General features: G+C 36.5%; 4 protein-coding genes across 4 annotated transcripts; all 4 read right to left on the bottom strand.

The window, feature by feature from the left end:
- Positions 1-3,428: 3,428 nt before the first annotated feature.
- Positions 3,429-6,142, bottom strand: LOC142166859 (light-harvesting complex-like protein OHP2, chloroplastic). Its single transcript, XM_075226421.1, has 2 exons — positions 5,578-6,142; positions 3,429-3,647 (listed from the first exon to the last, which is right to left on the bottom strand). The coding sequence occupies exons 1-2, from the start codon at positions 5,973-5,975 to the stop codon at positions 3,533-3,535; spliced, it is 513 nt and encodes a 170-aa protein (XP_075082522.1). The 5' UTR covers positions 5,976-6,142; the 3' UTR covers positions 3,429-3,532.
- A 3,097-nt stretch (positions 6,143-9,239) lies between these two features.
- Positions 9,240-14,661, bottom strand: LOC107765743 (xanthoxin dehydrogenase). Its single transcript, XM_016584430.2, has 2 exons — positions 14,451-14,661; positions 9,240-10,160 (listed from the first exon to the last, which is right to left on the bottom strand). Exons 1-2 carry the CDS (start codon positions 14,492-14,494, stop codon positions 9,362-9,364), a joined length of 843 nt encoding a protein of 280 aa, XP_016439916.1. The 5' UTR covers positions 14,495-14,661; the 3' UTR covers positions 9,240-9,361.
- A 1,971-nt stretch (positions 14,662-16,632) lies between these two features.
- Positions 16,633-18,990, bottom strand: LOC107765752 ((+)-borneol dehydrogenase 2-like). Its single transcript, XM_016584441.2, has 2 exons — positions 18,865-18,990; positions 16,633-17,545 (listed from the first exon to the last, which is right to left on the bottom strand). The coding sequence occupies exons 1-2, from the start codon at positions 18,906-18,908 to the stop codon at positions 16,747-16,749; spliced, it is 843 nt and encodes a 280-aa protein (XP_016439927.1). The 5' UTR covers positions 18,909-18,990; the 3' UTR covers positions 16,633-16,746.
- Positions 18,991-21,369: 2,379 nt separating this feature from the next.
- LOC107765763 (uncharacterized) lies at positions 21,370-25,651 on the bottom strand. Its single transcript, XM_016584452.2, has 3 exons — positions 25,435-25,651; positions 23,708-24,352; positions 21,370-21,739 (listed from the first exon to the last, which is right to left on the bottom strand). Exons 2-3 carry the CDS (start codon positions 24,265-24,267, stop codon positions 21,670-21,672), a joined length of 630 nt encoding a protein of 209 aa, XP_016439938.1. The 5' UTR covers positions 24,268-24,352; positions 25,435-25,651; the 3' UTR covers positions 21,370-21,669.
- Positions 25,652-53,124: the final 27,473 nt, after the last annotated feature.

Below are 53,124 nucleotides of genomic sequence, written 5' to 3'. Positions count from 1 at the left end.
GTCACAGAGTGACTTTTATTTGAAAGAATTATACTCGAAGGATATTTATTTGAAGGAATTATATTCGAGAGATTTTTATTTGAAAAACTTATATGTGAAAGATTTATATTTGAAGGATTTGATTAATTGGTTGTACTTGTGTTCCTTATTCGTTAGAGCAATATTTATGGAGTTCTTGTTGCCTTGTTGTTCATATCCTTAATTGATCTTTGTTGTTGTCACTGCTACTTATTTTCTATTATCCCTGTATATTTCTATATTGTACAGGTTAAATGACTAGTGAGTGTCTTGACTGTACCTCGTCACTACTCCACCAGCGTTAGTCTTGATACTTACTAGGTACCTATTGTGGTGTACTCATACTACACTTATGCATATTTTTTTGCAGAGCCAGGTATTGGAGATATCGGATTCGGACAGAGATTAGAGTGTGATCACAAGGATTCAAGGTAGGGCTTCTTGGTCGTCGCCATCCCTTGGAGTCTTTCCATTTTTATTGTACTGTCCACTCTTATTCAAACAGTATTGTATATTTGATCATTGGGATCACTGCATGTTCTCAATTAGAGTTCGTGACTTAGTATTACCAATCTTTGGAGGTTTTTATATTTGTTTCCGCTTTTGTTTCGATACTTGTAATAAATTATATGTTTTAAAAAAAAGGCTCGAAATGTAATTGTAATCGACTTACCTAGTCTTAGAGACTAAGTGCCATCACGACGCCTGTGGGGGGATTTTGAGTTTTGACAAGTTGGTATCACAGCTCTAGGTTCATAGGTTCTACGAGTCATGAACGAGTCTAGTAAAGTCTTGCAGATCGGCAGGGAGACGTCTATACTTATCTTCGAGAGGATACATAACTATTAGAAAATTTTAACTTCTTTAATTCCTGTTGTGCGGAATTTTTTGATTTTGGAGTTTGAGCCTTTGTATCTCTATTCTCTCACGGATTGTGAGGAGACGTGCTACCAGGTTAGCAGAACAGACACCCGCGTATTCTGCTAGGGCCGCAAGAGGCAGGGGCCAAAGTGGCCGAGGAAGGGCACATGCCGCAGCTAGAGCACCTGTCAGAGCAGCAGTTGAGGTACCTCCAGTAGCTCCGGTTGGGGGACAAGTACCAGAGACACCTATTGTTACTCCCCGACTTTAGGAGACTTTAGCACAGTTCCTGAACATGTTTGGTACATTGACTCAAGCAGGATTGATCTCCATTTAGCCAAATATTTCACAGATTTGGGGGAAGAGTTTAGACTCCTACCGCCCGTACTCCAGAGTAGCAGATTCACATTGGTCAGGTTCCGGGTATAGTACCGGTACAGCTATCGAGGATGCCCAAGGATTTCTAGAAGGAAAAAAAAATGTCACTGTATTTTCCGCACCATGGGTATTATGGAAGTGAGCGAAGTTTTCTTTACTACAATTCAGTTGTCATGAGCAGCGTATCAATGGTGGCAAGTTTATGAAGAGGTTAGATCAGCGAATGCAATACCACCAACTTGGGCTCAATTTTCGGAGATGTTTTTGAAAGAGTTTGTTCCCCAGACTCTCCAGGATGCGTGGCGCATAGAGTTTGAACGGTTGTGTTAGGGCACCATGACGGTGTCAGAATATGCTATCAGGTTCAGTGAGTTAGCCCGTCATGCGCTTATCTTGGTTCCTACAGTTAGAGAGCGAGTCTGTAGATTCATTGAAGGGCTCGATTATGATTTTAAAATATGTATGGCTCAAGAGTTGCAAACTAACATTCCATTTCAGCAAGTAGTAGAGATTGCCAGAATGTTAGAATGTGTTCGAAGTGAGGAAAATGAGTCTAAGGAGGCCAAAATGACTCGAAACTCTAGAGGATTCAGTGAATTCTACTCTGCAGCTATGAGTCATCATGGCAGAAGCTTGAGCTGTCGGTCAGCCCAGTCCACAATTCAAAGTACTCGTAGTGCTCCAGTTAATACTTTTAGTGCACCACCGATACGGGGTTCTTACAGTGGTTATTCCAGTTATCCGGCACAGACTCAGTATGAGCAGTCGCGCCCGCAGAAGGGTTGTTATGAGTGTGGTGATACTAGGCATATCATGAGAAATTGCCTCATACTTGGGAGGGGTGGATTTCATCAGAACACTCAGGCTACAGGTTTTATTCCAGTTAATACTCCACGTGCACATCTAGTTAGGGGTGGAGGACAGGCGGGTAGAGGGCGCCCAAGAGGGGGAGGCCCGACCCGTTGATATAATTGCTATGACTTGGCTGAAGCCAATACACCAAATGGTGTCGTTACAAGTATGATTTAATTCATTATAAAAGGATCACTATTCTTATTTTGATTCAATTCTGATTATCGAGGTGAGACCTCCTACCCCGATGTTGATTCCTTAGATGACCCTGATGAGGCCAGGAGGGTGTTGCAAAATGCCCTTGCCCTGTCACGACCCAAAATCCACTAGTCATGATGGCACCTAACCCAACACGCTAGGCAAGCCAACTAACAGTCAACACATTCCGAATGAGATTAATAAGAAATCAGTGAAGAATTACCTGAACTTTTATATAATAACTCAAGGACGAGTAGTACAAATTATGAGCTTCTAAGACTTAGAATTTACAAATGCTGATATTTCAAGTGGTAACAAATTTATCAAGTATCTTAGTTTGACAGGATATACTGTTGTGAATGATCTTATGATCTGAGATTGACTTATCAAGAAGTAGGTCATTCTTCTTGGTCCTTTTTAATATTTATTATCCTTGAAAAGAAATTATTAGTCCAATATTTTTATTTTCTTCTTCCCAGCTTCCTCTGTATCATACCAGCAACCTTGGTAGTTGCTGCATTTCATTTTGTTCATGGATACGTTTGCATTTGTGTCTAGGATTTGTTTGTCCCTTTGTATGTCCAGTTGTTTTTTCATTCTCCTGATTATTTATTAGCTTTGATATTTTCATTTTTACACATAACAGTTACATAACTATAACAGTAGTACATAATTAGAGCAGTAAAATTGCTGGTTAAATTTCATGCATGGTACTTGGTGATCATGGAATTTCTATTTTCCCTGCTCATTTGGATACATAGTTTCCACTTTCCAGTCTTTTTCTGTTTACTCATGTTCTTCAGACTTGATTACCGAAGAAGGAGGACTTGATTCTAAAGTTCAATTTTTTTAGAGATGCTAATTAATTGTGCTTCAAGACAGGGCATGAACCCGTGCATTCCATAGGCCATGCTTCTTGTGATTTTGCTGCTTTTATACCTTTGTTGGGCCCATGAATATGCTGCTTTGTTTACTGAGCAGAGTATGATTGGAAGTAAAAGATGAGGAGCCTAATATACGTAACTTCAAGTAGTATGGAAAAACAACAAATTTTCATGTTTTTCCATAAGTAAGAGTGTCTAAGTCATACTATACTGCAATCAAGGGGCTCAAACAAATAAAATTGAAAATTCAAGTGAGGAAATTATAAAAGAAGCAATTGGAAATTTTTTACATGAAATTACATAGGAGAGTATCTTATGGCATTTTCTGATATGGAGGAACCTCATTCCAAGTCTACTATCCCAAAATTTGAGAGAAGGATCTTAACTTGATCGACAAAGTCAGAACCGGTTGCATATTCTGTTAACATCCCAACAGCAAAACCAAACATCGCCCATCTGTTCAACCAAGATATATCAGTACAAGTTACCTCTTATTATGTCAACTGAAAAAGAATCCAAGGTCATATCAAAGTAAAAAATTAGTTAGTCAAATTATCAAATCCGATACTAATGTTCAAAGCTATATACGATTATCAGTTCATAATGCTCAGCCTACGCCTTTTACTCTTTTTACCACCTCTAAGCAATTGATAATAAACGACGGCAAAAGGAAGTGCTACCACAAAACTGTTTTAGAAAGTCAGCTACATACTCTCAAACCGTCATTAGTATTATTTGGATGACAATCTTTATTCCTCGTCATTAGATAAGGAGGGGAGAGAATACTGATGCTAGATGTAACATAAACCAACATTTGCTGTCCAACTTCCAAGTGAGACGAAGTCTTTTATATCCTATTTATTTTTTGCTCTCCTGGTGTCTCTTTAAGTATCTAAGTCTAATGTTAAGGACACGAGAGTTATTGTCAATCGATCATCATATACCTCAAAAGTCCTTCCGGTGTTCTGGTATTAGAGCCGCGATTTCCTAATGGGAACTACATTTGAGTTTGTCACAGGAAGACAAAAGTCTTTAAGTTATATTTCTAACTCCAACCAGCTTGGCTGCATGCGTGGTTGTACATTTTATTGAGCAAACACACCTGTTTCGTCACTTCAGAATGTCCATTGTCTAAATTGGTTAAGAAATATAAACCACATTTAAGAAAATCAAATCCCGAAGACCGGGGAATACACGTCTTAAAAAGTACATCAACTACATGCATATAGTGATGATCTTATTGACCCAGCCAAAATGGGTTGTATAGATTATGTCAAGGTTTCACACTTGTCCATAAGCAACAATCCTATATGCAGCAGCAATCAGGCAACTAAAGTCACTCGTGGAAATGGCGGAAGTCCTAGAAGCTTCCTTTTGAAAGGAGCGTTCAAGAAGATTCAGTTGCATGTGTTTCAGCCAGGGGTACGCAAGTATCTTCTATGACCAAATGTCTTTCAACGGATTAAATGATAATCAAGTCTAAGGCTCTCAAGGACAAAACCTTAACTAGACTCCGTACGATTGAAATATAAATCTTTGGTTTGACAGATCTTCTTCATCTAATCCAACTTAAATCAAAACACCAAGTCCTGCTTGTTAATGCCAATTCTTGAACAACTTAGACCAATGCCAAAATCTGTCATATGTGCTTGATCCTACATATATTATCATGTAAACTTCTTAACATTACTAAAATATGAATAATCGATATACGTTATAAAAAGGTGATGTAGTTATTACTTAGAAGTGATTCCAATTGAATCTAGTTCCAGGCGGATTTTGTTTTGCTGCTCCTTCTAAATGGGAACTGGTAGGTTTCTTTGGTAGTTGTACCTCTTTAGTCCAAGTAGATAAGGTAATCGATTTTTTGCGAATCACTTAAGAGTCTATAATACCAAATTATCAGAAGAATAAAACTCTTCTCACTCCAGCTTGGTTTCAGACTTCAAATGAACCCATTTCACGATTTTGGGCAAAACCAACACTACACCTAGTATATTGTTCTACGAATTCCTAAGTGGACTCTTCAATACAGACATTCTAATTTCAAAGTTTTTCATCGAAAACAGCATGTTTGGGGGTTCAATATGGTCAAATAACATCCGTACTTGATCAAAGCACTACCAACACAAAATATGCTTAAATTTACAACAAAGTTCTTAACTTTATATTGTCACATACCAAAAGGATTATTCAGATTTTGATAAGGGTGACCACTCATATCAAAATTGAATCTCTTTTTTACTAGCTACACACAGTGCCACTCCTCTCAAACGGAATAATCCAAATAATTAAGAAATGAAGGAAAAGAAAAAACAACAATTCTGAATAAAATGGATTCCCCACTCAATTCAACTAATCCAAATTATCTTGAATTGTAAATTACCTGCCGTTGGAAATTTCGTTCTTGCCAATAAAACCAAAGAAGGGGCCTTGGTTAGCTTCCTCAAGCTTCTTCTGCTTGAAGTACTCTTGAAGCTCCTTAGCCTTTTGCCTCTGAAACTCCGTGGTAATTACATTCTTGCCATCCACGGCAGCCACTGCCACCTGCTTGGGAGGAGCACTAGGCGGCGGCGGCGGCGGCGAAGATGGTGATGGTGGGACAGGTTTAACAGGGGTAAGTGGTTGTGCCATAGGTCTTCTCAAAGGTCCTTCAGCTCCAGAGCTCCTTATTGTGAGTGATCTGAAATGACAAGAACAAGAAGAAGAAGAAGGAGATGGAGATGGGGAAGATGGGTTTTGAATTTTGATGCATGGGAAGGAAGACGATGATGCTACTGACATTTTCTTTGATAATCTGTGTTTTCTCTGTTGAAGAAGGGGAGGGAAAATTAGTGGAAGTGTATGGGTTTAACTGTTTATCAGAAATGGAGATTGTATGTGGATAGTGAAAGAAAGGTCTTTTGTGGATAGTATGTGGCCAAGTTTCTCAGTACAACTTTACAAGAGATGGTCTATTACGACTAGTACTTTTTTTGTATAGAAGTCACAAGCCATCACCAATGAAGTTTGTGTAATTTTTTTTGGACCATCTTAACTTTGATTGGCAATGTTATTAGAGTTTATACACTATTTGTATTGATGAAAAATAATAAATAGCGGATAAAATATTTGTAAGATGATTCGAACATATTGTCGTCAAAAATAAATATGCAAGAATTCAAAAGTCTTTTGTGTATGGTTTTAACTGTTTATCAGAAAGTTGAGATTGTATGTGGATAGTGAAAGGTCTTTTGTGGATAGCATGTGGCCAAGTTTCTCATTACAACTTTACAACAGATGGTCTATTACCACTAGTACTTTGTAAAAAGGTCACAAGCCATCACCAAAGAAGTTTGCGTGATTTTTTCTGGACGATCTGAACTTTGATTGGCAAAGCTATTAGAGTGACACCCGATAAAATAATTGAGATGATTCTAACACTATTATCATCAAAAGTAAATGCAAGTTACAAGTCAAAAGTTAAGTGTTATTAGTTCTTCTTAACAATTTGATATGATACTGGATAGTCCACGCAAAATAGAGAATATTGAGAATGACTCCAAATTATCTAGTGGACTGTTGACCCACTCCAAATCTAAGAACGTCCAAGGGATGCACGCTAAGGAATTGCATGATCTTCAACAAGTGACTAAAAGATGTTCGGAGAATCACTTTGAGGATTCATGGAAAGAATATGTTACAAACGGGATAAACCACAATGAAGTACTTGGGGCTGAGAATAAGTTACGCACGAGTTAGAATGTGAAACAGCCCAACAAGAGGTTATTGGACTACAATTGGGATCCAGGTTAGGTACACGTGTCAAGGAATTACTGGACAAGAGGTATTATAGTTACTATAACTATCAGCTCATGGAAATGTGGGGTAGGCGAATAGAAGTCTTTCTTTATTTTGGCTTAGCTCTTGTTGGAGCATTCTGGAATCTCCCCCCAATCTTTTTTTTCATTTTTCTCTTTTTAGTTGTTTATTTGGTTGTTGCTACTTTGAGAGTTTGATTTAGATTTATAATTCTAGTTTCTGATCAATACAATATGGATTCACTACATAATACCATATTTGGAGTCTTGAGAATTGAAGAATCAAGACACCAAATCAAAACAGTTTCACCTACTATTGGCTACGGTTCGAGAGGGGCCTGAAGTGCTGAAGGAAATAAGCTTCTGGAATTCGTCACGATCCAGCTGTGTGTTACGGTTGAGGCTACGGTTTGGCCTGGCGAATGTTTTTGAGAAATTAACTTTGAAACTTTTCTTATTTTACTCATTGGGTATTTATAACAGTCTGGGGTTATTTCATTAGCCACCTAGCATATTTTGACATAAGAAAACTCTTGAGAGAGATTTGGAACCTCTTGGTTCGAGTTCGACTTTGGATTACCTGTTTTCAAGACTTGGGTTCTTGAGGGTAATCTTCTTCTCCTTTCTTTATATCTAGGGTTTCTAATTTGTCGTTCTTGGGAGGCGATCGGATAGTTTTTTGATTGTTGCTTAAGACGTTCACTTAGCGTTCTAAATTTTCTTCTATATCTAATTATTGAGACTACTTTTGATTATCTTAATCAAACTTATCATTACTTTTTCTTTGATTATTATTATTTTCATATTCTGATGCTTTGTTTATCTCGGATCGTATCACAATTGCCCTAGTTTAAACTTCTCTCTTTAAATTCCTTTTGTAGTGGTGTTATCTATTAACCCTTGGATTTGGAAACTAGGGAAATGAAGAGAAAGTTCATGAGGGAAAGAGTGTGAGGGTTTTGTTCTCAATTTCTTATCTATTAAGACTTTCTTGAAGGAATGAAAAAAGACTCCTAAAAAGAATAAATTTCTTTCATATGCATTATCCTTTTTCTTAGAGGAGGAGTCTTTGACATCTATAAATTGAGAATCTTTGGTTCTTAGAACAACAATAGCATTCACGACGTAGTCATTAAAGAGTTGTGTTTATTGGAGATTTTTCTTTCAATAATTTTTATATTTTTATACTATTTTAGCTTTGTATTTTTAGATTCCGCATGCATTATATTATTTCGATCCCAACAAAAAGTATTGTCGTTCCTTCCAAATTCAAAAGAAAATCATAAAGAAATCACTAGTCAATTGGAATTACATTGTAATATTTTTTATGCTGATTTTAATTCCATTTATTTAAGGAGCTTGTGATTTAACTTATACAAGGTTTACTTACATTTCGTATTTAAGTTGTTAACTTATTTTTCAAGTTACTCCCTCCGTTCACTTTTACTTGTCCACTTTGGACTTTTCACGTCCCTTAAGAAATAATAATTGAAGTGAATAATTTACCATGATACTCATATTAATTGATGCATATTTTTAATGGATTTGAGAAAATGATTTGAAATGAGCAATTAATGTTGTGGGTATAATAAGAAAAAGAATTGTCTTCTCTTGATATGCTAAAAGCGATAAATAAAAGAGAAAATCTGTTTTTAGAATACTGAACAAATAAAAGTGAATCAATACTTATATAAATAACTAGCTGTTGGTGAACTTTTAAGCTATCGTATCTCTTGCACAGCTGGTGCCTCAATGTTTTTCTAACTAAAATTCTTGTTGTTGCCTACCTTATTAAATTTTAGTTAGAAAAAGAGCTCAAGAATTTAATAAGGGACCATAGCTTAATGATCTGGTGTTAATAAGGAAAGCTAAGAGATCAACTTAATGAGTTATTAGCTAATCACAGAGAGACATAAAGGCTAATCAAGAGAAAAAACAATCCAAATTCTCCTCGAAATGAAACTATATGTCTCTATTGACGAAATGCAATACCTCACGGGGAGAATGACTATTCTCAGTCACTTCAGAAAGAACTGCCATTTTTCAGAGGCCTTTAAGAATGTGAATGACTTCCAATTAACAAATGGATGAAACTGCTTGCATAAACTCACTGAAACCAACCCCATCTTTTCAACGAACAGAAGTTCTAATCATTTTCAGCTGCAAAATTCTTCCATTTTTTAAGCATATGTAAAGAGAAAATCTTCTTCTTCTTTTTTCTTTTAGCATAGTGCTATGAAAGACTAGATTCCAGCCAAATATTCCTTTTCTAGAAGAATAAATACAAAGCTTATTTGAATGGAAAATTCACAAACAGAATAGTAGTTTTTACAAAAATGACAAATCCCTAAAAGATTTATCAACATGTACCTATCTGAAGACCCTAAGGGAGTGATTAACACACGAAAAACCACCATCAACCATCAGATTATGCCCACTTATATACCTTGCTTCATCACTAGCTAAGAACAGCACAGCATTAGCAACATCCTGAGTCTTCAATTCCACACCCTGCAAGTTAGCATTCTTCTCAGCAAAAGCACGAAAACCTGCCAGTGCATCATTCGTCCTTTCATCCTCAGGCAAGTGAGCCAGAGCTAGTCCGGTTGCAACAGCGTAAGGAGAAACACAATTCACTCGTACACCATGTTTACCCATCTCAGCTGCTACATTTTGTGTAAGTCCCAAAACAGCATGCTTGGAAGCTATATAAGCATGAGGCCCAATGCCAGCAATGGCACTTCCGACACTGCACAAAGATACTATTGATCCTTTCTTTTGTGGAATCATTATGCGAGCCGCATGCTTAATTCCAAGAAAAGTACCATTCAAGTTCACGTCAAGCACACTCTCAAACACAGAAAGTTCATAATTACGGATATCTGGAATAGGGGGCCCAGACAACCCAGCATTATTAACCATTATATCAAGTGTCCCAAACTTTTGAACGGTAAGATCAACTGCATTACTAATATCAGCTTCTGCAGTAACATCACAGTGGACAAAACATGCATTCTGGTCATTACCAAGGGTACCACAAACATTTTGTCCAAGTTCATCTTGAATGTCTGCAATGCATACTTTTGCACCATGTTTATGAAATAGACGTACGATGCTCTCTCCTATGCCAATTGCCCCTCCAGTGACTAAAGCTACCTTTCCCAATAACCTGATATATCAGATGAAATTAAAATGTGCCTCTAGTGGTCAAGTTAATTTCCAAGAAGAAAATGAAAAAAGTTGAACTACAGTGACAGGGTGGTAGCTTCACACAAAGGGAGTTCTCTTATCATGAAAAAGGGGAAAAACAAAATAAGCATTTCCAAGTCAAGGGAGGATTCCAACCTCTAACCATCCCCAACAAGATATACAGGAGGAAGAGCAAGAGCTCTCATATTCCAGTCAGCATCTTAACCGTTGAGCAAGAAACAATTTATAACATAAAGACATTATGTTAATACAATTTCATTAGAGAAAACGAGCCATGCAAATAAATTGAACACAATGCATGAAGAAAGAACTTCAATAGAAAGCCAAAAAGGGGATAAATTCCCCTTATTAAATCAACTCTGTCGAGTATAACGACTTATTTTACTCTTTTATTCATTGTATCTATGTTAGACACTAAGAGAATCAGGAAAATAATGAGAGCATTATCCAATCTGGTGGAATAGGATAAGGTAACAACTCTAGCTGAGGGGAGAGTCCTGGACAAATGCACTTTTCTCATCTGCAATTAGTTCATCTTGGGGAAATGGCTGTGGAGGTGTGGCTGCAAAGAGAATTCTCTATGGAAGAGGGATATCCTCACAAGATATGTAAATCAGCAATAGGAACGATTCTACAAGTAGGTCATGACCTTGTACAGGACGACCTTTACGGAAAGGAATCATGAATCGACGGAATGAGTTCTCAAGAAATATTGGTCCTACGATTGCGGGGGATCGCAAACAGAGCAATAGAGATAGAAAAATTGTGGGGAAAGGGAAAAGGAAGATTCCGATTGTCTCTAGTTTTAATTGCTACAATTTTATTATTATTATTATTATCTTCAACGCTCAGCAACCCAGAGAATGAGACTCACCCAACAGTGATAGAAGAAAATGCAGAAGCAAAGAATACCAATTCCCCAAAGAACCTAATGGAAACCCCAAAAGGACAAAACAATGAGAGCCAAAAGTTGTGCTTGAGCTAATAGTACAACTTGGCAAGTAGTTTGATCAGTAAACTACAATCATATGATATAAAAGAATGTTAATACAGTTTCATTAGAGAAAACGAGCCCTGCAAATAAATTGAACACAATGCATGAAGAAAGAACTTCAATAGAAAGCCAAAAAGGGGATAAATTCCCCTTATTAAATCAACTCTGTCGAGTATAACGACTTATTTTACTCTTTTATTCATTGTATCTATGTTAGACACTAAGAGAATCAGGAAAATAATGAGAGCATTATCCAATCTGGTGGAATAGGATAAGGTAACAACTCTAGCTGAGGGGAGAGTCCTGGACAAATGCACTTTTCTCATCTGCAATTAGTTCATCTTGGGGAAATGGCTGTGGAGGTGTGGCTGCAAAGAGAATTCTCTATGGAAGAGGGATATCCTCACAAGATATGTAAATCAGCAATAGGAACGATTCTACAAGTAGGTCATGACCTTGTACAGGACGACCTTTACGGAAAGGAATCATGAATCGACGGAATGAGTTCTCAAGAAATATTGGTCCTACGATTGCGGGGGATCGCAAACAGAGCAATAGAGATAGAAAAATTGTGGGGAAAGGGAAAAGGAAGATTCCGATTGTCTCTAATTTTAATTGCTACAATTTATTATTATTATTATTATTATTATCTTCAACGCTCAGCAACCCAGAGAATGAGACTCACCCAACAGTGATAGAAGAAAATGCAGAAGCAAAGAATACCAATTCCCCAAAGAACCTAATGGAAACCCCAAAAGGACAAAACAATGAGAGCCAAAAGTTGTGCTTGAGCTAATAGTACAACTTGGCAAGTAGTTTGATCAGTAAACTACAATCATATGATATAAAAGAATGTTAATACAGTTTCATTAGAGAAAACGAGCCCTGCAAATAAATTGAACACAATGCATGAAGAAAGAACTTCAATAGAAAGCCAAAAAGGGGATAAATTCCCCTTATTAAAACAACTTTGTCGAGTATAACGACTTATTTTACTCTTTTATTCATTGTATCTATGTTAGACACTAAGAGAATCAGGAAAATAATGAGAGCATTATCCAATCTGGTGGAATGGGATAAGGTAACAACTCTAGCTGAGGGGAGAGTCCTGGACAAATGCACTTTTCTCATCTGCAATTAGTTCATCTAGGGGAAATGGCTGTGGAGGTGTGGCTGCAAAGAGAATTCTCTATGGAAGAGGGATATCCTCACAAGATATGTAAATCAGCAATAGGAACGATTCTACAAGTAGGTCATGACCTTGTACAGGACAACCTTTACGGAAAGGAATCATGAATCGACGGAATGAGTTCTCAAGAAATATTGGTCCTGCGATTGCTGGCAACCGCACACATCTGTGGTTGGATAGATGGTGTTGGAACTCAATTGTGAAATATTAGTTTCCTTGCACTTCTAGAAATCCGCTAAACACCGACCAAAAAAACCGACCAAAGTTGGTTGGTTATGGCCAATTACCGACCAAAACGTGACCATTTATGTGTGGACGGTATTTTGACGGTCGGAAAGGCATACCAACCAAAGTTGGTCGGAAATTACCGACTAACGTTGGTCGGTCAATTAAATTCAAAAAAAAAAAATATTGCAAAAAAAAACCGACCAAAGTTGGTCGGTTTTTTAATTATGTAATCAAAAGATTCACCATCTGGGAATCGAACCGGGGTCTGTACTGTGGCAGGATACTATTCTACCACTAGACCATTGGTGCATTTTGTTTTAAGACTGTCTTTTATTTGATTTATACTCTTTAATTGTATTTTCGCACGAAAATAACCGACCAAAGTTGGTCGGTTTTATTAAAAAATAAAATTACCGACCAAAGTTGGTCGGTTTTTTAAAATGACCGGCCGAATTAACCGACCAATATTGGTCGGTTTTTTTAATATTAATTTTTATTTATTTTAATTGAAAAACCGACCAAAGTTGGTCGGTTTCTTGAAAAATAAATTTCGCGGGACTCAAAAATAGTTTCCCGCATTTTTGCTCCAAAGAAAACCGACCAAAGTTGGTCGGTTTCATCAAAAAAATTTAAAAAATAAAACATTTTGAAAAACCGACCAACTTTGGTCGGTTTTTTGGCCGGTTTTTTGACCGACCAAAGTTGGTCGGTCGACCTTGGTTGGTTTTTGCCGAATTTCTAGCAGTGTTGCTTGTTGTAGATTACAATGATAAGGAGGACCAAGTAGTTGAACTTCTTCGATGAGATGATGTCAAGCATCTCGGGATATCCTTTAGGTGACCTATCTTAGACTAGAAATGGCACGAAATTGATGAATTCTGCAGATACTTCTAACTAGTTTTGAAACAGTGTTCTGGAGAGGTAAAAAGTCTAGTAGGGAAAATAAGTAGCCCCTTTTTGTTTCATTTGTATCTTTCATGTAAAATGGATATCTCGTATTCTGATAGACATTTGGTTGAACTTTTCTGAAAGCTTGATTTCCACAATGTGCAGTGATACAGACTTAGAGTATTATCAATCAAATTATTTCAACTAGTCAATAAAGAAGCTATCAAAACCAGATAAGATAGAGTTATCAAGTTAAATCTTATAAAAGAATTGAGTGATACAATAATTTCAGAGAAATGAAAGATTGAAGTTATAAAGGGGTATAAGTCCACGATGGAGAATCAGCTGCTCCTGTTTTTGGCGCAGAAAGGATATCCTATACTCCATAGACAATTAGTTGGATTTTTTTTTTAATGTTTTGATGTAAATCCGCAATGTGCAGTGGCAACAACTTGGTGCATTATCAATTAAATTATTCTGACTAATCAAAATAAGAATCTATCAAAGCAGGTAAAAACACAGTTATCAAATTAAATCTTAGAAAAGAATGAACTGATTAAGAAATTAAACTCTTAGAACAGAGGGGAAAAAAGGAAGAAGCTTTACACTGTTTAGTTACAGAATTCCTTTTCTCAGTGGATCAGTTTCTAGGTTAGGCAATTTTTCAAAGTTCATCCTCGAATATAAATCTTATTTGAGAAAAAGCAATGAAAAAAAATTGCTCAAATTAATGCATTTGATAAAGCCAATCTAACATCAAACATCAATCACCATATAACAAAATATAAGCAGTTAATCAAAAGAAATAGCTCAGAAATGACAAGGACAAGAAATCTATCCTACCCACAACTAACTCTGACCCGAAACAAGAAACTAGGGAAATATTTTATTGAGAAAAAGCAAAATTGCCTTATAAATACTTGGAGCAATAAGAATTTTTTAAGCAGTACCTTTGGTTAGGAAGAGAACTATCGGAGCTTCCTTGAACATCCATGGCAGCAAAAGTTCCTTCTTTCTAACAGAAAAAATATGACCCTAAAATAAACAAGTACTAGTTATATATGAAATAAATTACAAAGCTATACTAAGCAAAATTTCAGAGACTACTTTCATAATAAGACACCATTAGACCAGTGGAGATGGAACTGAGAAGCCCAGTATTTATTACTCCATTATTGATATACATATAGCGACAAGAAGAAACCATTTAAACAGGGAAATAATCACATGGCTATTTATTGAGAAAAAAAATAAGCACATGGGTATTGGTTATGGGATGGACCACGACGGAGTGGGCCGCTATATTCCCAAATGGACGGCGGTTGAAAAAAATGCATATATAAGGAAAAATGTACAGTATACTCCATTTTATGATTGGGATAAATAAATTTCATCTAATTTGAATTTAGTTCAAAGCTATCCAATACTATTACTTTTTATGAGTAGAATGCATTTAATAGGAAGTTACAGTTAATCAATCAAGATTTGTTTTTCAAAAACAACTTACTTCTATTAAAACGTTAAAGCAAACAGGTGTTCAATTGTGTTAATCAAGATTTCATTGGTTTCTAGTTTGGTAAATTAGTGGATCTACATTACGATTTAATAGCTTTCATGTCAGTATTTGCGGTTAGATTCCCAATTGGGCAGCATTTGAAATTGATTACACTCACTATAAATACAACAACAACAACCCAGTATAATTCCACTAGTGGGGTCTGGAGAGGGTAGTGTGTACGCAGACCTTACCCCTACCCTGGGGTAGAGATGCTGTTTCCAATAGACCCTCTCCCCACCTTGCTCTTGGGGTGACTCGAACTCACAACTTTTTGATTGAAAGTGAAGGGCGTTCACCACTAAAGCAATAGAACAGCAATAATGAACCAAGGTTTGTTGACAAGACAAGTTGTTCCAGTTGAAAAGCTTCTATATGGAGGAAGCAAAATACTGAAAATTGAACTCATACTAATAATTAGAGATGGCAAAATGGTTAAAAAAAATATTTAACCACCCATATTATCCACTAAAAATGGGTTGAATAATTAACTTTTTAATAACGGACCAAATACGAATAACGAGCATACTATCCATTTAGAAAATAGATAACTAACGAGTTTAACTTTTACATTTGTAAAGCCTCAAATTGGGGGTTCCTCAAGTTTGGGAGACTAGTAATTCTCCCAAAATTGATCATATTCAAGAAGACATTGATAATATGATTACCCATATTATCCGCTGGTTAACCCGTTTTTTATCCGTATTAAATATGGGTCGGATTGGATAATTTATCTATTTTTCATTACCCGTTTTTGACCCATCTCATATTTGATCTGACCGTTTGACGCCCGTACTAATAATGCATACACCCTTTTAAAGATAGGAGCGACTTTCTTGTGGTTAATTGCGAATAAGCAAGCAGGGCCAGCAACTAAAGAAGTAGAGTGACTAACCTAATTTCAGGAATATGTTTACTTTTTATTTTTGTTAAAGAAAATGTCAATCATTATAGGTTTTCACAAATACCATTAGATTGTAAACTTTGATGGTGGATGGAGATGGTTGAGACTTCCCAATTCCGAAAAAAAAAAGGTTTCTTTAGAACACTTCACTTTAAGATCAAATTTAGATTTCATCTAATTTTATATTTAATTTACTTTGAGATTGATTTGAATCTAAATATAGATTAGACGATCTAAATTATAATTGAAGAGCTTCATGCTAGTTGTTCTTAATTGGCTCTAATATTGATAGAGAATGCAGCCTTTGTTTCAGCTGCAAAATTCTCCATTTAGACAGTTTACGCTATAATTGAAAAAGAGACTGTTGGCAAAGACTTCCTATTAGTACAGATAACAAATATGGTGTAGGAAACATAACAAAGTCATCTTTAAAGTAGTCAACGGAATTTCTTTTAGGTTACGGGTTCGAGCCTCACTAATACTTGCATTAGGGTAGACTGTCTACGTCACGCCCTTAAGGGTGCGACCCTTCCCCGGACTCTGCATGAATGCTGGATGTTTTGTGCACCGGACTGAACTTTTTTTATCTTATAATAATCAAAGAAAGCACACCAAGTCCAAAAACAAATCTAATAATTTTCAGCAGGAAGTCTATTAAGGTAAGCTTGCTGGATGAATAAATACATACTAATTTTTATTTGAATTGAATTCAAAGACATAATAGTTTAAAGGTTATTGCAAGATTACAATCTCTGCAACTTTCTTAAAATCCTGAAAAATATATACCTTATGATCTGAAGACCTTAAAGGAGTGATTAACACACGAGAAACCACCATCAACCATCAGATTATGCCCACTTATATACCTTGCTTCATCACTAGCTAAGAACAGAACAGCATTTGCAACATCCTCAACCAACAAATCCACACCCTGCAAGTTAGCTAACTTGCCAAAATAAGCATGAAAATCCGCAATTGCATCATCATCCCTTTGATCCTCAGGCAAGTGAGACAGGCCTAATCCAGTTGCAACCGCGTAAGGAGAAACGCAATTCACACGTATACCATGTTGCCCCAATTCAGCAGCCACATTTTTTGTAAGTCCTGAAACAGCATGCTTGGAAGCTGTATAAGCATGAGGCGCAAGGCCACCAATAGCACTTGCTGCACTGCTCAAAGATACTATCGATCCCTTCTTTAATGGAATCATTATGCGAGCCGCGTGTTTCATTCCAAGGAAAACACCTTTCACGTTCACATCAATCACATTATCGAAGACAGAAAGTTCATAGTCGCGGATATCTGTGTATGTTGTCCCTGTCAATCCAGCATTATTAACCAATATATCAAGCGTAGCAAATTTTTGAACAGCAAAATCGACTGCCTGACTAATATCAGCTTCTGCAGTAACATCACAGTGGATAAACGCGCTCTGGTCATCACCAAGGGATTCACAAACGCGCTGTCCAAGTTTATCTTGAATATCAGCAATGCATACTTTTGCACCATGTTTGTGAAATAAACGTACTATGCCCTCTCCTATACCACTTGCACCTCCAGTGACTAAAGCGACTCTTCCCAATAGCCTGATATATCAGATGAAATTACAATATATCGACAACAATACTATGATACAAAAGCATTTTCATAAAAATTCTGAGCAAATGTACTTAGAAATATTTGAACACAAAGCATAAAGAAGAGAACTTTGATAGAAAATCATGCCACTTTTTCAAAGTCATTATTAATACCTAGGACATTATGTAGTTCTCGTACTCTTCTAGTTGATTTGTCACTATGATTAACAACAGATTCTCGATTTAATAGCACTGCTGTGACGTTGTTGTGCTGCTTTCTCTGACACTTAGTTTTCAGAAAATCAGAGAGTTCTATTTCTGCTAGTTAAGCCAATTACTAAACTCTACTGGTCTAAACAGAATGATACAAAAAGGTTGTATAAGTTACACCATTCTCATGCTGATCAGATAAAAAATTGCACTTTGAAAGTAGATATGCTAAAGTCTACACTATAGCAAACATGAACAATCAAAAATGGAAAGTTTTAGCATTGTAAGAGGACGGCAAGATGATCGGAACCTTATTGAGTTAAATATCATTTCAAAGATCCATTTGTCAAAATGTGTATTTCCCTTATCATCAAACTAGATATCAAATCATTAAAATACCTAGCTTGGAGAGTGCAAATTTCTATTAACTTGATCTCTGACCAAAGATAGACAAATAGAACAAAATGGAAAGGACATTTCTCCAAAGATGAGGATTCCATAATTAAGTTTACGTTATAAGAAAAAGAGAAAAGTGATACTAGTTGTTATTTGGAGTTGCAAATGGACAATTGTTAGTTGGTGTTACAAAGTGTGGGAGAACAATGCATTTCTCAAGAGAGCAATATACTCAGCTTGAAGAATTTGTTCTTTTCCTCATCTTTTTTTTTTTTAAATATGCTTGTATTTTTACCAATACAAAGTAAATCAATGGCAGATGTAGCGTAGCGCAGAATATGGATAGACATAGTGACCTTTTAGCTGATAAGAGTAAGTTGAGTAATTTTTATGTGACAAAAAAAGAAAAACAACTTTTGTATAATGAATAAACCTGGATATGAAATTTTCTCTCCAACAATGTAATTGAAAATAAAATTTGAATGATTTCAGATAGTAGAAGGAACAAATTTGGACATTTTTACCGTAACAAATGAACCAAAACATGAGCATTTCAAAAGAAAATTTTCACAATGTAATAGCCAAAGAAGAAGAGAAGGCATCAACCAAATTCTGAAACGAAACACAAGAAACTAAAGAAATATTCTATCTGAAAGAAGTATATTTGACAAAACTAGTAGTAGTAATAGTAGTAGTAGTAGTAAGAATTCTCAAAGCAGAACCTTTGGTTGGAAAGAGAACTTTCAGAGCTTCCTTTGACTTCCATGGCAGCAAGTTCCTTCAGTGGCTATTGGTGATAGAACGGACCACGTGAGAGCTATATTGACGAATGGAAGCCGCTTAAAAACTATTCCTCCAATTTAGATAATATAGTTTCATTTGACACAAAAATTTTAAAAAAATAAAATAAAACATATGGTATTAAAAGTTTAAGGGACGAAAGCTTTGTGAGACTATGATATTTGTGTGGTTATAAAAACTTCTCGTTAAGAGTAAAGTGGGTAAAATAAAAAAATTAAAGTTAAATTGTTTCTAAATATAGAATGTGACATTCTTTTGGAACGGACTAATAAGGAAAATGTGTCATTTAAATCAAAACGGAGGAAGTATACAACACCAACTACACCTCTATAGACAAAGTGAGTGTGGATTATATGAATTTTCACACTATATTCCTTTATTTAAATTCATCGCCGGCCAATATTATATAAAACAGAAATACAAATAAAAGTATTAGTAGAACTCTGTATTTTTCATTAGCATAAAAATCTCAAATAGGACCAAAAAAAATCCTACAGAACACAGAACTAACCAAATGTACTAATATGACTAAAATCAAAATATGAAGGAAAAAAAATTGGACTCCTGTATCCATATAAAGCGTTAGACACGTGGGGGTGGGGGGTCAAAGGTAGTGGTGTACAAGCTAGAGGGCAAAGTATGTACTAAGCCCAAAAAATGTTTAAGGAATAAAGAAACATTCTTGTATACTATTTGAAATATTATTACGAAAAATGTTTATGTTTTGGTATTTACTCGATCTAAACACATTTTAGTTACAAAATATATACAATTCACCTTAAAAGGCTCTCAAATTTATTATTTGCGCCTTCAATCAAGGGATTTAGTTACACTTTTTCCTTTTTTTCTCCTCGTCTCTTTCCTTATTTTTCTTCCACCTTAATATACAGTAATCATGGAATCTATTTTTCTCCACCCTGTCATTTTGCCATAGATTGTTTTCCAGTTTGTAAATTTGGAAGAAAGGCGCAAGTTTTTACTACAATTTCGTAAGTATAATGTATGTCATGTCTTCTTCTTCTTCTTCTTCTTCTTCTTCTTCTTCTTCTTCTTCGAGTTTCAATCTGAAATTCAGTCAAAATCAAGTCTAATCTTCACCAAAACACCCTCAAAATGGAGATATAAACTCCAAATAATATTCCCAATTATTTGCAACAACACCCAATCCAAGCAAATAATGATTTTTGAAAATCCAAAGTCGAATTCAAAACTTCAAAGCTTTTTAATGGCTGTCAATGGTGGAATTGCTGCTCTCTTTTCCTTTGCTCTATATTATTGGAATTAGGGATTGAGAGATAGAGAGAGATGTAGAGAGAATTTCCAATTGTTTGCAACAACACTCAATTCAAACAAATAATGGTTTTTGAAAACTCAAATTCGAATTCAAAGCTTTTTAATTTCTGTCAATGGTGGAATTGCTGCTCTCTTTTCCTTTGCTCTACATTACTGGAATTAGGGATTGAGAGATAGAGAGAAATGTAGAAAGAGAGAGAGAGTGCATGAGAGAGAGAGAATAAGGATGTGAAATAATTGATTCCTAATATAAAGGGATACTCATTTAATTCCTAAAGTGTATATAATTGGTAAATTTGTATATAGGATGTAATTAAATTGAAACTTGAGTAGGGAAGGTAATAAAGTTTCAAATAGTGTATAGGAATGTAAAAATTCCAATAATAAAACGCTTGATCAGAAGCGCTTATAAGCTAGAAACTATATAAGTTTGGAATGATCAACATACGATTTATAGTTGATTTTGGCTTATAAACATTTTTGGCATGTATCAATAGTGTATAATAGCGTATATAGGCCAAAACTTATAAACAGTTTGAGCCACTTAAAAGTTTATCCAAAAACCAAATGTATGAGCATTCAGTTTTTCAGGTCTTAGCATTTTTTTATTTCTAATTACATTGGACTAGTTTCTGCAATACAAAAGAGAATATATAAGAAAGTTTTATTAATTGTTTGCCGACATTGACTATATCACAAAGAACTAATTGCGCACGAATAGTTTCTTATGCACCTACTTGCGTAGATAGCCCTTTAGGCATCTGGAGCCAAACTTTCGACTAACTAATTTGGTCATTTGAATTAGAGATCAACAATATGACAAACCGGGGGGGGGGGGGGGGGCATACAACTTAACGTCAAAGTTGAATTCTACTGCAATCATTTCTAGCCATCAAATATTAATATCTCGGGAAGTCGTTCCATATTGAATGTGTCATTGCCATTAAGATTGGGCTCCAGCTTTCCTGCTTTTATAGCTGATATACATGAATACGTATACAAGCTCTAGCGAGCTTCAGTGCTTCAACGTTTTACTGCATATATCTATATCATATGAAGACACACAAGCTCCCTACAAATTTATATGTCCATAATTGATTCATCCTGTCTAGGAAAAAAGAGGACCAGAAATCTTTTAATTAAAAAAATGAAGATAAAATATAATTATGAAAACAATAGACGAGCGGGCCCCAGAGAAACAAAACTGACATTCAAGAATTTGAATATAGACAACAGATTAGTCAGCCAAAACCAGAAAAGCCCATGATCAACGTGACGCTACCTAATAAAGCCTCAAAATTCACTTGTGTCGACTGATAGTTGAGCAAAAGGCATGTGTCGAAACCAACCTCCCACGTAATATCATCTGCAGCACCTCAATTGTTGCCTCCTACATGAAAATCAGCCATGAAACCTTCTATAAGGAGCTAAAATTACATTATCTTGCAAGAACAAGTTCTTTCATTCCCACTCTCAAATTCATCATCTGATTCACCATCATCACTGCAACCACAGTACATGAAAGTAAGCACAAAAGACTTGCATGCTTTGCACGATGAAAGAATCTGTATAAAACTGAACACAGGAAAGCAAGTGAATTTTCACCAGACGAGAGATTGACATATAACAAACACACAATATTTCAGGGAAAATTACACATGCATTCTTGTTCAAAGATGTAGGAAGTTTGTTATGAAAAAGACAGTCCTCAACCAAAAGTTTCTACTCTCTCTATGAATCTGTAAGCACTTATTTTTTACAAGTATGAATCAGTAAGCACATTATGAATTTGTGGAATATAAGCAAATTCAGATGATCCACATATTTGTAAACTAATATTCTCATTTGCTTTACCTTGTCTTTAAAATTTGCAAGCAATTTTACTAATCCAAAGAACAAAAATGAAATCAATTCAGACCTAAAGAGCTTTGCGGTGCCGGGGAAATTCAGAGAATATTCTAATTCACGAATCGTTTTAGTCAAACTGAATATACAATATGTTGTCTTATATGTGCTCAAGCAATTAACAAATCAGATTTGATTTTTGTCATGTAATCAAAAAGCCAAAACTCGAGCCCGTTGGAGTTGTTTCACATGTCTGAGAGAAACAGAGAATCATAGTTCTTAGATTGTGACAAAAAAAAAAACAAATAGTAAACCCATAAGTGTGCGGATGAGAAGGAAAAGTAGCCCTCAACCACAATAGAAGAAGATAAAATAACTTAAAATCTGATAAAACCCGGACTATTTGAGATACTATAACATGTGGTACTAATAAACAACTCTGATCTTATACTTCCAAATGAATAAATTCAGCCTGAAATCCCTTTCTAACCAACCTCACTATCTGTTGAATTACATCCTAACTATTTACTGTTCCAACTGAAAACTACACGCTTGCCTCTTTTAGTATCGTTCCCACTGAAAACTACATGCTTACTTACCTCTTTTAGTAGTGCCATTAATTTAAGGCCCTTTCTCATAGTGGACAACTGATACAACTTATTAGTTCTCAAGGCAACATCTCTTCTGTTCTACTTCTATCCCTTGTTTTTGGAAAGAAATGGAGTATCTATGGAATTAACAACAAACCAAGTAGATATCTTTTGGGGAGTCTGTTTCTCTTCTCCAGAACGTTTATTGCACGTGTAAAATCTTAGATGACTACAGGGCAGGATCATAACTTAGTCAATCAACAAATGTTGGACCAAAAAAAAAAAAAATGATTCTTGTGCTCTCCTAAAGACTTCTAAGAGCACTAACATAAAAAAGAAACAACAAACAAGATGAGCAAAGGATTTGCTGCAATGGTAGAAAATCAATACTTCGAGTTGCTAAACTTTAGATATGACATCTAGATATTTAAAGGCATCTATTCTGCATGTCCCCATAAAAATTATTATCTCTAGCACCTTCTATATTTTACACAATTGAACACCAGAAATTTTAAGCAAAACGTAAATACAGGGAAAACAAAATTTGAATATGATAAGCAGTTTGCAGCATTGTGGGATATTATAGTTTATAAAGCTACAATGAAAGGCCCCACAGTCCTATCAAATGTATCTTGAGCCTTGAAACTGTAGTTCACAAGAATAATAGAAAGATGTTGCCACCTGCCGGATGTCACAGACATGAAACATAACTTTTAATCCTATAACATCATGCCAACTAGTCCAGGCACACAGCAATAAGTTGAATAAACATGTATTTACGCACCTAAGCCTTACTTAAGATATTTCAAGAACTTTTGAGGCAGTCAATTCATTTCACGATATATCTAATTCCCCATCTAACATGATACTTTAGTTATTTTGAACAGACACAAATATATATTTGGTACTAAAATCACTAAATCCATTTAAAGTTGGAATGAGATTAATCATTAGCAAAATAGTTTACAATGCGAAAGTAGAATGCAAAACAGCAAGAAACAAAATCAGATTAAACATGAGGAACTGAAGCTCATACCTAGGCTCAAATTCCCTTATCTCAAAAAGCTCTCCTCCAGATGTGTCTGTCCACTGCACTTTCCTTTTCTCCATAGGATTGGGGGCATCATCAATCTTTAGAGAATTTGTGCCGCGTTCATTACCATTACCACCAGAAATGGGTATACTATTTGCTGGTTTCTTTAAGCTACTCCGAAGAGCAACCTTTGGTGAGATATGACTGTCTTCAATAATATTAACACACTGCGACTGATTGTTGTCCTTGTCAGAAGCAGGACAGCTAGGCAAGACTTCTGGCTGTTGGGTAGGACCGACTTTAAGGGGAGATGGGCTCTCAAGTCCAGCGGCAGCGCGACCAAAGCATACAAAGGAGGCGCACCCGCGGACAACCCTGTTCTTCCCGGAAGCCAGCTGGAGGTCCGGATCAGTTTCTTGGTCCACCAACTGGTACTGGTTCCACGGTGCAACTCTCATGGGCTTCTCTTCGTTCTTCTGACCCAAGAGTAGAAGGGTCAGGCCCTTACTATATCCAGAAGCTGAAGACGAGAAGAAACCTCCTCCTTCTACTGCAAATAACATCAGTTCTGCTCATCTGGTCAACATGCAAATGCTTTTGTCTAGAGCTACTTCAACCTTTACAACAACTGCAGCCACCTGCCTCACACTGCACATAACTGCTTGTCAGATTAGCAGTATATGGAATTTTACACGTAGGGAAAAAAAAAGGAACACGAAGAACACAACTGATTTGTACACCACTCATTCTATAACACATATAAGAATGTAATACTCCTTCCTTTCCAATTAATACGACACAATTTCCATTTTTGGAACGTCTCAAAATATTTGACATCATTCCATTTCTGCACAACTTCCACAGCCATCAAGAATTCATATTAATTTAACTATCAAATTTAAACTTTCGGTGTGGGATAATATTGGGTATGTTGTTGTTGTATCAAATTTAAACTTTGATCTGATATTTTGACTTTTAAACTAACTTTTCAACCATTACTTTAATATTTTCTTCCAGATTCACTAATACAATATATAAGTCAAATCAACTTCTTAAGCTCGAGACTCAGTCAAATACAGTAATATAAATTCAAACCACGTAGTAATTTTTTTACACAAAATCGCCTATTAAAAAGAAATATGCACATATGGACAAAAAGCTCTAGAATGAGTGCTCCTGATTGTACTACTCCATCTCTTTTTTGACTAATTTCCTAAAATAATTGTTCCAACCGCAATAGATAACTGTCAAAAAGGATAACAGATAAAATAATTTCAATTAAATTAATTAATATGCAATTCTTCAACAAATGGATACAAAGCCTTTCATATTATGTCAAATCGAAGTCAAACCAGGTGGATGCTAAAGTCAACACTATATTGACACTACAGATCAACGGCGGAACACTCCTAAAATAAATTCAAAAAGAGAAAAGTAAAATGATTAACAAAAAAACGAAACTAATCTCTGATTTATTTTTTAAAAAGGATTTGACCCGTCAATGAACTAACTAGTTTGAATTTCAACATGAAAAAAAACGAATCTACGAAAAAAAATGAGCAGTAAAACGAGCAATATAAACATCTTAGTTAAATAGTCAAAGATCTAAAAACTCAAAAATCACAACAGAGCAAAACAAATTCAACATTAACACTGGAAAACAAATTAAACGAAGTACAAAAATGAATTGAAAAATCGCACAGCAGCAGAAGAAAGATAAAAATACTCACAGATCTGAGAGAAAATTTTCGGCAAGGACAACTTCACCGGAGCGGCAAATCAATCGGCGATCACTACAGAGATTGTACAAAGTGTATAATATCCGCGCTACGGCGAGAACAAAGCGTCCGAAAAATCGTGAGTCAGTGCAGAAAATAGCCGAGGAAATGAAGAGCTGAAAGATGAAGAAATAGCTTTATGCGGATATATATATTGTTAGTACTACTATTGAAGATAATAGTAATGGAGTAGTAGTATATTAGGAAATTGTACTCTTTATGTGTAAATATTATTACTAAAATAGAAATAAAATTGTTATTTTAAGTGACTAAATTAATGGTAAATAAGATGAGATAAAAAAGAAATGGAGATTGGGAATAGCGACTCTGTAACGCATGATAGCGATGGGTCGGTGCCAAAATGGTTAAAGGAAAAATAATTTTAAATATATATTATCCATTAAAAAATGAATTGAATAATTAACTTTTTAAAAACAGGTTAAATATAGATAAAAATTATATTATACACTTAGAAAATAAATAATCAATGGATAACTAATGTGTTTAAAATTTATATTTGTAACGCCTTAAATTGTGGGTTTCTCAAGTTTAGCTGAGTATGAATTCTCCCAAAACTGATCATATTCAAGAAGACGTGGATAATATAGATATTCATATTCGTTTAACCAGTTTTTTATCTATATTAAATATGGGTCGGGTCGGAGAATTTATCCATTTTTACATTACCCATTTTTAACCCACTCATATCCAACCCGACCCGCTCGTTTGCCACCCCTAGGTCCTTTTTTAATTGCGTTCTTTTTTATTATTTTTTGGGTTAGGAAAGGAAAGATCTCTTTTTTTAAAATAAATTTTGAAACAAATAATATTATTTATTTTTATTTCCAATTGAATCATCCAAAACAAATAGCAACAACAATAATAAACCTAGTGTAATCCCACAAGTGGGGTCTGGGAGGGTAATGTGTACCTAAACTTTACCCATATCTTGTGAAGGTAGAAAAGCAGTTTCCGATAGACCCTCGGCTCAAAGAATAGTAAAAATAAAGTAACAAATAATAGCAACAACAAAGTAATAGGGTCGGAAACGAATGACACAACATGTAATAATAATAAAAAGGAATAAGAAAATACAATAATAGCACTAGTATTATTAGTAAGCTTAGGAGAAACTCAAGAGTACATGTCAACCTTCAACCAGGTGCGGCTCTAAAGGCTAGGCCAGTAAGGCCATTGCATTAAGCCCCCAAAATTTGAAGGCCCCAAATTTACTTTAAACTATTATTATTATGATTACTATATATTATATCATTTATATAAATAATTATTATAAAGAAAAGTGTTACAATATATTTTTTTGTTATTTGATTGAGGTTATTTATACCAATAGATTCATAAATTATGATAATTTTCTCACTCATTAATTAGTATATTCGCTTCACTTTTCAGTTTTAAGTTTATTCTTTTTATATAGGAATTAAGTTATATATATCAACAACATAATGAATTTCTTTTACAATCTTCTCTGAAACTGCATGAACGCAAAAGTATTCATGTATCGATTTTCTTTTAGTGTAATTCAACTAACTATATTAGATTATTTATAATTTATTTTAGATATTCATCAATAAGTGTTACTATAATTAATAAAATAAACTATAATTGTCGTTTAAATTAATCAAAAGAAATAAATATTTTTGATAATGTCAATGCTCAAAACTTAAGTGGTTTAAAACGTTTTATATTTGTGGTTGAAACAACCACGCTGTTGGTGGTTGAAAGTTGAAACAAAGTAGTAATATTGTGGAGTTATGTCTGCTTACCACCCTTTTTGCATTTAGGAAACGAGGAGTAACCAAAGTGGAAACATTTGTTTGGTTGCCTTTTTACTGCTTTTTTCAAAACCTTTACCTCTTTAATACTTTCTTATTCTTTGCTTAGTTTTCAGCCGGGGATGAGTTAGGGTATTTTTTACGGGTTTATCCGAACTTAGTAAATATAATTTTTGCATAGACTTTATATTTGTATTAGAAAAATTATTAAATTTGTATTTATATATCATTACGAACTCAATAACTAAAACATGATATGAGCTCAATGTCAAGTTCAGAATCTATAAATTTTAAATCCTAGCCCCGCCTCTGATTTTTAGCCGCTACTTAAATTGGTTGTTACTATTTTTTATTTATTTGATATCTAGAATTTATGATCCATCAATTATATTCGCGTTAAATTGACCCATTAAATAAAAGAAAACACTTTCTACCAAGGAGCTGCTATTACTACTACAGTACTTGTGTAGCTTGTTCTAAATATTTTAGTTTCAGTATATAGGTATTAGGAATATGGAGTTTAATAAGATCAACCAAACACTCTATTAAGTTATGCAAAAATAATTTGTTTTTATACTGTTAACCAACATTGCATTACTTATCTGAAATTTTATGTATTTGTTAATACGTTAAGCCAAACTAACTATATATGTTCATGGAGTTTTATCTCTATGGCATTAATTAAGAAAAAGGAAATGAAATTCCACTTTGGGATACAATTACTAATTACTTTTTCAATGATTAAGAGCTTAATACGCCAAATTGGGAGTGCCAAACTCTTATTAATGAGGGGTTGATATTCACATTTTCCCAACTCCAATAGAGACCGGACCTGCGTACATTAATTTGAGCAAATGTGACATACTGTATGTTAAAGAAAAACGAAAAAACAAAAGTAGCAAAGTCAATTTGTTAATGCAAGTTGACGAATTTGACTTGTCTAAGAATTTGTTATTAACTGCCATGAGCTCAATCTTGAAAAATATGTATCTATACAAAAATCCAATTTTCTTCGTCGAAACCAGTAAGTTGACATCACTTTGACTCCCAAAAATAAAATAATAAATTGGTAGGTGGAAAAACAAGAAAAATGGAATTTAATCAACGACCATTTTATATACGAGATCAACTATTCAGTTGATGTTTTACTTAAGGGAAAGGGGGGAGGCAAAACAAGTACTACCTAGTACCTTGTACTCATAGAACCCTATCCACGTAGTTTGCATTTTAAAATATTTAGGTCAATGGTTGACCAATTTAAATTATTTAACACTAATTTGTAACTAATTTTCAAAAGTTTTTTTTAATGCTAATATGCGGTCGTAATAGTTAATCTACACATCGTAATAATTAATCTGCACTTGCAATGACTAAGAGTGAGGGGAGGATCGATCCTCCTCCAGGTATAATAATAACGATAAATTTTGAAAAGTAATGTGTGTGCAGACCTTATCTTTACTCTGAAAAGGCAAAGAGGTTCTGATAGACCCTCGCCTCATCAAAAAAGATGAAAAAAAAGTAGCGACAACAAACAATAATAACAGTGAGATACTAAAAAAACAAATTTTTAGAGCAGATTACTTAGCTTGTTGATTCTATTGTGTTCATATATAAACAACTAATTTTTAAAAAATATCAAAAACAAATTTGTATGACTTTAATTTTTTTTCCCGAAATTAGTAACTTGAAGCATGGACTTTGAGAAGTATTGCAGGTTGCTGATTAGGATACGTAGAAAGTCAGCTCAATGACAAGGACAAGAGAGGGTTAATGCACAGGTGAAGAGGAAAGTGGACCATATCTATTTCTTTTTAACTAAATTAATTTATATGTACTAATATTGTAAAGAATATTTGCACTATTAAAGGTAGATTGAGTTGTTATAACACGTTAAGCTTCATTTTCTAATTTAGTTATCACACATATATTGTTTATGTTGTAATTGCAAGTCACCTTCATTAATGATGTAAAAAAACTATAAACCGTTAAACTCATAGTCGGACTTACCTTTTAGGTAGGGGATCATCGACTCCCATTAACTTCGAAAAAATATATGTATATATCTTAGACTTAAATAATATGTATATATTTTGATTGGCATCGTATGATTCAAATCTTAGACAACTGTATTGGCTGATTTAGGGGGTATAACTTGACTTCTAGTGCGCTGTTTGAGTTAGATTCCGACTCCACCATTTATTTAACTTTTTATTTAATAGTAGTGCCTGTGACATTTTTAAATCCTAGGTCCGCCTAACGTTAAACTCATCTTTGTTTGCCTTTCATTTTAGAAGTGCGAAAGGTTCTCCTGAATTCTAATGAATCATAACTTTTCTAAATTTGTTGGGAACAATATCTTTTGCTTCTTTTGTGGTTTTGCCTTTGTCAAAGTCAACTTAATGATGCATGCAACTTCCCTTCTCTTACACTATGGCCAATCTATTATTTTTCTCTTTTGCTACTCCTTTTCCTTAAAATAATGAGAAAATCTTCTGTAGGATCATCTGGTAAGTTATACAAATATGTGCTTGACCTAGTTAAAATATAAAAATATACTAAAGTAGCGGCTTGTGGCTGTCTTTCGTTTCTTTACTTCTCTTTTTTCTTATTCTTCTAATTGGTCATCTTTAATTTAATTAAGTCCCTTTACTTTTGGGCTACTATGTTATTTCTCACTTGAGTTCTTTTCCCATGCGTTGTAAAAGTAATATCTTATACTTGCAAATGGCAAAGACTTTTTTCGTTTTTGTGTTTTTAAATCTTTTTGGAATCTTATTATGTGTTATATTACTTAATTAATCTAAACAAAAGAATCAGTATGTGGCTGTCGTTCTTTCTTTTCCTTTTTTATCTTTTTCTCTTCCCTTCCATTATTAATTAAGTACGATTTTTGATATGATTTGCTTGAAGTTTGAAAAAAAATTGATATTAGAAGTTGAAGAAGATAAAAGGTATTTGCAATTAAGTCAGTCATCTAGCTCGTGAAGAAAAGATCTTTTTGTTAGATTTATCTCTTTTGAATCCATTAATTCTCATGCATTTTCACGTCAATCAATTTTTTTATTAATTAGCATTGTTTTTTAGCATCGTCTATTAGTCACGCCACTCTGTAATAAAGATACATTTACAAAGATCACCTAACATTCAAGAAATAAAAATATAACATATACTTTTGTATGAGATATATGGTGTGATCAATTTTATAATCTAAGCAACAAAGTAGGAATTTGTCGAGAAAACAAATACTCATGCATGAGGCTAGAAGTGTTAATTTCTTCTTCTTTTTTAAAATAATCTTTTTGCAAGTCTATTATGATCTTTCTTCTTTGTGTCCATTCTAATTTCGTCTCACTGAATGTCCTAAAAAGCCACTACATATCCTTAATTAATTGCAGTTTGCAGTTCTCCAAGGGCGCGGCTCTACTTTCGTTTTGTATAATATAAGATAAAGATATTAAACAATACAACTACTTTAGTATTAATATAGTCATGCTTGTATCATTGCATTCCCAAGTGGGTCAAGTTTATTTATCATATAAAGGATTAAACATAAACATAATCTTAATCCAAAACTGCGCTCTGATGAAACGACCTCATACAAATATATTACGTATATTGGTAAAATACGGATGTGACACGTGGCTAGCATAGAGAACTACACGTGGCATGAATTCTTCAGTCAATGTCACGTCAGTTATGGTTATTTTCATCAAAGATTGAAGAGTCGAAGGGTTTATTGTAAATTAGGAAAGTTATTCCTAAAGTTGCACTCCGGCCTCCCTCCGTTCACTTTTACTTGGTATGTATATTAAAAATAGATTTATATTTTTACTTATCACTTTACGCATATGAAGAGAAGATAATTTTTTTTTTCCTGTTATACCCACAATATTTATTACTCATTTCAAATCATTTTCTCAAATTCAATAAAATATGCATCAATTAATATGGGTATCATGATAAATTATGTATTTCAATTATTATTTTTTAAGAAACGTGAAAAGTCAAAACGTGTCAAGTAAAACTGAACGGAGGGAGTATATCGCAAAACCAGACAAAGGAAGATCAAGGACCAGCCTTCCAAATGAAGACGAGCGTCTGTATGCATTTCCACTACAAACCAACAGATTCCGAGAAAAGTGATATTCTCATTAATCACGATTCACGATCATGAGTTACGCCCCATATAATCGTAACTAACGAGATTTGCACTTATTTGAGACAATGGGCATAACAGCTAGGCGATATATGGGGCAGTTGTTACACTTAATTCATATATGATACATATTCACCTTCCCTTACAATCATGTAACTCATTCTAACTCTCGAAAAACTGGCCGTTCCTATAATAAAACTGCTAGTGCCTCTGTATTGTTTTAAGTAGGCGTATACAAAGGAAACCGACAAACCGGATTAAATCGATAATCTGAATCAAATCGAGAAAATAAATGCGATTATGGTTTGATTTGATTTGGTTTGTTGTTGGGAAAAAAACCCGACCATAATTGGTTTGATTTGGTTTTATCTAAAAAGTCAAACCGAACCAAACCAACCCGACATTACATGTATAGAAGTTTTAAATATATTTAATACATAAAAATATTTATTGTTGTGTAGTTTATAAATATTTTTTAAATATTTTTATAATTTTATCTTTTAACGTATTATTTTAAACTTGGACTTATAATTCTTGAATGCTACAATAAGTTTTATAGTCAATATTAATGCTAATAAAAGACATTCAATGAAATTGTAGTTGGATATCTATTTTTTTTTAGTTTTTTCATGGTTTAGATAAAATGCACAACTTAATTTTTTTATAGTGTTTAGTCATGTAAAAATAGTACTTGTTAGTCGTACTTATTTTAGCAACTTAGTAATTTTAGATTATGTTTATTTTCATTATAGAATATTAATAATATTTATTTTATGTGATTTTATTATCTTTATTATTGAATATTTTAGTACAATACCATAGCTCATCTCATATTTTATGTTATTTTCTTGAAAAACACCTTATATAGTTATGTCTTACTAGGATCAAAGAAATATTTGGAGCACAAACTCTACGTTTTGTGCTATGAAGACTTTATGAGGAAAAAAAACCGAAAACCCGAGAAAAATCGAGGTTTAAAAATCTGACTTTTATTGGTTTGGTCTTTAGATTTAATAACTCGACACAATTAATTTAATTTGGTAATTAAAAAACCTGAACCAACCCGACATATGTACACCCCTAGTTCTATGTATCATGATCAACTACAAACTTTCCTAGCTCAGAGGATTACAAATAAAAATCTCTTTACTTTTAATTTGCTGTTGTTACTTTGTTCTCATTTGCAATTATCAGCCTCATCAACTAACAACTTGTTTGGATGGTTGTTTCACATCGTTTCATAATGTATTGTATTGTATTGTACGGTATCGTTTGATCAATACAATGTTTGGATAGATTGTATCGTTTGCCGTTGTTTCATGATATCATGCACCAACAATATGAAGAATAAATTTACAATATTATATAAAAAAATTATGATACAGGATAAATTTATTATATAAAAAGGTAGAGTAAATGATAAAATAAAATTATTTAATAATAGTGAAGGGTGAGATGAGAGATAAAGACAAGATAACGACGTAATCATATTAAATCGGTCGTTACATAAAGTGGCACATTTTGTCGTTACGTAACAACGAATTTAACGATACTATACAATAAAATTTAAATAATAACCAAAATAAATATCATATTTAAAGTAACAATATCATACACTTACGATGGGTTAGTACCGTGGAAACAACCAATAAATCGTATCGAATCAATTGCTTGTGGTCTTGTTATATTAATAATAACATCTCCGTTTTAAAGTGTCCCTACCTCTAGACCAAAAAAAAAAAAGGGTGTCCCTAGCCTATATGAGCCTATTGCATGCATGCCTACTTTAGGCTTTAAACAATACCTCATTTTGTTTCGAGACATTGAGGTTCTTTTTATTTTATCTTTTCTATTACTTATTATTCTTTTCATTGTTATTGGTAGTGGTGTACAAACTGTCACAATCCAAAATCTACTATATGTCATGATGACGCTTAACGTCGCCGTCCGGCAAGCCAACGGTGATTTATAAATTTAATTACTCATTTTAATAATTTAAAATCATAATCTTCCTAATTGAACAGTATAGAATAGAATTAACAGAGTAATGAATATATTTACACGAACCACAATGATGAACAACCTAAAGGAACCCTCAAAAATTCGATGTCACAAGTGTATGAGTATTTTTCTAAGAAGTACAATAACAATACAATATCTTTCCAGAATGCAAATAAGACAAGATAGAATAGTTAGTACGATGGAGACTCGGTGGACTGCGATGCGTAGCCTGGGTTGTAGCTCATATAAAATCTCCTCAACAGATGCGCTTGCGCGCCAAGATGATCTCCAAATAAACCTGTCAGACCCTGCACATTTAGTGCAGAAGTGCAGCATGAGTACGTAAATCAATGCATACCCAATAAGTATCTAGCCTAACTCCGGAGAAGTAGTGACGAGAGGCCGACATCGACGCTTACTAAAGGTCCAAATAAATAATATAATAAATCATAACAGATGTGAAGTGCACAACAATAGTGTAGTAAGTGTGCACTTTCATAATTTTTCCCAATTATTTTCTTTAAAGTATAAATTTTCTCAAACTTGTATTCTTCCTTAATATTTAGAACATGCCAAGTGCCAATACCAGATAAATAGGAAATACCATAAAATGCTGGGTATAAGTGAAAAGATTAGCTCGTAAATATGCGGGTTACTAGCGATATAATGCACGATACTATCGAGGTCGTTCGACCCAATACAGAATAACGTGTACACTACCGAGGGACGTGCATCACGATCCATAGATGCATCTATATACTGCCGAGACGTTCGGCCCGCTCCACAAGAAAAATAAAGGAAGTTACCGAATTACGAGGCATGTGTTTACAAATAACTCGCCCACAATTCAAAGTGTTAAGGCTCAACCTAGTGTACATATATTTACTTCTAAATCAAATTCAATTATAATTTTAATTAATTAAGCTACCAGAATGAGTTCAAGTAATTCAAACATTTCATGATAAGATCCTAAGTCTACCCGTACATAAACATGCTTTAGCTACGTATGAATTGTCGTCACTTCGTGCGTACGTATCACCCACAACTAGTTGCGCATAACAATAAATGTCACATAGGGGGTAGTTTCCCCCTCACAAGGTTAGACAGGAGACTTACCTCGCTCCGAAGTTCCATAACCAGCTCCAAAGGCTCTCTAACACCTCAAACTGATGCTCATCGATCCAAAACTAATCAAACAATGTGCAAACCAATCAAAATATACTTTAATACCCATAATTAATCAATTCAAATAATTTTCAACTCCGCTTGAAAAGTCGATAAGGTCAACCCTCGGGCCCACGTGCCCGAATTCCAAAACTATTCAAAGATAAACTTTACCCATAACACCACGAACTCAAATATATGATTTGTTCCTAATTCCATGTCCAATTTCGTGGTCAAAATTCAAAAATACCAATTTCTAAGTTTTTTATCAAAATTTTAAATTTCTACAAATTTCCGTCTTTAAATCCATATATAACCCATGTATTTAACTTATAATAGGTGGGAATCACTTACCTTGTGTTGCTCGATGAAAATCTCCCCTTGAAGCTCTCCAAAATTGCCCCAACCAAGTGAAAATGAGAGAAAATGGGCCAAATTCCGCTTTTAAAAGAACACACTGCCCAAACGACTTTCCGCACCTGCGATCATCCTGGCCGCTTCTGCGGAGAAAATCCATGCTTCTGCGAAGTCGTGCCCAATAGTCTGCCTGCTTCTGCATTCCAGGCACCGCATCTGCGCTCCCGCAGGTGCGAGAATTTCTTCGCTCATGCGGCCTCTACCCTGATCACCTCTAGTCGTTTCTGCCACCCACTCCCTCGCTTCTGCGAGGTCGCTTTTGCGACGCCTCGCCCGTAGGTGCGGTTCCGCTTCTGCGGACACTCGACTTCATCTGCGGTATAGCCTTCCCCCAGCAATATCCGTATCTGCGCTTGCCTATCCGTTTCTGTGGAGTCACATCTGTGGCCCTGTTTCCGCAAGTGCGGTTGCACCAGCAACTGGCCAAAACCAGCATTCCTTAACTTCAAATTTCGATCTGAATCCCGTCCGAAACTCACCCGAGGCCCCCGGGACCTGTCCAATTATATCAACCAGTTCCAGTACATGACACGAACCTACTCGAGGCCTCAAATCAAGTTTAACAATATCAAAACTATGAATAAACGACCAAAATCTTTCTTAAAACTTTTCAACTTCCATACTTCGACGAACGCGTCCGAACCATACCAAAATATTCCGGAATGACGCCAAACTTTGCGTACAGGTCATGAATCACAATACGAGCCCATTCCAAGGTTCGGAATCAGAGATGGACATCGATAACACCAAAGCCTACTTCGAACCAAACTTAGGAAATTCCTAAGCCTTAAAATGTCAACCTTCCATAACAAGCGCCGATATCCTCACGGGTGTTCTGATACTCAATCCGAACATACGCCCAAGTCCGAAATTATCATACAAACCTATTGGAACCTTCACATCTTGATTCTGAGGTCATTTACTTAAAAGCCAAAACCTTAGTCAATTTTCCAACTTAAAGATTCCGAAATTAAAATTTTCTTTCCAAATCAATCCCGGACTTCCCGAAATTTAATTCCGACCACACATACAAGTCATAATACTTGAAGTGAAGCCACTCAAGGCCTCAAACCGCTGAACGACGTGCTAGAGCTCAAAATAACCGATCGGGTCGTTACACAAACCGAACCGAAAAATCGCACCAAACAGAAAAGTCAAATCAAACCGATTAAAAATCTCGATTAGATTTTGTTTGATTTGGTTTGGTATTGAGTAAAAAAAAACCCGAACCAAACCGACATATAAATATATAATATTTATATATACTTTTAAGACTTTATATAGAATTTTCTTTAAAAAATATCTAAAAATATTTGGGATTCTCTTATGGGATGTAATATTTAATAGAATATGACGTGCTCTAGTTTTATTAACTTTAAATAATGGGTTGTATGATCACTTTCTTATCAATTGTTATTGAAATGCGTCAATCTCTTTGTTCTTCCATATTCACATGTCAAGATCTATTAAATTCGTATATCTTTTTCGAATTTGAAGTGATATTTCGATAATTTAAAATTAAATAGAACATAATTTAGGTATCATATTAATTTTTATGTTTAATTATTAAATTCGGTTAACCTTGAAAGTGTACATCAAAGAAAAATTATTGTGCGACGATAAAAAAATAACTATTATGTGTTACTAAGAAAATTCTCCCATAAAAATATTTTAATAGATCATATGTTTATTAATTTTTACTAAATATAAATTTATTTATAAAAAATTTAACAAAGTAAGATTGAAATAATATTTATGTAACAAAAAAAACTCGAAAACTCGAAAAATCCGATAAAACTGAACCAATCTAAACCGATATAATGGTTTGATTTGGTTTTGATTGAAACAGAACCAACCCGATCCATGTACACCCTAGTTATTGTTGTTGGAGAGTGACGATATGACATAGGGAGCAAAAATTACTTAGGGAGAAAGTCAATCTGTAAATCATTAGAGTATTATTTATTAGATCGTTTCACTTTGAAAATTCTAATAATCAGACACCGAAGAAGTGTCTAAATAAGCTATCCACACATGCAAGATATTGCTACTTTCATCTAAGTCACAAAAATGGCTGGCTTACCTTGAAACATAACATTGATCCCCACCTTTTTTCCCGATTTTTTGAAGGCAAGGGTTAGATTCTCGTTTGGATTAGCTTAAAAAAAAATAATTTTTAAGCACAAATACTTAAAAACACGTTTTAGGTGCTAGAGTTTATTTTATAAATAAATAATTATGTGTTTGGATAAAAAAGTTGAAGCTGAAAAAAAAAGTTATTGAAGTGTTTGGTAAACAAATGTTGTTAATTCAAAAGCAAGGAACCGTTATAAGTTATAACAAAACTAACAACTCTGAAAAAATTAGAAAAGAAATGAACACTCACAATTCACAAATGTGATATAGAACTTGACAGTGGACACCCATTAACCTCTGGCCAAACGAAAGACAAAAATTAATTGAACATCTACCAAAAATTAGAAAGAGAAAAAAATAAAATAAAATAAAAACCTTGGATCCTAATAAGCTGGTTGGCCCACCTCGTTAGCAATCACATGTAAGACACTGCTGAGTTCAGATTGATTTGGATTATAGTATCTTTAGATTGGTTTTATTCTTAAATTTTGTGGACATCATTAACTATCCATTATACTACCTGGTAAAATATGTCTTGTTGATATGTTAGATTCTTCTTCTATCATATTCATTCCTAGTCCCAAGCATTACATATTATGTAAAATCTGAAATTTTTAGTCAATTTTAGTAAGGAAAGTAATTCAACCCAAAGAATAATCATAAGGATGTTTTCAGTTTTGTGCGACTTACGGTAACTAATTCTCCATTTTTAGCATATTATTATTATGCAAAATTTGTCTTAAACAAGTTGGACATGACTGTTTCATGATTAATTTGTCAATTATATTTTTATTGGATAAGTTAAACACACTATATTAACTTAATATTGTAAATGTGAAGTTGATACTTTTTTAGAGACGCTATAACATTTAAAATGTTATAATACGACCATCTAGACTAAAAGCTCATGGGGCTAATATCTTGATAGGAAGCATTTTTTTGTTGTATAGTTTATATATTGCTTGGGTTGTTTACCCAAATGTCCTTAAAATGTCTCTTGCACGCCTTTTGCCTTAGATCCACTCTTTAATGTGAAAGCATTTTTTTTTAAATCTTTCTTTTGAATCCTATGATACTATTCTGGCCATTATTGTCTCTTTGGTTGTTTGATTAATATGACCAAGCGTGTGTATAAAAACTTGTATCCATTTCACAGTTTTCCTCTCGATCGATCCGGACATTGTTGTATTTTACAATAACATATTACCTATGGTGTATTACAGTCGATAATGCGACAACTCTAATTGTTATGGCTAACTAATTTTAGTAGGCGGATGGAGAATAGTGTATGTGTCAAAATCCACCCTTAGAATATTCAAGGCGTGATAGCATTACTGGAAGAAACCTCAAGCCGTCACTTGTTAAGACGGTCCGAGAAGCCGCACGGCCCGCGGTCGAAGAGTCATAGTCAAGGTGTCAACAAGGATTGAGGTCGAGGTCGAGTACGTTCAATAGGGCATAAACGACTAGTTTTCGAGATAGGAAATTGGATATTCTCTGCACTTGTACTTTTAGGGTTTCTTTGAAGTACGTCCCCTATAAATAGAAGAAGAAACAATGATAGATGAGGATATTGATTTTCTATAAGAAAAACACTTTGACAAAAATATTCGATCTTCACTCAATACAAAGATCTACTTTTCACCAAAATTCTTATTTATACTTTGCCATCAGATCCGAGAAATCCTCGATTGTTCTAGGATTTGTCTTTCAATCATTGTCAGACGGAAGGTTCATTTATTCCGTCTTTTACTGATTGAATCACCCCTTATCTACTTAAATATCATTTATTATTGCCTATTGGATGTTATAAGCTACACCACTAGTCTTGGTTTTTCAAAGCATTTATCACATGATGCTTTTACTGTCCGCATGAATACCTGTTAATTGCTTTTTCTAATATTAAGATCTAAGGATATTATTATTAATTAGGATTAACCTTTGTTTATATAAATTTAATTATTTGAACCAAGATTTGTATTTTTGGTCAAACAATTTGGCGTCGTCTGTGGGAATTTCTTAGTTAAATTTTTAGTTTCCTCTAGATCTACGATTAACACGAGTCACTAACATCACAAAATCCAAGATCTCCTTTCTTTTTGCATACAAAACCATATATGGCAGGTAATCGAGAATAAGGACGAGAATAGTGAGTGACCTCCCAACAAACCTCATGGACGTGGTCAATGAAAGTAGTGAAACGACAGGTGAGGATACGATGCCCAGTTCATCCCATAGGCAAGATGGGTCACCACCCCCACACTGTAGCATAACGAAATCCCGTGGTAAAGAAGCCTCCACGTCTATAGAGGAAGAGTCACCCCCAGTTGTACAGAAACTCCTCGAGGTATGGATGACCAACACGCTAACGAGCATCCTCAGCAAGCCCGCTCCAGGCACAACTGCAGAAACCGCAAGGACTTGCACGATACAACAAATATATGAACAATGCAACCTACATCTCCCTTCGACCACATGTATTACTCACAATGTCATTAACAATGAAGGTGACAACGCCCTCACGGACATCCTAAAAAGGATGGACAAAATGGAAAATGAAAACAAGGTGCTCCGAGATCAAATGAAAGAACACCAAGAAAGGGTCGATAAGATACCGGGTGCTCCTAAGCTGTTGCCGAAGAGGGATGACTGTCGGTTCGTCGAGCAACCCTACAGTAATGATGCAACACCGCATGCCATAACAAAAACCTTCAAAATGCCGCCCTACCTCAGAATATACGATGGCACGACCGACCCCGAGGATCATGTGACTCATTACGTCACCGCCGTAAAAGGCAACGACTTCGCCAAAGAACATGTGTCTTCCATTTTGCTGAAGAAGTTCGGCGAAACCCTCACAGGAGGGGCACTGACCTGGTATTTGCAGCTACTGACATGCTCCATAGAAACTTTTGAAGAAATGGCCGACAAGTTCGTAACGGCCCATACCGGAGCCAAGAAGGCCGAGGCAAGAGTGAACGACACATTTGCTACTAAAAAGTCTCTGGGATAGGGACTGAGGGATTTCCTATCCTGGTTCAACCGAGTAAGGATGACGTTGCCAAATGTATCCGAAGGAATGTCGGTCGCGACTTTTCAGAATGAGTTGCGTAAGGATGGTTCAATTGCAACTAGACAACTGTGGAGTCGGTTGATGAAGTACCCTCCCCCCCGACCACTTGGGACGAAATCCACAATGCTTATTATGCTGAGGTCCGTGCAGATGAGGACGACCTTAACGGGCCACCTCATCGATTAACTTCGGTACAAGCCAAATCAAGAAATGATCGAAAATACAATGCCAGAAGAGATCATACAATTCCGCGACCTAATAGGGAAAAACATCAACCATATATCAGGACGGTCGTCGTGCTCTCCCCCCACTACGAAGAAGGTCCATCCAGACCAAGGACGGGAACTCATCGGAATGACAGATGTATACCCCCTCGGTTATCTACTCACAATTTTTGTGTGTCACCTACAGAGATAGTCTTCGCCCTCGAGAAGCTCGGGCCAAAAGTGAAGTAGCCGCCAAAGATGAGATCGGACCCAAACACTAGAAAGTCCGATGTACTCTGTGAGTTCGACCAGGAACGAGGGCACAAAACTGAAGATTGCATCGCCCTGAGGCAGGAAGTTGTGAATATGTTACGATAAGGACAACTTAAAGAGCTGCTAAGTGATAGGGGAGAGCCAATTTCGCCAGAGGAGCGAACACCAAGGACCACCTAAGCTACCTTCGCCAGCTCGTACCATCAACATGATCATCGGTGTCAGCGATGACGCCTCTATCAACCGTGTAAAGTTCACCACTACCCACAAACTCAAGTGATCTATCACCCGCGAACGGTACGACGAACTTGAAGAAAGTATCATCTTCGATAAGTTGGACGCTGGCGGTTTGGCTTTTCCTCATAATGACGCCCTCGCTATAACACTCTGTTGATTTTAGATACTGATATTAAACGCATTATGATAGATGATGGGAGCGGCGCGTGCATTATCCATCCCCGAGTACTTACCCAAATGAAACTTGAGGATAGGATAGTGACGTGATGCATCACGCTAACTGGTTTTAACAATGCAGTTGAACGGACGTTAGGAGAAGTTACACTCCCCATTTTGGCCGACGGTATGACTCTAGAAACAACATTCTACATCATGGACAAAGACACCATATACAATGCCATAGTAGGACGACTATGGTTACACCCCATGAAGGTCGTCCCCTCAAGCTTATACCATGTCGTCAAATTCCAGACTCCATGGGGAATATTCACCATACGAGAAGAGCAACGTACATCTCGAGAATGCTACCGCATTGCTTTTGACAATACGGTCACCCAACAAAGGAAGGACAAAGAAAAAAAGGCATAGCAATCAGTAGGGTCGAGGTCGGGCATGATGAGATCAGGGAAGGCATCAAAGTCCTCGACAAAGTAAAAGCCGCAAGATCGACCATAGAAGACCTCGACCCCGTTCAATTAGATCCCAACGACCATAGGGAGAAGACCTATATCGATTGCAAACTTCAGGAACCAGGTAAATGCAATCAATTCTTAAAAGCTAACGCAGATTTGTTTGCTTTCAGCCATGAAGATATGCCGGGAATCCCAAAGGAAATCGCCTCGCACAAATTAAACATCGACCTCTTCCACCCAGTGAGGCAGATCAGACATAAATTCAATTCCGCAATCAATGACTCAGTGCGCGAGGAGGTGGAAAAACGGTTAGAAAATGGGTCCATCAGGGAGTCAAAGTACCCCAAGTGGGTCGCCAACGTAGTAATGGTCAAAAAGAAGAATGGAAAATGTAGGATGTGTGTGGAATTCATAGACTTGAATAAAGCATGCCCAAAGGATTCGTTCCCGCTGCCTCATATCGACCAACTCATTGACGCAACAGCCGGGCATTAGCTACTAAGCTTCTTAAATGCTTACTTAGGCTATAATCAGATCCTCATGGAAGAGAAAGATCAGGAAAAAATCACGTTCATCACCCACCAAGGAACATATTGCTATAAGGTCATGCCCTTTGGACTAAAGAATGCAGGGGCGACTTATCAAAGGTTGGTAACAAGGATGCTCAAGGATCAGCTCGGTAAAACAATAGATGTATATATAGACGACATGATGGTCAAGTCCAAAAGGGGATAAGATCACATTGACCATCTGAAAGAAACTTTCGACAAACTTAGATGGTACAAAATGAACCTGAACCTGAAGAAGTGTGCATTTGGCATAGCCTCAGAAACGTTCCTAGGTTTCCTGGTATCACAGCGAGGGATCGAGGTCAACCCTGACCAAATCAAAGCCATCGAGGGGATACCCAAACTCTTGACCACCAAAAAATAGGTCCAAAGGTTGACTGGTCATATCGCCGCCCTATCAAGATTAATCTCGCGGTTGTCGGATATGTGTCATAATTTCTTTGCCGTACTTAGGAAAGATAATGGCCTCCAATAGACTTCGGAGTGCATCCAGACTCTGAGGGAACTAAAGGCATACCTGTCATTACCGCCCTTGCTTTCCAAACCAGAGCCGGAGGAGCGTCTCCATGTTTATCTAGCTGTGTCCGAGGTAGCTGGAAGCGCAGTCCTAATTCGAGAAAAAAAGGTACATAATCTCCAATCTATTACATCAGCAAAACACTAGTTGATGCCGAGACGAGGTACCCACACCTCGAGAAACTAGCTTTGGCCTTAGTCGTAGCTTCATGAAAGCTTAGACCATATTTCCAATATCTTCCCATCTCGGTCGTCACCACTTTCCCCCAAAGAAGCATTTTACATAAACCCGAGTTAAGCAAACATGATATCACGTACCAGCCGCGAACGATGATAAAGTCACAAGTGCTCGCTGACTTCGTCGCCAACTTCAGCGCAACAATAATGCATGAAGTCAAAAGAGAAGACGTCCAAACTCCCCCCCAAACACAAGACCTCTGGGTCCTATACACCGATGGCGCATCCAACGCATCGAGGTTCGGGATGAGACTCATACTCAAAGTCCCAACATGCGAATTAATTTTCCAGTCCATAAGGTGCCCGGATATGACTAACAATGAGGCCAAGTATGAGGCCATCATTGCAGGTATGAGGCTAGCGCTCAAATATGGAGCAAAATGGTTAAAACGACGTTGTGATTCCTAGCTCGTAGTCAACCAAGTCACATGGACTTTCCAAATCAAGGAACAAAAGTTGCAAAAATACCAGACCAAAATCTGCAAGCAGCGCTCGAGTTTGACGAATGCTAGTTCGACCAAATCCCACGAGCACAAAACGTCGAGGCAGATATCCTCGCTAAATTAGTCGCGGTTACAAAAATCATCACAACAAGAGATAAAAACGTGGTCCATCTCCTCAACTCATCGCTAGACCAAGTCGAGGTAAGAACCATTAACTTAACTTGGGACTAGCGCAATAGAATTATCGCATACTTGCAGGACGACACACTCTCAGGCGATAAAAAAGAGGCCAAGAAACTGAGAATGCAAGCAGCCAGATACAATATTCTCCACAACGACCAGTACAAGAGAACTTACGGTGGCCCTTTAGCAAAGTGCTTGGGCCTAAACAAAACCCGGTGCGTCCTAGAAGAAATCCATGAAGGCCACTACGGGGCACATTCCGGCAATGGAGCACTGATCAAATGCCTCATACGGGCGGGATATTACTGACCCACCATGGAAAATGAGGCCGCATATTTTGTGAAAAGATGTGAGCAATGCCAGAAGTACGCCCCAATGATTCACCAAGCGAGCGAACATCTTCACTCAGTCACCTCACCTTGGCCGTTCATCAAATGGGGAATGGACATCGTGGGGCCCATCCCGGCACAGTGAGGTAACGTACGATTCCTTTTGGTTTTAATTGGCTATTTCTCTAAGTGGGTGAAAGCAGAAGCATTCGCACAAATACGGGAACAAGAAGTAATCACCTTTATATGGAGAAATATCATATGCCGGTTCGGCCTTCCCAAAGAAATCAACTGCGACAACGGACCCCATTTCACAGGAAAGAAAAACGCCAAATTTTTCGAGAAATGGCATATCAAGAGAATAATCTCAACCCCATACCACCCCGCGGGCAATAGGCAAGCAGAGTCCTCCAACAAATCGACACTAAATATCATGAAGAAGCTTGAGAACGCCAAGGGACTGTGGCCAAAAGTACTACCAAAAATATTATGGGCCTACCGAATAACTCCAAAAACGAGCACAGGAGATATGCCCTACTCATTTGAGTACGGGACCGATTCTGTAATACCACTCGAGGTCGTAGAGCCCAGTCTAAGGTACTCCTACGAGAGCGGCGCAAGCAATGACGAGAGCAAAATGCAAGAACTCGATAAGTCGACGAACGGAGAGATATGGCCTATATATGAATGATCGCCCAAAAATAGCAAGCAGAACGCTATTATAACAAGAAAGCAAAGGTCAGGCCGCTCAAAGTTGGGGACTACGTACTGAAAGACAAAACTCAAGCGAGCAAAGATCCCAAGGAAGGCAAGCTGGGAACAAATTAGGACGGTCCGTACAAAATCACAGCAAATGCAAATAAATGATCATTTCAACTAGAAACAATGGAAGGAAAGCTACTACCAAACAACTGGAATATCATCCACCTCAAATACTTCAACTTCTAAGAGAAAAAACGTCCCCCAATTCGTACTCTTTTTTTCTCCAAGTATGTAACAAACGCAACAATGTCAAGGCGATAAACCTTACACTTATCAACACATGTTTCTCGTATTTAGGTTATGTTCGACCTCGCTCGAAGTAACACCTACCGTCCCTCGACCATAATTGAACTCGGGTTATGTTTGACCTCTCTCGAACTAACACCTACCGGCCCTCGTACATAATTGAACTCAAGTTATGTTCAACCTCGATCGAACTAACACCAACAAACCCTCGGCCGTAATTAAACTCAGGTTATGTTCAACCTCGGTCGAACTAACACCTATCGGCCCTCGGTCATAATTAAACTCAGGTTATGTTCGACCTCGCTCGAACTTATACCTACCGACCCTTGTCCATAATTAAACTTAGGTTATGTTCGACCTCGCTCGAATTAACACTTATGGCCCTCGGCCATAACATTATGTTCGATCTCGCTCGAATAAACACATATCGGCCCTCGATCGTAATTTAACAAAAAGTAGCAACCAAACAAGTCGACGACCTCGGCCATATTCCAATGCATAAACAAAAGAATAAAAAAACATACAAGCACAAAAAATAAACCACAAGAAAAGAAACCGATACAGAGAACAACTTTGGCGTTTCATACTAAAAACATTTTTTACAAAGGCTCATGGAGACGCCGCAAAAAATACACAAAAGTTTACAAAAAGAGAAGAAGAAAAACTATTGATCACCACTATCATGATCTTCTGCGCATTCCCCGCCTTGACCATCAATATCCTCGCAACCTTGATCACCCCCACCTCCTTCGCCTTCGCCCCCAGTATAAGCAGTGTCGTACTAAGCATCCTGTTCAAGATGATCTATACCTTTATCATCGCCCTCATGTGTGGCGGGATCATACCTACAAGCAACTCGAGATTCACGAGTCTTGACACGAACATCCTCGAGAGCAACCTTGAAAACGGACCCCGCCTTATGCAAATCTCGACATACATCCAACTAAGCCTCAGAGTGAATCCATTCTTTATACAATTCTCGAGAAACATAGTTAAATTTTGAAGTATGAGAAGAAGAGGGTTGTGCGAGCAGTTGAGCCTTCTCCTTCCAATGCGACCACTCCATCATGAAGGAGGGTGTTATCCTTCTCCAGCTCTCCGACCCTACCTTTTAGTCGATCCTGCTTAGCCTTCAACATGGACTGATCATTCTCCCGTTCGGCCTGGAGGGTGCTATTCGCTAGCTCAAGCATCTCCAACTTCCTCTGAGCATCCAAGCAGAAAGATTCCACTTTCCCAAGCTCGCTCCACTTCTCAGCAACTTCACCACTAAGTCCCTCCAGTCGAAGTCGACTTTCTTCTAATTGTATGTGCAGTTCGACCACTTGTGCTTGAAGGTCACTACATTGGGCCTCCACGCCCCTGCTAACCTCAAGCTCCTCTTCACGACTCCTCAAAGTCCCCTCTAGGATGTTGTACTTTTCAATGGCCTTTACCATCTCATCATCTTTCTCCTTCAACTCGTCCCGAAGGGCCTACATGTCGCCACCCTCCTCAAGCCACCGGCGAAATTCCTAGTACTTGCGTCGATACTAAAAGTACTTGTTTTTCAACCTTATAAAAATTTCCCTATGCCTCTCCTCCCTTCGGGCGCTATCGATCTCCAAAATCACCTTCTGCGAACAGTAAAAGAAAAGAAATGAGTCAGAAACAAAAACTCCCGAAAATAAAGGCAAAAAGTAGAGAAGAACAAAACATTAAACACTCACTCTAAGGGCAAGACCAGCAATGCTCCTCGAAAGAGTAGCATCGTCCAAATCTTTAAGGGTCTTACCCTCTATCTCGGAACAAAGGGGTCCGAGGCTGGGGACAACGTCCTCCATATTCTTCAGCAAATCACGATCTATAGTGATAACAATGGTCCTCGTAGACCCCTCCAACCTTACCCCAAGCTGGGTAAACCATTTCTCCATTATCTTCAGGTCACCGACATTAACATCTGAACCCGTCTCATAGACTTCTTCAGCAATGTCTTTGTGTCTCTCATCGGACAAAAAATAAGTATCATCATCTAGCCGCGAAGTCGACGGCTCATCTTGCCGCGAAGTTTCAAAATCTCCAGTGCTGACCCTTCAGCCTTTGTCATCACAGAAGGAAGAGGCGTATCCACGTCTGCCTGCACCAACCTCGGAATCACAGACACCGGCCTGACATCGTCTTCGATGACAATGGTCACTGTCTCACGTAGCTTAAAGTCACCCTCCATTAAGTCAACGTCCCGGGCGGCCCCATCGCCAGTATTTAAAGACCTCCTCTTCCGAGGCATCAAATATTCCTCACCGGGGTACAATCTCCCTCACGTCTTCGTCTACAAGGCGGTATGAGAAAGGGACTGAGGTTCTCAGGGCCGATGAAGTAACATGACAAGACGTACCAACAGGGGTGCGAGCAGAGGCAACCGTGGTCGAAGAAGAAACCGGGACACGGGCCGAGGGGGACACAGTCGAGGAAGGGGCGGAAGCCGAGGCCTTAGTGTTCTTCCTCTTTCGGAACGTAAGTGAGGGAGCTCTCGACCTCTTCGAGGACCCCCTAGCTAAACTTAAGGGAAGTACAAAGGGAAAAGAAAGTCAGCTAAAGTAAACCACGAACGAGAAATAACTAAGAGGCCGAAGACAAGAACAACTTACCAGTCAAAGGGAGATAGGGCCCAAATCTTTTGATGAAGCCCGACCACTCGCGTATCCCCACAATGTGAGGAAGAAGGAACATGAAATTAGAGCCACGACCAAATACTAAGGAAAAATTGGGGACCTACAAACAAAGAGGCGTTTACTTACGAGTGCAATTCCAAGCCTTAGGGAAACCATTGGCGTTGTCCACCACATCCTCAGTTCGAACAATGAAAAGGTTAAGCCAAATTTGGCAGTTATCTTTGTCGTACATCTTCACCACCAAGCATTTACCTCCTCGGTGGAAAAGATTCAGCATCGCCCCGTATAAAAGCTGGGGGCGAATAGGTACGTCAAGTGTCAAAGCGTGAGCTCGACCTCGGCCAACTCGGCAACATTAGGGAGCATCCTTATGAGTTTGTAGACATATGGTGCGAGCTGAGTTGGGAAAATGCCGTAGAAGCGACAAAACTCCTCCGCCAACAGAAGGAGAGGAAGAGTGTAGCCAACATGAAAACGGTAGGCGTAGAAGGCGCAATACCCAGGACGGTAGACCTGAACTGCATCCTAATAAATGTTCCGGGCTCAGTTTCAGGTAATTTCGATAAATCAAACCTGGTATGAGGGTTATGAGGAACTATCTCTTCCACTGTGGGGAAGCTTCCATCCTCGACAACAACGGGAACGTTCTCCGCATGAGGGGGAAACACTATCGCTAGAGGGACTGCATCACTTCCTTCGCTGGACTCAGAGGGTACGTTAGACATGTTTCAATGAAAGAGAGAGAGGTACCAACCAACGGAGGATTAAAAATGACGAGAATCGTTGGAACATAGGGGGAAAATGCACAACAATGGAAGTTGAGGAATATGATATGGGGTTTTGATACAAGAAATCTGTAAACTTTGAAATTACACCCTCACATCCCTATTTATAAGGATCCGGGCATCAAAATTGAGAAATTGATACAGGGAATATTTATAGGATATTAAAGGGAATATTCCCTTGGATATTCTCTACACTTGTACTTTTAGGGTTTCTTGGAAACATTTCCCCTATAAATAGAAGAAGAAACAATGATAGAGGGGGATATTGATTTTCTGTAAGAAAACAACTTTGACAAAAAGATTCGGTCTTCACTCAATACAAAGATCTACTTTTCACCAAAATTCTTATTTATACTTTACCATCAGATCCGAAAAATTCTCAATTATTCTAGGATTTGTCTTTCAATCATTATCAGATGGAAGGTTCATTTATTCCGTCTTTTATTGATTGAATCATTACCCTTATCTACTTAAATGCCATTTATTATTTCCTACTGGGTGTTATATGCTACACCACTGTTCTTGGTTTTTCAAAGCATTTATCACAGATGCATTTACTGTCCGCATGAACACATGTTAATTGCTTTTTATAATATTAAGATCTAAGAATATTATTATTAATTAGGATTAACTTTTGTTTATATAAATTTAAGTATTTGAACCAAGATTTGTATTTTTTGTCAAACAAATAGAAGTAACGGATTTAAGTGAATCCAGTACTTTTGACACAACGTACAAAAAATATATGTAAAACTCGCTAAAAACATTTCAAACATTATTAAACTATGAACCTATGATTTCAGAAGTGCAATGGGTTCAATAGTAATTAATGTTAGCTTGAGTAATTTTTGTTTTGATGATTGACAAATTAACACATGCATGAACCATGTCCATACAAAGTGTACACATGGCATGTGCAGATTCTAGCACAAAGCATGCATGTGAAGGGGATACACGTAAGTGATTATATATGATATGCTCTAAAAAAAAAAGGTTGCATAATTAATAAGGTGCAGGACTCCTTACTTGAAAAGAACTCTATCCTAGATAAGGGGGAGTTAGAAGTTGAAGATAACTAGAACTCTTCCACCATAGAAGAGTAAAGCATTAGAACTCTAGTTAATCTTTATTCTACTAACTCTGTATATAGCAGTTGTGTTCTCTTTTACAGGTGACGCACAAACGCTGAAGTTAAGCAAGAATTGAGAGCAAGATAGCAAGGCATTTTTTTAGAGAAAAATGGCAAGGCATTTTGCAAGCAATTCATGTGTGTTTCAAGTGTGCGAACCTGAAGCTACATGAAACAGATAGAAGAACCAAGTTCAAGTATCTATCTTTTATTCTATTTCAATTGTAGTAGGGTTTTTAAGTTGTACCTTTCAACTTTCTCTAGAAGCATTTGTAATAGGTACTTCGAGTTATATTGTTCAAGTTACAGTTAACTTGAAACTGTCGAAACAGCCTGTGGCTGGTTGCTATAAGGGTTAGAGGTAATCCTTAGGTTTACAAGAGTTTTGTAAACGTTGTTGTTTGGCTTAGTGAATTAATGAAATATTTACTAGGAAGTAGGTCATGATTTTTTCACCTTTTGAGCTGAGTGTTTTTCATGTAAAAATACTTGTGTTTTTTACTTTCTGCATTTATTATTCCGCAACTGTAGGGAAAGGAACTCATAGAAGAACCAGTTCTTTCTATAATCTGTGCACGTAAAAAATTAGACATCACACAAATCACCCCCTCTTGCGTGGCATTGAAGTATAAACCATCAATTGCTATCAGGGCAGGTTATCCTTGAAGCGGCTAACACCTTAGGAGAAGATTAAGATGAGTGCACTACCTGGAAACTGGGAAGGGCAATCCACTGCTAGGGAACCACTCTTTAATGGCCAGAAATACTCTTAGTGGATGTAAAGAATGGGAGATCATATATAGGGAGAGTACTATGAGCTATGAGGTATTGTCATTGATGGTCCATTAGCTACTTTGAAGAAAAATGCTGAAGGAGTAGATGTGCCAAAGATAAGAGCTGATTGCAATGCTGAGGATTTGAAAAAGTGGGGAAAAAATGCGAAAGCCAAGAAATGGCTTGTTTGTGAACTTGGTCTAGATGAGTATATCTGAATCCAAGGTTGTTCCACTGCCAAGCAAATTTAGGACACACTGCAAGTGGCCCATGAAGGAATAACTCAGGTGAAAAGATCAAGAGGAACCCTACTGTACTCTCGGTATGAAAACTTTGCTATGAAGGATGGAGAAACCATTCAAGAAATGTACACAAGGTTCACTACATTGACATATAAACTAAAATCTCTTGGAAGGATTATCCTTGAAGATAAGAGGGTTGAGAAGATACTTACTAGGGTCTTGCCAATTACTTGGGAAAGCAAGATCAGTGTCATTCAGGAATCAAAGAATATTTCTACACTCCCTTTGGATGAATTGATTGGAAATCTCATTGCTTATGAACTTAGTAGATAAACCATGAAAATGGATGTGCCTAAGAAGGAAAGGAGTTTGGCACTCGGAATCACTGAAGATTCTAACCCGGGAGATGATGAAATAACAATGATCACCAAAGAATTCAAGAAGTACCTAAGGAGAGAAAAATGTTCTTCAAGAAGTGAAAACTACAACAAGGCAAGAGCTCTGGAGAAGCAGATTAATGAGGATTGTTTCAAGTGTGGAAAGACTAATCACATGATCAAGAACTGTCGTTTGTGGGAGATTAAATGGAAGAAGGAAAAAGCTTAGTGAAGGAACAAGAAGAAGGAATAAGTTCAACCCAAGAAAGGCAACAACAAACAGTCAACCAAGGCTATGGTTGCTGCTTGGGGAGAAGGCTCAAAATGAAAGCTTCGATGATAATGATGACGATAAACGAGCACCTAATGGCTATTGAAGAATCTGATGAAGAAACCGAGGTAAATATCTTTCATCTCAAAGACAATATTAATTTTTTGTCTAAAGAAAGATTATTTCAATTACTACTACAACCGATTGATGAATCTAAAGATGTGAATAATTAAAAGGAACATATGTCAAAAGAATGTGTTATTTTGAAGGCTAAGTGCAAAAACCTGGAACTTAGGGATTGTGAAATTGAAAGTAAAAATACTGTGTTAAAGAACTAGGTTCATGCACTTGATACAACTGTCCTAGAACTTAGATCTAAAAATCTAAAATTGAAGTTAGGAACATGTAAAAGGATAGTTGGTGACATACAACTCACTCTAGAAGAGAATTAGGTAAAATGCAAGATGAGTTGTATAAAAGGGATGAACATGTAAGAGTCTTAAATGAGGACTTTAATAAGGTTAAGCATGAGCTAGACAAAACTTGTAAATGGAACAGGTCTTATGATACACTTTCATGGCTACAAGAATATCATAGTAGCAACAGAAGAAAACTTGGCTTTGGAAACTCTTCACCTAAGTGGTATACCAAAATAAATCATCCCACACTCCCTAAGAACAAGATTTGCACACACTGTAGTAACAATGGTCACTATAAGAGTGAATGCAGTGCAAAAGAGAAGACAAGTCAAAAGAACAAAAAAATTATTGCAGGGAAGAACAAGCTGCCAAGTTGGACTAAAAGGAATTTGATTTATCTGTTTGCCTATCGAAAGGAACCCAAACTAGTTTGGGTTCCTAAGACTAACCCCTGGTTTTCTTTTGCAGGTCCAAGTGAAGGGGAGCTACCAAATATGGTACATGGATAATAGTTGTTCAAAGCACATGACATGAAGCAAGAATCAGTTCCTTTCACTTGAGGACATTAAAAGAGGTAATGTCTCCTTTGGAAATAGAAAGAAAGATGAAATTATTGGGGTTGAAAAGGTAGGTAAATATGATTCTCACTCTATTAAGAATGTCTACTTGATAGATGGACTAAAGTATAGTCTAATAAGTGTATCACAATTGTGTGATAGAGGTAACATGGTAGATTTTACCTTTACAAAATGCTTTGTGATAAATCTTACCATTGACAAGATAGTTTTGCAGGGAAAAAGAGTGAATAACATATATGTGGTGGATCTGTCCACACTTTCAGATAATGACATGACTTTCTTAAGTGTGTTGGACAATGATCCCCTCCTTTGGCACAAGAGACTTGGACATGCAAGTCTAAGCCAACTCAACAAACTAGTCTCCAAAGACTTTGTGATAGGTGATAAGTGTAAATTTTAACCACTTATTAGAACCTTCTTGCTTTAGTTTTAGTCTAAATGTGTTGATTTCTGTTCCCAAAACTAATGAAATTATCCAAATTATAGGAATTTTGGAGAGTTGGACTTTAATGAAGAAATCTAACTCAAATGAGTGTTCCGGCTCATAAGGTAAGAAGGATCAAAACATGCCAAAAGTGCGGTCCATAGAAGTAATTCGCGGCCGTAGAAGAAAGCATTGACCACAGAATTCTCTCTGCGATGGCAGATCTGTTGATTGATGCTCAGATGATGATTGAAGCAAAGTGCGGGCCACACACAATTTGTGCGGCTGCAAAATATGGTCGCACTGACAAGAATTCAAAAAGTTCAGAGAGTTTGTAAAATGACCAAGTGTGAAGACTTACCAAGAGTGCAGCTGTAGAAGGAAAAGTGATGCCGCCGAACCTCCCGAAGGGTACTTTTGTCAACGAATTTTGGGCCACTATAAATAGACGGGAATCACTTTTTAGGGTAAGTTTGGTAGTTTTTTTAGGTGTAGCCGTTGTAGTTTACCACTTTTGGTAATTTGTGACCAATTTGGGTTAGAAACACATTAGTTTATCATTTTAATTTTGTATTATGGCTCTAATTAAAGTTTCTTCTTTATTTGCTTCCATATTGTT

The sequence above is a fragment of the Nicotiana tabacum genome, chromosome 12 (assembly GCF_000715075.1).
Source record: "Nicotiana tabacum cultivar K326 chromosome 12, ASM71507v2, whole genome shotgun sequence".
NCBI lineage: Eukaryota > Viridiplantae > Streptophyta > Magnoliopsida > Solanales > Solanaceae > Nicotiana > Nicotiana tabacum.
The sequence above is the reverse complement of the archived record's forward strand: the minus strand, read 5'-3'. Positions and strand labels throughout refer to the sequence as shown.

Coding starts and splice junctions, on each gene's coding strand:
- LOC142166859 (XM_075226421.1), bottom strand. CDS start 5,975: ATGTCAGTAGCATCATCGTCTTCCTTCCCATGCATCAAAATTCAAAAC. Junction 3,648..5,577: donor AACGAAATTTCCAACGGCAG/GTAATTTACAAT, acceptor TTGGTTGAACAG/ATGGGCGATGTTTGGTTTTG.
- LOC107765743 (XM_016584430.2), bottom strand. CDS start 14,494: ATGGATGTTCAAGGAAGCTCCGATAGTTCTCTTCCTAACCAAAG. Junction 10,161..14,450: donor AGTTCTCTTCCTAACCAAAG/GTACTGCTTAAA, acceptor CTGATATATCAG/GTTATTGGGAAAGGTAGCTT.
- LOC107765752 (XM_016584441.2), bottom strand. CDS start 18,908: ATGGAAGTCAAAGGAAGCTCTGAAAGTTCTCTTTCCAACCAAAG. Junction 17,546..18,864: donor AGTTCTCTTTCCAACCAAAG/GTTCTGCTTTGA, acceptor CTGATATATCAG/GCTATTGGGAAGAGTCGCTT.
- LOC107765763 (XM_016584452.2), bottom strand. CDS start 24,267: ATGTTATTTGCAGTAGAAGGAGGAGGTTTCTTCTCGTCTTCAGCTTCT. Junction 21,740..23,707: donor ATAAGGGAATTTGAGCCTAG/GTATGAGCTTCA, acceptor CTGTGGTTGCAG/TGATGATGGTGAATCAGATG.